Source organism: Tiliqua scincoides, chromosome 5, assembly GCF_035046505.1.
Source record: "Tiliqua scincoides isolate rTilSci1 chromosome 5, rTilSci1.hap2, whole genome shotgun sequence".
In the NCBI taxonomy this organism is placed as follows: domain Eukaryota; kingdom Metazoa; phylum Chordata; class Lepidosauria; order Squamata; family Scincidae; genus Tiliqua; species Tiliqua scincoides.
The window spans coordinates 109560740-109632546 of NC_089825.1; the positions used below are offsets into that span (position 1 = coordinate 109560740).

General features: G+C 46.1%; 3 protein-coding genes and 1 pseudogene across 3 annotated transcripts; all 4 read left to right on the forward strand.

Annotated features, from left to right (window-relative positions):
* Positions 1 to 19257: 19257 nt before the first annotated feature.
* Positions 19258 to 22036, forward strand: LOC136653099 (olfactory receptor 5F1-like; annotated as a pseudogene).
* A 12096-nt stretch (positions 22037 to 34132) lies between these two features.
* Positions 34133 to 37978, forward strand: LOC136653100 (olfactory receptor 5AR1-like; the record flags this gene model as incomplete). Its single annotated transcript, XM_066630023.1, has 2 exons — positions 34133 to 34158; positions 37039 to 37978. Coding segments are annotated over 2 exons (966 nt in total), but the record flags the coding sequence as incomplete, so codon positions are not given.
* Positions 37979 to 59749: 21771 nt separating this feature from the next.
* On the forward strand, positions 59750 to 65475 carry LOC136653102 (olfactory receptor 5A1-like). Its single transcript, XM_066630024.1, has 3 exons — positions 59750 to 59774; positions 60296 to 60349; positions 64511 to 65475. The coding sequence occupies exons 1-3, from the start codon at positions 59750 to 59752 to the stop codon at positions 65473 to 65475; spliced, it is 1044 nt and encodes a 347-aa protein (XP_066486121.1).
* Positions 65476 to 69888: 4413 nt separating this feature from the next.
* LOC136654308 (olfactory receptor 5AR1-like) lies at positions 69889 to 70830 on the forward strand. Its single transcript, XM_066631266.1, has one exon. The coding sequence runs from the start codon at positions 69889 to 69891 to the stop codon at positions 70828 to 70830; it is 942 nt and encodes a 313-aa protein (XP_066487363.1).
* The last annotated feature ends 977 nt before the right edge of the window (positions 70831 to 71807 follow it).

The window sequence follows — 71807 nt, forward strand, 5'->3', positions numbered from 1 at the left end:
ATTCTGTCGCACATGCTCTCCATGCCATGTTTTCATCAAGATCCAAGCCAAAAGCCATCAGCGATGGAGCTACATGGAGCATCTGGAATCTCCACCCATGGCAGGTCGGACTATCTCTCAATTTGAGCATAATAAACCACAAGTGCATTTTGACACAAACACTGGCTGGATTCTGCTTCCTAATTCTTGTGCAGAAGGCAGTGGAAAGTACTTGCAGTCATAAATGAATTTCTACATTAGTTGATGATAAGCCAATAGTGCAGTAGTGCAATCCAGAGCTTCGTATCATCATTATTAAGAATATTTATATCCTTTTTTAAAAAACAAAAAGTAATTCACAAAGCAGCTCACACAGCTAAATTGAAGAATGGTTCCCCATCCCCCAAAGGGCTCACAATCTGGAAAGAAAGAAAAAAAAAATGGAGAAAGCACCAGCAAGAGCCATTGAAAAGATGCCATGCTGGGGTGATGAGGGACAGTTACTTGCCATCTGCTAAACATGAGGACACATTTTAAAAGTTGCCTCTTATAGCAGTTGGTAGGGATGGAAGAAATTCCTCTCTATTCAATGGGCTTTATTCCCAAGTGTGTAATGATATCTGCACAAATCCTCTGGCCTGCTCCTTGCTTCTGAGCATTTCTCACGAATGGGTTGTATTGAACTTTGTAAGTTACAAGTTGTTCAGAACTCGCCTATATTTACACACTGCGGCATCACGTGATCTGAAGTTAACAACCCGATCCTGATGATGCCGAGTGCTTTCTGGCTTGTTCCAAAGGTGACTTGCCAGATCTCGTGGCGCGGTCACTGCCAGAAGTGGTGAACAGCCAGGTCCGCATGACACAGGCAATGGAAACCTGCTGGTTCTAGTAAGTACATGTGGGTGGTTGGAGGGAGATGAGGAGGGGAGGGCCAGGTGGGGTAGGCAGCACGGGGTGGCAATGGTGCAGGGAGTATGGCAGGTTGGAACTGGGAAGTGGGTGAGTCCAGCAGCAGCAGTAGCCATCAAATCCTGACCCATTCCTGGCTTTGATCCCCTGAACTGTGTCCTTACAGAAATTTGTCACATATAGAGCTGGCACAGGTCTGAGTAGCCCTTTTGACCAGGCACAGGTTTATCCTGGGAAAGTCAGAACTTCCCTCACAGGATTAAGCAGGAGCTGCATTGGGGCCTCTGCATTGGTCATGTGGGGAATTAGGTAGGATTGGACCTCACAAGCCACTGCTGCTGTTTGTGGCAATGTCTCTAAAATGGCCGTTGTCAGTGAGCTGTGGAAAGGCATTTCTGAAAGCAAGATGTCCTCTCTATGTCATAAATGAGCCATAGGATTGGGCTTCTAGAAAAACATCCACCTCATGGTACAAAATAATGGGAACATTGAGCATGAGAGGGCTGAGCATGAATGAACACAAGGTACAACCTAGTGTTTCTCAAACTGTGATTTGGGACCCACTAGGGGGTCGAGCATGCAGGAGTGGCACAATGGCCTGAGCCAGGCCAGCTCATATTCAACAAAGACCAGGCACAACCACAAAAACCTTGAACAAAGGCCTTCCTAGAAGGGTGAAAGGTCCCCATGCACCACACCTCCCAGGCTGTTTCATCGATGACGAGTCAATAAAAAAGTAGGAAGCTTAACTGATGGGAACAGACAGCTACAATTGCTCAATTCTGCAATTCCTTCTTGGAAGCAAAGTTCTGTTTTATGCTCTCCAAAAAACAGAAAACCCTCCCAACTTTGCTTCAATATAAAACACTGAACTTCATTCATGATGAAATGCTCACCACTAGATACCATCTCACGGAACTAGGAGAGCAAGAATTCCTGTTCTGAGCAGGTGTGTGAGATACATTTCCAAAAGCAGCAGCTGGAGCTACTCTCCCCGAAGTCCACTGACAAGCAGCTAACAAGGTTCATATGACTTGGATTCACCTGTTTTTGTCTGGTAGGCATGTGTGTCTACATGTGTACACACACACACAATCTGTTTTTCTATTTATCTGTCTTTCTACCTCTCACCTTCTGACCCAGATCAATTCTTTCCTGAGAAACGTCCATTTCAACAACAGTGCTGGGGAAGAAATTTCTTTTGACCAGCAGGGAGATCTGGCAAGTTCATTTGATATCATCAACACAGTCACATTCCCCAATCACTCCTTCAGGAGCATCAGTGTTGGCAGGATGGACCCCCAGGCTCCTGCAGGCAGAGGTTTCACCTTGAATGGAAGTGCCATCCTGTGGAATCCCAGGTTCAAGCAGGTGGGGAGAATGATGCTGTTTTCTGAATCAAGAATTGGGAGACTGCAGGGGAGGCTGAGGCTGTAATTCTTTGAAAAAATGGAGTGTGTTCCATTTAATTCCATGGAAATGACTTCTGAGTAGACATGAACAGGATGGTACTCTAATGGCCCAATCTTAACATACCAGTGTGCCTCCAGGACTAGGGTCCTGGTGGTGGAATACGGTTACAGCATTGTAAGAGCTGTTTGGGAAGTGCTCATAGCTGCTTGCTTCCAGGCTACCACTCTGGATGGTAAGGGTACCCTCCCACCATGACTGCAAAGAGAAGATCCTCTGAAGGTCCTTGGTAAATCAGCAGGGTGGGCAGAATGGGGTCAGGGGTGGGAGGTTTGGGGCAGATTTGGGAAGATCGGGTTTCAGAGGAAGGAGGGTGTGGAACGTGGCACAAGTGACTTGTGCCGGAAGCTATCCCTTCTGGAGCCAACCAACAGGCGTCCTTTGTCTCCTCTGACTTGTGCCAGCTGAAGAGCTGGTGCAGGTCCAAAGAGTCCCAGTGTTGGTCTGGTTATAGAGTTGATAAGAGAAAGGTATAAAATAGCTGGTTACTTTGAGGGCACATGGATGTAAACAGAGGACTAGGTATGTCATTAAATGGAGAAAAAGGAACATTAGAGCAATCTGTACCATCCAGTTGATACCTACACACACACCCATTTCCTTTGATCATTCTTAGATGGTGCCCCAGTCCAGATGTGTTGAGAAGTGCCGTCCTGGCCAGAATAGGCTTGTTCGTGAGGGGCAGCAGATTTGTTGCTATGATTGTGTCCAGTGCTCTGAAGATGGGATTTCAGTGCAGATGGGTGAGTGAAAGACTGCAAAGTTACTTTCTGATTATTCTTGCTATTATCATTTTTATCATTATTTCTGCATGAGGATGAAAAAATAATGTTTGTTCAGGACTGGGAGGAGTCAGGGATGGCGGAGGAGTCCTCCTCTGCATCCTCACCCCCTCCCAGGCCTGAAAATCCTACATGGGGCTACTTGGTTCTGCACCTATGAATAAGCTTGCACAGTTCCAAGTAGACCTATAGAGTTTGCAGGGGATTGATAAGGAGTATCCGCCTGAAGGGGGACATGATTGAGACATACAAAATTATGCATGGGAAGGATAAAGTGGATAGAGAGATGCTCTTTACACTCTCACATAACACCAGAACCAGGGGACATCCACTCAAATTAAGTGTTGGGCGGGTTAGGACAGACAAAAGAAAATATTTCTTTACTCAGCGTGTGGTTGGTCTGTGGAACTCCTTGCCACAGGATGTGGTGACGGCATCTGGACTGGATGCCTTTAAAAGTGGATTGGACACGTTTCTGGAGGACAAATCCTTTATGGCAGGGGTGCTCAACATGTAGATTCTGATCTACTGGTCGATCGCGAGGCAAAATGAGGTGATCGTTGAGCAATTAGTCTACTCTAGTCTATAGACTAAGTAAGGGCTCAGCGATAGACTCATTTTGCCTTTAGCTGCTAAAGGGTTGGGCTTGACTTTGCAGGACAGCCCTCACTAATTGATTGTGGAGCTCTAGCTAGACCTCTCCCAACCGGGTCACGTGGGAGCAGCGAGGTTGCTTTGGGGGCAGCAGGCAGGCTGTGGATTTCTGCGCCGAGGTACATGTGGGAAGGAGCCTGGCTTGGGCTGCAGTGCTAGCCACTTACATGGGAGTAAGCCTTGTTGGCTCTAATGGGGCTTTCTTCTGAGTAGACATGCATAGGATGGGGCTCTGGCTTCCTGGAACTAAAACTGAGCCACAGATTCAATTCAGTCCCAATGGAACTGCGAGGTTGTTTTGTACCATCACTTCACACTTCCCTGGAGGTGAATCCTTTGAACACAGATTTACTTCTGATTAAACATGCAGAAAACTGTACTGTTAATCGCTTTCCCCCCCTATAACTTTTTCTTTGTATCCCCCTGTGCATCTGTTTGCTAAATGCAGACACTTTATGCATCTGATAAAATGGGCTTTGAAGCCCAATCCCATGCATGTCTACTCAGAAGTACATCTCATTATAATCAATGGGACTTGCTCCCAGAAAAGTATGGATAGGATTGCAGCCCTACAACACAGTCCTATGCTTGTTCTGCCCTGAATTAAATTCCATTATAGGCAATGGTGCTTACTCCCAGGTAAATGTGCATAGGCTCAATCCTATGCCTGTCTACTCAGAAGTAAGTCCCATTATAGTCAATGGTTCTTACACCCAGATAACCTTAGTGGAGCTAAACAAGGGTTGGGCTTGACTTTGCAGGGAAGGCTCGGAGCAGAACTTTGGTTGTGCCCTGGAGAACCTGAGGAGCATCTCCAGAAGGGCTTGGGAGCAGCCTGGGACTGTCTGGAGGAGTTGCTTGGGGCCACTCAGAAGTGCCTCTGATGCAGGGTGGTGGCAGCCTCTGGCTGGGGAAGTTCAGCAGCAATTGAGAGATGCAGGTGCCCAAGGCTGCGGTCCTCTCCTCACTTACCCAGGAGTAAGCCCCATTGACTAGCATGGGACTTACTTCTGAGGAGACACCATAGGGTTGGGCTCTGAGGTTGCAATTCTGTGCACATTTATACAGGAGTAAGCCCCACTGACTATAATGGGATTTAAAAAATACTCTGGTAGATCTCCAGGCCTTGCTGGGTTTCAAAGTAGCTCTCGAGCCAAAAAAGTGTGAGCACCCCTGCTTTACGGGTTACAAGCCATGATGTGTATGTGCAACCTCCTGATTTTAGAAATGGGCTATGTCAGATGCAAGGGTCTGACCAGGATGCAGGTCTCTTGTTATCAGGTGTGCTCCCTGGGTCATTTGGTGGGCTGCAGTGAGATACAGGAAGTTGGACTAGATGGGCCTATGGCCTGATCCAGTGGAGCTGTTCTTATGTTCTTATGAGTAAGGGAACAAATTCTCCCTTACCTCAAGGAGATCTCCAGCTGCCTCCATTCCAGCCCTGGATACAGCGGAGGCTACACCGACCCCACTGAATCGCACAGCGGCACTTTGGGTGGGATAGGGCTGTAAACTGAGTTAAATGAGACTTACTCCCAAGTAAGTGCATATAGGATTGTTGCCTAATTCATTCATTCTGAGATATTCCCCATTGAAAAGTGTGGTTTTCATTTTAATAGGACAGCCAAAACTGCAAAGCTTGCTTAGCAGATACACTCAACAGCCTAACATTTGACTTCAAATTTTCCAAACATCACATTTCTTTCAATAGCACTGATCAATTTAGAAATATTTTAATCACCTTAATTCATGTGGAGAAGGGCTTTCTTGCATGACTTCACTCAAAAACAGGTCAATCCTCTGTTCGGACATTGCCAAATTTCCTTTTACACAAGGCAAGAGCCTCTGTCCAGCATACCAATATTTTTCTTAAAAAGCAGAACACTTTGTGAGTTCCCCTCACAAACAAAAGGGGAACTTTACTCCCTGGTTTACTCGCACCTCCTGGTTCTGGGTTAGCATCAGACGGGCACCTGCGCTCCGTCACTGGCGGTCACATGGACCACCAAGCAATGGTAAGTTAAGCGGAGGCATGGGGGAAGCGGGGAGGAGGCATTCTGGGGAGGTGGGAGGGGGCGGAGGATGGGGAGAAGGCGGAGAGCAGGCGTGACAGGGAGGCAGGATAAAAGTCCCCTTCTCACGAGGTGCCACCCCCGGCTGCCATGGGCACACAGGATCTTTGCTGCCACTGAAGTCGAGCGCCCTGGGAGCTGAGGATTGCGCTGTAATACTCTGCAAAGACTGGATCACATATCCCCAAGTGAAACATTCTGATGATGGTCTACTTATAGCCACTGAACATTCTTGATGGATTTTGAAAGAGTCAAATTGAATTAATTCAGTTCAATGACTTCCTGTTTCAAAAGCAAAACTTGCTATCACTTTCTTTTCAGTGAGCTTCTTGAATTCTCTATAATACCAGATTTCTTGCTAGTTATAAGATGCTGATCCCATCAAGTTGAATGGGCTAATATAGATATGCTGAAATTATGGAGATTTGCTTATTTCTTTCAGATGCAGAACAGTGTGACAAATGCCCAGAAAAGCAGTACCCAAACAGTCGCAAGGATCAGTGCATCCCCAAAGTCTTAATCTTTCTATCCTACAAAGAGAACTTGGGAATCCTTTTGACTTCCTTTGCTCTTTTCCTTGCCCTGCTGACAGTTCTGGTGATGTGGAGTTTCATTCAACACCGGAATACTCCCATTGTCAAGGCCAACAACTGGGGCATCACCTGCACTCTTCTCTCTTCTCTGCTGCTCTGCTTTCTGTGTTCCTTCCTATTCCTTGGTCAGCCTGGGAAGGTGACCTGCCTTCTCCGCCAAACTGTATTTGGCATCGTCTTCACTGTTGCTGTGTCTTGTGTGTTGGCCAAAACCATCACTGTCATTTTGGCCTTCATGGCCACCAAGCCAGGAAACAGCATAAGAAAATGGGTGGGGAAGAGGCTGGCAGTCTCAGTCATCATTCTGTGTTCTCTCATTCAAGCTGCCATCTGTGTGGTGTGGCTGGCAACATCTCCCCCCTTCCCAGACTTGGACATGCACTCCCACATTGACCAAATCATTATACAATGCAATGAAGGTTCAGTCTTCATGTTCTACATTGTCCTGGGCTACATGGGATGCTTGGCCTTGATCAGCTTCATCGTGGCTTTCTTGGCCAGGAAGCTGCCTGATACTTTTAATGAAGCCAAACTGATCACTTTCACCATGTTGGTGTTCTGCAGTGTTTGGGTATCTTTTGTCCCAAGTTACCTGAGCACCAGGGGGAAATACATGGTGGCTGTGGAGGTCTTCTGCATCTTGACCTCCAGTGGTGGATTGTTGAGTTGCATCTTTCTTCCAAAGTTCTACATTATTATTCTGAGGCCTGAGCTGAACACTAGAGCCCAGCTAGTACAGAAGAAGGCTACTAGTCCATGACACTTGGAATTGATCTCATATTTACCATCCCCAGCTTTTCTTTCTCATCTCCTTTATTAGTGAGCAAACAGCAACGAAGTAACCAGAAAAAAATAAAATATATAAAGTTTACAAAATATTTTAATAAGCAATCTATTGAGGTGTTTGTTTCTGATGAGTAACACCTCTGCATGAATATTAATAAGCAATTTGCAAACCATCTCAAGTCTTTCAAATGCTTCCCTAATATGTAGCTGTTATCTGTAAGCCACATGTTTAAATGTTGGTAATGTTTTCAAATGTTGTCACCTGTCTCCATTTTGGACTGTCCTTCAAGAAGGATAACATGGCCAATGGTACAAAAGAACACTGAAACCTCTAGGACTCTTAATTACATCACATTCAGGGACTTCCTCTTTTTCCAGGACATGTCCTTTGTTTTAACCTTGTGTCCTAGAAAAGAACTTAAATGTCCTCCTTTTCCCTGTGAGTGGCCCCTGTAGGCAGCACACAGCCTTCTTGTAATTAATAAATTATATGTAATATAACCCTGCGGTGAAATAGTATACCTGCCAACCAGAAGGAGGAGAGCAATTCTCTCAGATCAAGACATTCATTGCAGTGACAAACTCAAGCTGGAAATGAGATTGGAATGGGCCTTGATTACGAGCATCAATCCAAATACATCTAAAGTTGCACAGCACAGATGAAAGATGATTATTCTCCGATGAGGGCATGTAATCAACATTTCTCCTATGAGTCTTCCCAGTTGTTTTTGCATAAGTAAGATAATAAAAAGTGAGTCAGTTGTGATTCAATTGTATACATGACACTGAGTATACCCACTTGTGTTCCAGAATGAGACTTGCACCACCATTCATATTCTCTTCCCTTAAAGATGTACTCTGTTCTCCTAAGGTCAACATTCCTGCCCTTCTCTCCCCAAAGCCATCTTCAGGGATGCCATTTAGAGAAGAATGGTCATCCAGTTTCCTCTTTCCTCATCCTCCATTCTTTTTTTTAAAAAAATAGATATGAGGATTCTTCAAGAGCCCTTGTATTTCTTGCTATTGAAATATGAAGTCTCAACTCAAGTGACTGGCATCAAATGAGGAGATAGGCAAGGATGGGGTGAAACAATATATACCTTTAATTGTGGGGATAATAATATAATAACCAAGGAGGGAGAAAGTTAAAAAAAATCACTAGACCTTTGCTCATACAACTAGGCCTTAAAAGTCAGTCATTTCTAGGCAAGAAAAGGGAATCCTTACACATGGAGGGACACCTAAGGTCACAAATGGAGATGGGGGAGGTAGGAAGGGAATTGTTGGGAGAAAAACAAGGGAAATAGTATGGGCTCCTGAGGTTCCTGAATGAGAGGTGGGATATAAATATATGAAATAAACACTGAATAAACATAGTTTGCCTAATTGACTCTGCCTGACAAACCAAACTGCTGTTGAAGGTCAGAGAATATTGGCCTCAGCCCATGTCTGGTAAAAGGGCCACCCCACTTTTTTCAGTGTGAGGTGCTGTGTACGCAATCTTTGCAAAGAAAAAAAGACACATATACACACTTCAATTCACAATAAACAAGACTGACTTGTTTCCTTTTCAAAAAGTGCACAGGTAAGGGATCAAGAGCCTAATCCTATGCATGCATACTCAGAAGTAAGCTCCATTATAGTCAATGGGACTTACTCCATGTAAGTGTAATTGCAGGCTTAATTAGAGACAAGATTCCGCCAACTTGTTCACTTGGCCTGAACAAGTTGTCTTGGGTACCTCTGTCAAATGTACAACTGCCTGTCATCTTTTCACACTCACACCAGGGGAAGAGAAACAGCAACAAATGCAGCCATAACAACCACCATGGTACAAAGACTAGTCTCCCCAGGCCGCGGCTACCCACTTGCCTACCCACCTTGATTTACTGCTGATTTATTCTCTGTCCTTTTCTGTCATCATATTCCCTTTTGGAAGCTGCTCTGAAATCTCAGGCTGTCAAATATCCTATAAAAATGAATTCTTTGCTACACCTGGATGTACCTTCCTATGGAATCAAATAGAACAAGAATGTCAGGATTCAGAGGTGCCCCAAGAAAGCTTTTGCTTATTTAGTAGTCTAAAGATGAATTTATTGATTCTGACCCCTATAGAGAGCAACACCCAGCACTGAATGGAAGACTCTGATTTCAGCTTAGTAGCAGCTTCAGGATTAAGTGGCCTCTATTTTTATTCACCTGGATAGCTACCTACACTAATGAGCCGTAAGTATAGTGTTTTTGAGAACTTAGACGCCTCTCTGAGGGCTACAATTTCTGACTTGAAAAAAAAAACCTGGAAGATTTTATGAAATTTACTCTGTGCTCCTTAGAGAAATGGTAATAGGAAAAGTTAGTTTGTGTTGGACTGCTGTGAACATGTAGACTGGATGTTCACCCTGTTCACTTGGGAGAACAACTGTTTCAAGGTGGCCTCTTTTTGCCTGGGTACCCTAATTTTAAATGATGGTAGCCCAATAAACTGAGGAAAATGAAATGCAGGGATTCTATGCTAGATGGTAAGCACCAGGTGCCATGCCCTGGCCAGAAGTTTGTTTCACTTGGGCTTTGTTTCAAAATCATCACATACTATAAAAGATAGTGAAAGCCAGTTCTTGGATGTCCATGCATTATTAGGAGAAAAAAAAGCAAATGAGGAGGATCACTCAACCTAAGAATCCAGATAGATATGATATAATCTCTCAACATAAGAATCCAGTAGGATTCTATGGGGGAAAAATTAAAATAACCCTTGGTTTTGTTGCAAGGTGCAAAAATCAAGATGTTACAAGAGATCCCAGATGTTGCACGGTAATCCCAGGTTCCAAAGCAAACTCAGTAGACAAAGGTGATCAAATCCAGGCCTTTATTGTAATCCATCAGCAAAAGGTTGTAAATCCATCCACATCTCCAAAGGAGACTGTATGCATCAGAAGTGGGGAGGAGAGAAGCAGCAAAACACCCCCTTCAGCTGACTTTTATTACAATCTGGGGATCCCTCCTTGAAACACATACATGGAGACAATTCATTGGTCCGTTACACATCACCAGTTGTTCACTTCATACATCTCATTTATACATCATACAGATTAGAGCAGGCCGTAGGTGGTACTGCAACCCCTTAGTTCAAAAGCTAAGCTGAACTCATCTCATCATATGTTCTTCTGTTGGCCTTCGAAATGCAACTTACTTTGCCATTCACGTCACGGTGTGTGTGTTCATCTAAAAACTGCTGCAAAATGATTTTCTCTGGGAATCTGACCTTTGATGTTAACCTGGAAATGATTTTGGTGTGTTCTCTTTTAAACCCTAGAACGAAGTTAGACCTCTAAATCTTACTTAAAAGACTGTTGTGTGTTAGTTTCATGTGTTAATGCACCAAGACTGGTTTAAAAATGAAGAACAAGAAATATAAGGAGAGCTAAGCTTCCTAGTGGTTTCTATGAGAGCTGGTGTGAATATTTGTTTTCTAGCATTTGTGTGTGCAAGTGGTGCTCTGAAGAAGCCTTCAAACCGAAAAGTTCAAACTGCTGGAATATATTTTTTCCTGTGGTCTGAAAACAAAGGCTATTCATTCAAATGCATTCTAATCTGTTGTGCTAAGAACACTGCGGCACGTGGCCAAGTCCAGCAAACCGTTTGTGAAAAACTGAAACCATTTTTTTTACTCTAGTTGAACATTCAAAGATGGACCGTGCTGTTTACATTTCAGGTGAGCATTCCTGCTAAACTTCTACTGATAACACCTTGTATCCGTTTCACAGCCTTATGTTGTTTGGTCCACATTCATTCTTCCTGCCTGCCTGCCTAGTTGTTGAATCATTAAGGACACAATCCTAACCTCTTACCTCTTATGTCAGTGCTTTCCAGCACTGGCATAGCAGTGCCAATGGAACATGCGCTGCATCCTGCAGTTGGGTGTCACTCATGGAGGCCTCCTCAAAGTAAAGGAATGTTTGTTCCCTTACCTCGGAGCCACATTGCCCTTATGTCAGTGCTGGAAAGTACTGACATAAGGGGTTAGGATTGTGCCCTAACTCTCTAGCACCTCCACTCCAGCCTTCCTCCATGAACCACTGTGCCACCCAGCATCCAGGGTGGTAACACTCCACAATCCCCTGCCCCCTTCCTATCTGATTACCACCAATTTATGGAAGTCAAAGCCACACAGGCTGATCAGCCAACTTCCCTGGATTGCTTCTAAGTGCCCTCACTTCTTCTCTCCCATGTTGGGACAACAGGCAACTCAGATCCCTTCCCAGGCCACCTTCAAGGTTATCATATCGCTTGCATGCGTAGGGCTTGCACCATAACACTCTTCCTGTTTCTGTGACCCCTCCTGCTCAGCAGAATTTGCATGATTGACAATTTGCTGCTATGATCCCTGCAATGCTGAATCTCACCATCTCTATTCTGTATCTAGAGCCAGCCCAAGACCTCCTGATTCCTAAGGTGGCATGTCAAATGCTGCCCTTCTCAATTTACAATAGTCCCTTGAAGCAGTTGCTAACAAACTCAATCCCCCAAAGTCTCATTAACTTCCAAAGTCATGAGAGTGGTTCATTATTTCTGAGATAAGTTCCTCCTGTACTTAAAGGATCACTGTGTCAATTCAAGAGGGTTCCTTTCACTATGCCAATTATTTCTGTCATCCCTGGGGACTGATAGCTCTTGGGACTGGGTTTAGAAAACAACAGTTAAAACTTGATTGTGTCTTCATCAGAATTCAATAGCAGATGGAGATGGAGATGGAGAAAGAAGAAGGTTCTCTGCAGTGCTCAATAAAGGCCCACCTTAAAACCAGTATACCAAGCAGGTAACAAATTGGGTCTGATTGTATTTTTTTTTAATAAAAGAACTTTTGACATAGTGTCCTGAATGTGAAAACCCTTCTATGGATGGTTTGATGATTTTAAGAGCTTGAATATAGGATTTCCCATCTTTAGTACAGTTTCAGTTTTCTGTCATTCTCCAAAGAACAGACACTATAAGGTCACACTTCCAAGAATTTCAGCTTTCATTTTCATTAAACCAACAAATATTTAACCCTATAATGGTAGAGAAAAGCTTGAAAGAGTGTGAGAAGGGACAAGAGGCCAAGCAACTTGAAGAGGGCAGCGTGCACATGTAGAAGGATCACCTTGTAATAGGTATGATGCACCCATTTACTTTTGGCATAAAATGGTATGGCAGAGGTTCTGCCTCCTGAGTTAAACCTTTTTGGGGGAGGGGGTGAAGGCAGAGACATGATCCCCAGGATTGCATCATTAAAGGGGGGATGAAGGGGGCAGTTTTAATTCACAGGGGGCTGCTGCACCATCCAGGAGTTAGACACCCTTGCTTACCTCCAGATTAACACCTTATGAAGTTTCTTTGTCAACAGCCAGATGGTTGGTCAACATGAGTGGTCTACCAGAACTGAGGACATAGCAAAGGGCATGCAAGAATGAAACAGGCTAGGCAGGATTCACGAGGAGGAAGCACAAAGAGGGCAAAAGGAACACAGAGTAGGCACCTCTTAGTGGAACTATTGACCATCCTTGAAACAAATGCTTTCTGCTTCTTTTTTACAGAGGCTGTTGAAAGGCTACATTCAGGCAGACACATAGGGCTTCAAGTGTGTGTGTGTGTATTCCAAAGTATGCTTTTCTGTAAATGAGGAGGATACACACTGGGACTACAGTTTATCCTCTTTGGTCACTACAGTCAGTGCTGCTGCTGGATGCCCTGGAGCCAAACTTTACACAGAAATCGCCCCCATGGTAACCTTGTCCATCCCCCGATACTGTGTTGGGCACTTTTTGATTCATTGGGGAAAGCAGGTATTGCCTTAGTTTTGAAGACTAGTGGCATGATCCGTTCTTTTGAATGCAGTAGTACACTTTTGCGTTCATGAAAGAGGATTCACCCACAGGCATTCTGTGAAGACATACCCTCCTCTATTCCAATCCTTTTCTCCTGCTATGCAATTTATCTGACAATGTGTTGTTCACCTACTGCCCATATGTGGGGGTTGCTTCTATGTCTTATATATGCCTCATGATACATATGCCTCCTATACAATTGTCCAGTGGCCACTCCTCTCCCATATCCCTGTGTGTACCCCAGTCATACTTCTTGTGGGAGGTGCCTTTGCCCTGGGAGCCTGGAAGGGAAAGAGTTTTTGGGAACTTGCCTGAGAAGAATGGGGGGGGGGGAGAGTCCTCTTAGTATGCCTACGCTCTGTTTTCATTGGCAGGGAACAAATAATATCAAGATTCATGTGCCAGTCAGATAAGGTTCGCAGCTACGTTTGCCAGAGAAGACGAAATTCTATAATTGCTTTCTGACATTGAATTTGTTTTGATGCTTGTCTACTCCAAAGTAAGTCCTCTGGTCTACAATGGGGCTTACTCTCTGGAAAGTGTGCAATGGATTGCAGCTGTAGTTTAAAAAAAAACATTTTGTGTTGCATGTGCAGTTTATCTAAGGTAACTGTTGAAATTTGTACTGTGATGAGAGCTTTCCTGGTTTAAGCAGAACTGATATACTTTTATCTGATGGGCAAATTTTGAGTTCTTGTGTTCACCTTCATTTACTTCTGTATTTAGCAGTTCAAGGTCTTTTTCTGCAAAGACAGAATTCTCACCCTCAGTGAGGCTGTCTGGCTGAAAAAGAATTTCATCTGAATGACCATCTTGGAAAGATGGATCACAATATCTGCCCTGGACATTTGCTCCGGCAGATGAAGGGCGGTGTATAAATATTTTAAATAAATAAAAATATTGTATCATTTTCATCTTTCCTCTAGAATCCCTGTGGTTCAACTCTGTGACATTTCCAAAGTAGGAGTATATAAATATCTTATTTTTTAAACATCTTTACCCCCATACCCCCCAAATAAAGAGACCAGACTTCGGCTTGGATATAAAATGGGCCACTTTATTAAACTTTAACATTAACTGCAGCAGGGCAACCTTCAAACCAACGTGCAGAGCCATATGGGGGAAACGGTCCTAGCCGTCTACCTCCCCCTGCAACTCATAGGGCGTACCTCCTGGCTCGAGGCCCCAGGTGTCAATTAGCCAGCCTAGGTCTTTCAACGCCACCCCCAAAGGGGGGCAAGGCAGCTGGACTTCAGACCAGCCGCCAACGCGTCACTGGCCTGATCGTCCAGGTAAGGGGTTTGCCTGCCTGCCTCCTGGAGCCGGTCAGGCATCATGGGAGCGGTTCAGGCTCGCCCCTCACCTTGCTGCCTTGGATGGACACCAAGCCAGATACCTACCTACCCCGCCCCGCACGTATCCTGCCACAGGGGAGGACAGCCTAGCGCTTGTCCTCCCCGCTCCCCACAAGGAGAAAATCTTTCAAGCCCTGTTGCAGATCAGCCAAAAACAGATCATTATTGGTGGGGGATAAATGCACCCCCTCGCTGTGGTACAGGGCAGGCTGCCTGAACCCGATGGCCGGGTGCTGAATCATGGCCCTGCCCTGCTCAACTACTACCCTCCCCAGGTAAGCGTTTACCCTCTTTCTGGTTACATCAATTCTACGAACACTCCGAGCCCCACGCCAAACGCGGCGGGGAAGGAGGTTGGACCAGAGGATAACAATCCCCGGGAACCACGATCTGAGCAATGAGAACTCCCTACAGGCCTGGAGCCTCAAGGACATTGATATCCTCTGGCCCAGGTCGTTCTCCCCTAAATGTACCACGATTACCTGGGCCGGGGGGTGCAATTGCAAATAGTCAAACAACATAGGCAGGAACTGTCCCCAGCACATGCCCCGTCTAGCAGCCCAGGTGACATTGGCCAGGCTGCCCAGCCCCAGCTGGGAAACAAAGCTGCCTGCCAGCGCTCTCTTCCTTGCCCAAAAGATAATTGAATGACCGCAGATCAAGACCCTCACCGGACTCGACCAGGGCGGACCTGTAACAGAAAAGGGGAAAATAAGTGACAAGCCAACTGGAACAAGATGCCCAATGGCAACCAAACAGGGACTCCACCAGGACCATCCCTCCGAACAATCACCAAGGCTGGCAGCGCCAGTCAACACGCCCTCCTAACCACTAGGGGAGCCCGAAACTTGCACTCCTACCCCACAACCGGTGGACTTCAACGAACATAATATCTGAAGGTGGCTGAGCGCTAACGACCAATTCTTTGTATAGCTCCAGCCTGGAAACCCAGTCTGGCAGCCGCAGACGTGGCACCGATCCAAAAAGAATGGTGGCCAAACTGCTGCGGTGCCACTCCAAGCCTGCACAAGGCAGCGCTAAAGACAGCCCGAAACTGATACACCGTCAAAGGAGAAACGTCCTGGTGACGGAAGAATGGCCCCTCTCCTCGAGGAGCCACATGGCGGTATTCCACCACCGCCTGAACTGGGCAAATCTCCGCACAGGCTGCCTTTTTCAGGTGGACCCACTGGCCCTTTCCCCTCTGATCCGTTTTAGAGTACCTTAAAAACAGAGAGACACAGTTAACTCCCAACGGACAATCGCCCCAACGTAAAGCCCTGTCCCCCGGTGAGGTTTTAGAAGCAGACAGCACCTCACTGGGATGGAAGGCCCCAAAAAACAAAACCAGGCAACAAGCCTTAAATAACACGGTCTCATATAGCGAGGCACAGTGCAGACTAAAATTGGCACATAAGCCCCACAGAAGGTCCGGAGTGACTGGACGCCTGGCATCCCGGGCAACAGGGAGACTCCTCCTGATCCCTTCCAGCATCTGCTGAACCCGAAAATCTGATGTGCTATCACTCCAGTCGAGGGACTTGGCCAGAAAAGACAGTGCCGCCAGATAAACGGAAATGGAGCGTGCAGATAACTTCCTACCCCTGAGGGCGATTACAAAATGCATCAGATGAGGCAAAGGAACAGGCCAAGTGTCTGCCAGACCGCTCTGCCTGCGAAAAACTCAAAACTCATGGACTTTCCTTCTGTAACTAACCCTAGTAGAAGCTGCTAAAGAGGCCCAAATCAGATTTTGGGCGGTTCCAAGCCAAGGCTCCATAGCCATAGAGGCATGGATTCTGGGTCCAATCAAGCCTCCAGAGCCAGCTGCCGGAAACGCTCCTCCTGGAAATGAGAGAGAGCGTCGGCAACGCTATTCTGAACCCCCGGCACGTGCCTAGCTGAAAAAAGGACATTAAGCGACAAGCACCGGAGAACAAATGCTCTCAACAGGCACATAACCCTGGGGGACTTCGAGGTCTGTTTATTAATAATCCAGACCACAGCCTGGTTGTCGCACCAGAAGCAGACCGCAGAATTACTAAACTCAGGGCCCCAAATGTGCACGGCCACCAGAATGGGGAAAAACTCCAAGAACGTCAAATCCTTGGTCACTCCTTCTGTTACCCAAATGTCGGGCCAGCGTGCAGCGCACCAGCGACCCCTAAAATAAACTCCAAACCCATGGCCACCCGCCGCATCAGACCGTATCTCCAGCTCAGCTTCAATAAGTTGCCCTTCCCTCCAAAAGGAAACCCCATTAAACTGCTTGAGGAACCGCAACCACACAGCCACGTTGTCTCGAAGGGCAGACGTGACCCGCGTGTGGTAGGAGGGCCTGCACAGGCCCGACATCATGTCGCACATGCGCCTCAAAAAGGCCTGACCGGGCGCCACAACCCGGCAGGTAAAATTAAGGTGCCCCGCTAACACCTGCAATTCCCTCAAAGTCAACTTCCTAGCTGCTAGGGCCCGCCGAAGTAAGCCTTCCAGCATGCAAAGCTTGGCGTCCGGGAGCCTGCTACACTGATTAACGGTATCCAAATCGATACCGAGATAAGTAAGCCAAGTGGCAGGGCCCTCAGTCTTGTCGTGCGCCAAGGGGACTCCCAACTGTCCACACAAAGACACAAAACTCGCAAGCAACATCTCGCATGTTCCAGTACCCGCCAGTCCCATAAATAAAAAGTCATCGAGATAATGAGCAGTCGAGACCACTCCCGTCTGAAACTGGACTGTCCACTCCAGAAAGATACTGAAACACTCGAAGTGAGCATATGGAACATCCCATGCGCAGTGCCCTGTCCACATAATAGGCGCCCTCAAAATGAAAACCCAAATGACAAAAATCATCTGGGTGGACGGGGAGCAAGCGAAAGGCGGATTCTATGTCCGCCTTTGCCATCAGCGCCCCGGGCCCACACGAATGCAGCCGGCCAACTGCTTGATCCAGGGAGGTATACCGAACTGAACACAGGTCATCCGGTATGCCATCGTTCACGGAGCTACCCTCCGGGAATGACAGATGATGGATCATCCTGTACTCACCTGGGGACTTCTTTGGAACCACCCCAAGAGGCGACACCCTCAGGTTATGAATAGGGGACACAAAAAGGGGCCTACCACCCTACCCGCCTCCAATTCTTTTGCAATTTTCTTTCTAACTATATGCTCCAAACCTTTAACTGAACGCAAATTCTCGGCCAACACAGGCTCAACAGGCCGCTCGGCCGGAATTTGAAAACCTACAGAAAAACCGGCCGCCAAATGTGCGGCTGCTACTCTAACCGGATAAACACTCAATCACCAACACAAACGGGGCAGCTTAATCAGTGTTGGCCCCCTTTGAATTGGGAGGAGGGTTCGAGGGAGGACCCCCTCGGCGGCTGCACCCAGGCTGTTGCCCTGCGCCCTGGACACCTCCCCTGGCCCCCCCAGCTTCGGGCAAGAAGACACGGGGTGCTTGGCCTCACACAGGCCGCACGCATGCAGGAAAGTGCAGTTGTTCCTACCACACTTGCCCGAGGCGTTATACTCAAAGCATGTTCGCGGATTTAGAACCCACGCGGCACCGTTAGGTGCCTTGTTGGGTTCAGACTTGTTCCTGGCTATGAGGTGACCGCTATCCGAGCAATCACCCCAAGCCAGCCTGGACGGAAGAATCAGCTGCGTCCACAACTCCCATTGTGGGACGCGCCAATCTAGCGCAGGATCGTGCGAAGTGCATAAATGAAAATGCCGGTCATAAGCCAGCCAGGCTGGGCCAGTGTAGTCTCTGAAAGCCCTGTGCACAATGTCTAGATATTTAAAAAGGGCCGAGGCATGGTTGGGTACATCTGCAATATGACAGAAGCGTAGATTACAAGACCGTTAAGCCAATTGGCCCAGTTCCTATCAATCTTCCGCCTCCGTAACAACTCTTGGTCCCGCACTGGCTCGCCCACCTTCGGGACTGGCTCAGGTTCAATCTGGAGAAGGCTGAACATGCCCACATGTTCACCCTTCCAGATTTTCTCCTTGACCGAGAGTGCCAAGTGACCCCCCAACGTCAAGGCAATATCGCCATAGGATACACGGGGGCGTTTAACCTGATCCCCGAAAACACCCAGGGGCACGCCAGAGGCTGCCCCAGGCAGCATCATAGTCCCCAAAGGGGGGAAAGTGGTATTCCCAAACAACCCAGGAGCCCAACCTGGGGGCGGAGGAGCATGAGTGCCCGCTGCCGCCCCAGGAACCTGGGCGAATCCGCTGACAGCTCCAGGCTGATGTGAACCCCCGAAAAAATATGGATAGGGGGCCCTTCACTGAGCCCATGGCCATCCCTGCCCGCCCAGGGCAGCGGAGGGCACCGCCGTGCCCTCCCTCTCATCCCATACCGAACCCACACTACTTCCTGCATCCAATAGTGCCTCACCTGCAGCGCTCGGAGCTGGCTGCGTGCCCCTCTGTGCTGCCTGCGTGGCACCTGTGACCTCCACTTCCGGGACACAGTCTCTCTGTGCCGATGATTCAGGTGTACCAGCATTCCCCTGTTACTGCACACGCTTCCTGCAAGATAAAAGCTCGCTGAGGCGGGCTCCACGTCCCTTTCTAGTGGACCTACGGAGTGGGGTCGCTACTCCAGACACCCTACCCCCATCGCCTTTACTGTGCCCCCAGAGTGTTTTTTCCCTCTCCCTGGCCTCAAAATGCGCAAGCAGCGCTCGCCCTCCGATGAAGACCCAAGAGGGGAAGGAGGAGGAGCTGGCCATTTCGGGGCCTTACCCCCCCACTTCTGACTCTTCTTACCCATGCCGCACCTGAAACCAAATGTCACCTCTCCCAGTGCTAGATTCACAGAGGATACGAGTGCCAATGGAACAAAAACGCTAGAAGTGGGCAGAAGCCCCCGCTCCGAGGTGCTCCCTCGCCGCCTTCACCGCCCTGAAGCGGGCCCCGTCCTTCGCTCCTGGCACTCTGCAGATCCACAGAGCTCCCTCTGCGCTCTCAGCCACGCAGTCGCCGGCCGCACCCTTGCCACACACCGCTTTCCAGCGGCGGGAAGTACCTCTCCCCTCTCCCATTGCTGCGCCCTCCAACGAGGGGTTAGAGGCTCCTCCGCCTCTCCGCTGCCCACCCGGGCTCGCCCTCGCCACTCCCAAGAGTGCGCCCGCGCTGGCAGGGCCGCTGAGCTCGCTCCCTTTGGGACGCGCCTGTCCCTGTTGCTGGCTGGGAGCTAACTGAGCCCAGCCCGAGCGCATGCTCAGGCAGGTGCTCCTGGCCCAACCCACCCCTGGCCGCAACAACTAATTACGGCCAAGCCACAGCCTGGCTGCACGAGGCTGGGGGATGGGGGCAATCCGGTGCTGGCGCCGATCTGGTGCCAACAGCTGTTATGAAATTTCCAGCATTAACAGTATAAAGTGTGATGCTGTCTCCTGCCTAGGATGTTACAGTATCTTGGCTGAAGATGGACTCCATCAATCTTTAAGGAATACAAAACCAAACAAGTGTCACAGGATTTGTCCTCAAGGGATTCTCTATTGATCTAAAGAACAAGAGTCTTCTCTTTGCTATAGGCCTGTTCGTCTACCTGTTGACTTCGGCAGGGAATCTAGTCATCATTATATTGATCAGAGTTGACCAACGCCTCAAAGCTCCCATGTACTTCCTCTTGGGGAATCTCTCTTTTGTAGAGATCTGTTACACATCTACCGCAGTTCCAAAGATGCTGTGGGACCTCTTATCAGGGGACAAATCCATCTCCTTCATAGGATGTGCTCTCCAAATGTATTTCTTTGTCACTTTGGGAGGCACAGAATGTGTACTTCTCTCAGCCATGGCTTATGACTGCTATGCAGCCATCAGTCACCCTCTGCACTATACCCTGCTCATGAGACAGCCCATCCGTGGCATTTTGCTGGCGGTTTTGTGGATTATTGGCAATATCAATTCTGTTGTCAACACAGCATTAATCTTTTCCCTAGATTTCTGCCATTCCAATGAAATTGACCATTTTTTCTGTGACATTCCACCTATTCTGCACCTTTCTTGCTCTGATGTATTTCTTGTCAAGTTGATGAACTTCACTATCTCTGTGTGTGTCATTATTGTGCCTTTCTCCCTGACTCTTCTTTCCTAACATCCTCATTGTCTCTGCAGTGCTTAAAATCCACAAGACTCGTGGTAGGATCAAGGCATTCTCTACCTGTGCTTCCCACCTCACTGTGGTGAGCATCTTCTATGGCACCATCATTTACACCTATATACGTCCTTCCTCAAACCATTCCTTGGAAGAGGATCGCCTGGTTTTTGTGTTGTATGCCATCATTACTCCCCTGCTAAACCCCTTGATCTACAGCTTTAGGAACAAGGAAGTGCAGGGGGCCTTTTGGAGACGCTTGGGAAAAACAGGTTATAAGTATGGGATCAATGTCTTGAGAAGGTCTGATGTGACACACAGTCAATTGGTAGCCCAACCATATCCTGCACTGGAACAGGAAGGTTGACTAGCCTGTGCTGTATCCAGCGCAGGGTAGGAGGTGGCTGTTGTGCAACTTGGAATAAGGTCTTATTGGTCACCTGTTGGTTTCCTTCTTCTTCTGACCTAGGTACAAAATATGTGCTCAACTCTATGTGTACTAATTGTTGAAACACTAATGCATTTGTAAAGGCCTCTGCTAAAAAAACATAATAAAGATTGATGGAAAATCTCCCAGTGATTTAGTAAGAGTTTGCAAAAGTTAGGGAGGGCCTTCAATGTTCCTCTCATCTTCACAAGTTGTTTATCTAAAGGGGCATGTCAGGAACATAACAGGGGTTAGGTTATTGGGGGAGCTGCTCCTGTCATACCCCCATGTCATGTCCATAGCGGGAGGTGGCCCCTTCCCTGGGGTTGTAGGCGAGCACGAGGGGCTTACCCAGTCCTTGAGCGATGGTCGGCGACGGATAAACAGACGGGAGGCGGGTGCAGTTGTTTGATACAAGTGGTTTAATAACGTCAACCGTTTCACATTCATGAGGCCTGTTTCTTCACAGGCCTCCGTACATTAAGCCGACTTATGGCGGCGACGTTGGGTGGTCCCTGGACCTGACCCTCCCCGTTTCTGGGTGTTCTCAGCCCCAGGCTTCAGCTCCGCATCCCTCGCACCGCGGTCGGGCTCTTGTCGGATATACCTCTACTGATCGGGGTCAGGCTGCCTGGCCTCGGGAGGGCCCCTGCTGTCTCTGTGCAGGTTCTCCAGCCAGCTGGCCCCCTCAGGGTACAGTGGTCTCTGCGACCCAGTCTCTCTGGGAGTTGCCCTCTGGGTCCAGGAGGGTCCTGGGTCAGAGAAGTCTTCCCCCCAGCCTCCTCTCTCCAGGGCGGATCCCCATCCCCTGCCTCTGTAGGCCTTGCTCTTATCCCTTAGGCAGGGAAGCTGCTTTCCCTCTTGATTGCCTTGGGTCTTACTCCCCTCAGGAGAGGAGCGACCTCTCCCTTCCCTCTCCAGGCTCCTTATGAGGCCTCTTCCCTCTTAGGCCGGCCCCACCCCTCCTAACCACGTGCTTGCCTGGTGTTCCCAGCTGGTCCTCATTCCTCCTCCCGGGTAGGTGCTTGGTAAGGGACCCCAGTCCTGCGCGTACTCGGGTTTTACTTCTGAGTAGGCCTCTACCCCAGAGGAGACCCTTGCTCCTGGGGAGCTCCCCACTGCCTGGGCTGGATCCAGGTGACAAACCCCCCCCCCCGCCAAGACCGGGGCCACGGAGTCACTAGGCCACAGATTCCAGGTGTCCTGCCGGGAAAGAAAGTCGGCATTAGCGTGCCTCCCGCCCTTCCGATACTGCACCTTAAAGGCGTACGGCTGTAAGGACATGTAACACCGTGGCAAACGGGGGTTTGTGTCCTACATCCGGTGCAGCCAGATCAGAGGGGCATGGTCTGTGATCAGGGTAAAAGGGGCACCCAGCAAGTAGTACTTGAGGGTTTGTAGGGCCCACTTGATGGCTAGGGCCTCCCGCTCAATCACAGAATAGTGGCGCTCTGCTGGGGTGAGTTTCCTGCTCAAGTACATCACAGGACGGTCATATGGGGGATCCCCCTGGGCCAGCACAGCCCCTAGGCCAACACCTGAGGCATCGGTTTGCACTATGAAGGGGCGGTCAAAGTCTGTTGCTTGCAGCACCGGCTCCGAGCACAACGCTGCCTTGATGTCCTGGAAGGCCCTTTCGCAGGACTCAGTCCACTCTATCCGCCTTCCGGGCTTCCCTCTCAGCAGATCCATGAGAGGTGCAGCCATTGAGGCGTAATTGGGGATAAAGGACCGATAGTACCCCGAAAGCCCTAGGAAGCGCTGCACTTCCCGGTGGTTCCGGGGCCTTGCTTGCCCCCATAGTACATGCACTTTGTCCATAACAGGACAGACTTGCCCCCCCCCACTACATGCCTCAGGTACTGGGTCTGTCTTAGCCCAATGACACACTTGGCAGGGTTCGCTGTCAGCCCTGCCTGCCTCAGCGCCTCTAAGACAGCTTCTAAATCCTTCAGGTGCTGCCCCCAATCACGGTTGAAGATAATGTCATCGATATAGGCAGCCGCGTAGGCTTGGTGGTCCTGCAGCACCTGGTCCATCAGCCGCTGGAACGTGGCCGCTGCCCCGTGCAGCCCAAAGGGCACACGTGTGAACTGAAAGAGCCCTTGGGGGCGGCAAAGGCCGTTTTTTCCCGTGAGGAGGGGGTCAAGGGGATCTGCCAGTATGCCTTGGTTAAGTCTAATTTAGACAGATACCGGGCACCCCCTAAGTGTTCTAACATTCCCGGGACGGCGGGCATGGGGTAGGCGTCAAATCTTGATATCTTGTTCACCTGCCAGAAGTCAATGCAGACCCTGGTAGACCCGTCTGGCTTGGGCACCAGGACTGGGTGGCTGCGCCAGGCGCTCCGTGAGGGTTCTATTACTTCCAGGCATCACATCGCCTCTACCTCCTGGCGGAGGGTCTCTTCCATATGTTTTGGCCACCTCCGGGCGGGCGCTCTTACCACCCGCCCTTCCTTGGTTGCGATGCGATGGGACGCCCGGTGGGTACACCCAGGGATGGTCGAAAACATGTCCTGAAACTTGTTTTCGAGGTCCCTTACCTGTGTGACTTGGCTGGTGGTGAGATCTCCCCGCAGTCCCACAGGGTGGACGCTCCCCGCTTTGGTTCCCGAGGGCCCGAATTCTTCCTCCTCGCCAAGGAGGCATTCTTGTGCCCACCAGGCCTTCAATAAATTCACATGGTACGTTTGTACTTCGGGGTGATGGTCTTGCCTACGCAGCTCGTAATCTACTGGACCCACCTGCCGCACCACTTCATAGGGTCCCTGCCACTGGGCCAACAGTTTAGAGTCCGTGGTGGGTAGCAGCAATAGCACCCGATCCCCCAGATGGAAGGCTCGGGGCCTGACCCGGCGGTTGTACTGGCCTTTCTATACGAGTTGGGCTTCCCTCATGTGCAGCCCTGCCCAGTCCGCCAGTTGGGTCAACCTTTCCCTCAAGTCCGCTACATACTGGATGTAGGACTTGGGTTGTCCCTGGGGCCGCTCCCAGTCCTCCCTTACTAGGTCAAGCAGGCCTTTGGGCTTGCGCCCAAATAGCAGCTCAAACGGGGAGAACCCCGTTGATGCCTGCGGTACCTCCCGGACCGCGAACAACAAGGGATCTAACAACTGGGCCCAACTGCCTGGTTGCTCGTGGACAAACCGGCGCAACATCCCCTTTAGGGTCTGGTTGAATCGTTCCACGAGTCTGTTTTTCGGAGGGTGGTACACCGAGGTTCTCAAGGGCCACACCCGGAGGAGATCCCATAGCTCCCTGAACACCCGGCTCATAAAGTTGGTTCCTTGGTCAGTCACCACTTCCCCGGGGAACCCTACTCTTGAAAACACCCGCAGTAGTTCCCGGGCCACGGTCTGGGCCCCCGTCTTTCGCAGTGGGATGGCTTCCGGGTACCAGGTGGCATAGTCTACTATCACCAGGATGTGGGTAAAGCCACCCCTGGCAGCCGGGAGTGGTCCCACCAAGTCAATCCCCACCCGTTCGAAGGGGACCCCTACTACCGGCAAAGGGATCAACCCCCCTCCAGGTGGTCCCCATGGTTGTACCCTTTGACATTCCAGGCAGCTTGCACAATACCTGTGCACCTGGCTGTGAATGCCAGGCCAGTAGAACCGCTGCGTCAGCCTCTGAAGGGTATTTCCTGCAGCTAGGTGTCCTGATGTGGGGACGCTATGCGCTATTCTGAGCGCATAGGCTCGCAAGGGCTGTGGCACTACTAGTTGGTCCACCTCCTGGTTCGATTGGGGGTCCCAGCCCACCCTGTACAGGACATCCCTTTTGAAGACGAATTTGATTCCCCCGTCTCTTGGGGAAGGGTTGGCCGCTTGGGCTAACGCAGGGCCTAGCATGGGGTCCTCCCTCTGCAACTCTTGTAAGTCTCTGTCTGGGGGTAGAGGGGCCTCAGTGGCCCCCGCCTCGCCGTCCCTCACTACTTCACCCAGCGCCCCCTCATGGGCCTCTTCCTGGGCCAGTAACGTTTTGAAGTTAGGCCAGTCCCTTCCTATCACAGCTCCGTAGTTGAGCTGGGGCACCACACCAACCTGCAGGAACTAGCACATCCCCCCGACCTTCATCTTGGCCCACCGCAGGCTGTAGGGTCGGACATCCCCATGGATGCACCGAATCAATAGGGTGGCGTCCAGGGGTTCGCCCCGGGCTTGTTGAACCAAGGTTTGGGTGCACCCCGAGTTCAACAAAGCCCACACGGGGTGTCCGTCCACCCAGGCCTTTACCAGTGGGCGCGTCTCCTTCCAGGCCCCCTTTACCTGGGCTGCGGACCATGCATCTGCCTGAGAACAGTCCATCACAGGGCAGTCCCTCCTTATGTGGCCCAGCTGGCCACAGGAAAAACAAACAACGGGGTTGGCCCGGGCGTGTGCGAGGGTTGATGTGCCTTCGAGCCCTTGTTCCGGTCGATGACCGGCATATGGTGCTCGAGCCGGCAGGAGCGGTGGTGGCCCTCCGTGGTGTCGTGCCCGTCGCTCATCCCAGCTTCCGCCGCGGGCCGCAGGCGGTGTGATGGTGGATCACCAGCTGATAGGTCTCGTGTTGGATCTGGGTTGCATGCCCTGCACTCCACTGGCGAAACTAGTACTGGTCACGGCTTCAAACATTTCCATGAGCGTGATCGCTTTCTCCAACGTGGCAGGCTGGTTGCACAGCACCCAGTTCTGTGCTGCTTGTGGCAAGATCGAGACAAAGTGTTCGATCATTACTAGTTCTGCAACCTCCTGCGCAGAACGCACGGTCGGCTTGAGCCAGCGTAAGCCATTGCTGCGGATCCGATTCCCCGCCAATCGCACACTGCCACTTCGGGGCAGGTCTACTTCACGTAGTCTCCGTCGATACATCTCTTCGGAGACGTTCAGGGTCCCCAGTATAGTGGACTTTACCGTGGCGCAGGTGGCGGCCTCCTCAGGCGTGAGGGTGTCTACCGCCTCCTGGGTGACCCCCGTGAGGCATGGCGTTAAGATGGCAGCCCACTGTGCAGGGGGCCATGCTGCTGCCACCGCAATGCGCTCAAAGGTATTGAGATACGCCTCGGGGTCGACTTCAGGGCCCATCTTCATCAGGCAGATGGGAGGAGCGCGGTCCAAACCCCCCACGGGAACTGTCGGCATAGCTGAGGGAGGTCCGACCTGGGTTCTGGCCGTCGTCAGGTTGTGCAACAGGGTCTGTTGCTGGTCTGCCAGCGTGGCCAGCAGCCGCTGTTGTCCTTCCGCCAGAGTCTGTTGTTGGACCATCCACCACCGCATCCATTCGGGTGGTCCGGCCCCTTCGGGCTCCCCAGGGCTTGTTGGGGCACAGCCCGCATTCTCCACCATTGTCACATCCATAGCGGGAGGTGGCCCCTTCCCTGGGGTTGTAGGCGAGTGCGAGGGGCTTACCCAGTCCTTGAGCGATGGTCGGCGACGGATAAACAGACGGGAGGCGGGTGCAGTTGTTTGATACAAGCGGTTTAATAACGTCAACCGTTTCACATTCATGAGGCCTGTTTCTTCACAGGCCTCCGTACATTAAGCTGACTTGTGGCGGCGACGTTGGGTGGTCCCTGGACCTGACCCTCTCTATTTCTGGGCATTCTCAGCCCCAGGCTTCAGCTCCGCACCCCTCGCACCGAGGTCTGGCTCTTGTTGGATATACCTCTACTGATCGGGGTCAGGCTGCCTGGTCTCGGGAGGGCCCCTGCTGTCTCTGTGCAGGTTCTCCAGCCAGCTGGCCCCCTCAGGGTACAGTGGGCTTCAATGCCCCATCTCTGCGACCCAGTCTCTCTGGGAGTTGCCCTCTAGGTCCAGGAGGGTCCTGGGTCAGGGAAGTCTTCCCCCCAGCCTCCTCTCTCCGGGGCAGATCCCCATCCCCTGCCTCTGTAGGCCTTGCTCCTATCCCTTAGGCAGGGAAGCTGCTTTCCCTCTTGATTGCCTTGGGTCTTACTCCCCTCAGGAGAGGACCGACCTCTCCCTTCCCTCTCCAGGCTCCTTATGAGGCCTCTTCCCTCTTGGGCCGGCCCCACCCCTCCTAACAACGTGCTTGCCTGGTGTTCCCAGCTGGTCCTCATTCCTCCTCCCGGGTAGGTGCTTGGTAAGGGACCCCAGTCCCGCGCGTACTCGGGATTTACTTCTGAGTAGGCCTCTACCCCAGAGGAGACTCTTGTTCCTGGGGAGCTCCCCGCTGCCTGGGCTGGATCCAGGTGACACCCCGCATGCCCCAAAATGCTCCTAATTCGCACACCCTGTTTTCCTCCCCCTACTCCCATCAAATGCTTACCTATACCAGCAGGTACAACTGAGTCTGATGATTTCCGTCTAGTGTTTCCACCTCTTGCAACAGCACTTGCAAAAATTGCCATTGTTAGCGCGCACAGCTCACTGCCATCCGCCATTTTACAGTAGCAGAAAACCTTCAGACCGCCGTAAATGGCGTGCGCTGTCCTGACACTAGTTAGGATTGAACCATGTGGCAAGGTCTGTCTAGAACAGGAGCAAGTGCAGCCAGAAGACCAATTATGGCCCACACCTGCTTATCCAGGATTAAGGTGGGGTCCAGGAGCATTACCAATTTGTGTACCTGATCCTTCCTGCGGAATTCAACCTCATCAAGAACCAGTTAACATAATGTCATTGTCCACAGCATAAGGAGAATTTCTATCTTGCCCATATTTCATTTTAATGTATGGTGCAGATTTGTGATTAAATGACCATCTGAGCATAAATATCATCCTCTTGTGAAGAGGAAAAGCTTGCCATATGTCACGTAATTGCCACTCTATGTATATTCTGTTGCTTCAGCAACATCTCTCTGAACATTATGTGTTTCATATTTATATATGCCTGTGTTTGCCTACTAGTGTGAAAGACATTCAAATCAGGAAATGCATCCAGAATGCACTTTCATTGTGCAAAGTTACAGAGCTACAATTTCCTCACTTGCTCCTTTTTTAATAGCAAGAAGTTATAAGGGAAGTACAAGAGATGGACACTTCATAATTGCCTTTTTCTTTTTTAATTAGATGTTTTCAGCTATCAGATGGGGAATGTTAATTACCTGGACCTGATCCAATGTATGTTATGATGACTTCGGAGTGTGGCATTTTAAGGTTGTGTTTATCATCCTGTGACTTGCAATATGTCCAAGAAAATAATTATGAATGTTCCTCTATACCTCAAATGTTGTGTATCTTGTGCTAAACTACCTCTACCGAATACTCTTTCTTGAATTCCCAAAAGGAATAAATAATGTTATCTGTAAGAATCAAAATAGTATGTAGCAATCATTCCCCTGGGCACATCACACTGGCGTATTTGCCTAGCCTGGTCTGTGTACTGTATGATTTGGAACTGTGGCTTGAAGGAGCCAGAGGGAGAAGTATTGGTGAACTTGCTCCTGGCAATTTAAGAGGATTTCTCTTTTATTGAGATGCAGTCCAGGATGGAGCTTCAGAATGGCTTACTTACTGCATAAAACAAAAAGATCAATACTGAGCAGGTAAGGTTATAATTGAAATACCATGTGTGATGAACAACATCCTCATTATTTTATTACTTTATTACAACCTATGCTGGGCTTGCAATTCAGAATCTAGCTAGATCATTATAGGTTACAATTCAGGCTCCAGCCAAGATTCTATCATTATCATTATTAATTTCTGGCATTCCATCATCATTTATGACCAGATCTTTAAGCACATGAAATGATTAAATATTTGTTGACTTCACTGTCTTCAGGAAGACATTCTGAGATGTATTGCATTAGTAAAGATGAAACAAGTGATGTCAGCAGCTAATTTCAATGAAAACTCATAAAAATTTGCGTTTAGATCTGAAACCAGTTCTTTTCCTCAGTCCAACAACTAGTTCACACATGTATGTTGCCCGCTTGATGGCTGCAGCGAAGCTTGCATGTGTGAGCCATCACACCTCACAGTCACCAGTTCAAATCACACTCCACAGTTTAATCTTATATTAACAGAAATGAGTTTTAAAATATGATTGCAGCTGCATGCAAGCTCCTTTCCCATCACACTAAACTGGAGAACGTTGGGCAGTATAAGAATGTGGTGGAGCAGGTCACAAGGTCGTCGTCCCGTCCTGTCCAATCCGTCCATCCCCCCACTACATAAGTGGCAATCCAATGAGGAAACAAGAGCTTAGCACTTGGGCTGAAGAAAGGTGACTGGTAGGGGAAGTTTCAGAGGGAAACCAATGGGTAAGGAAGAGATAAGAACCCTTTTCTCACCCCAAAATTCTCCACTACAAATGGCATCATCCCAGTTGTGATTTCTTCAAAGGAGAAGCATGGGCCAGGTTTACATGTTGGAGGAAAAGGGAGAACTGGGAGTTCCCCTCTTGGACAATGCTGTGCTTGAGGAAAGTGATGCATTATTTTCCTCTGACAGATATGCCACATGCAGTTAATTATTTGTGGGGAAGAGGCTAGGAGGAGAAGAATTAGTAGCATGCTCTCAGGTTCTTATAATGAACTTACCAAATTCAGTGGAGACAGCCTCTAGCTAAAGTTCAGATACATTCATTAAAAATATATCCATCAGTAGCCATTACAAGTCCCCAAACCCTTATTTCAGGCTGCAGTTCAATCCACACATTCCTGGGAGTAAGCCCCATCAACTAGAATGAGACTTACTCCTGAGTAGACTTGGGCTAACAGAGGTAGAAAACAAATCTCTGTGGGCCCAATCCAATCTAACTTTCTAGCACCAGTGCTGCCACAATGCAGCTCCGAGGTAAAGGAACAAATGTTCCCAGACCTTGAGGAGGCCTCTGTGACTGCCTCCCCATCACAGGATGCAGTGCATGCCCCATTGGCACAGCTGCACCGGCACTGAAAAATTGAATGGGATGGGGCCCAAAGTCATCTGGAATGCGTAAGCATTGTGTACTTGTTACAGTATGTATCTCTGTCAAGTTCTGGGGAGTGTAATAATTCATTTCATTTAAACGGCACCATTTAGAGTCCAATTCTATTCTTATCCCCCCCCCACTGGTGCAGCCACGCCAAAAATGGGCACACTGTTTCCAGTAGGGGAGGACAAATCAGGAGGCTTCATAGGCAAAAGGAGTTTAAATCCCCTGACACTTTTGTAAGCCTCCTGCACCTCAGTGGGTTTCCTCAGACTAGCAATTTCACTAGTGGAAGTTTAGGGAGAAGGAGGTGGGGAGGCTGAAGAAAAGGGGGATAGGATCCAGTGCATGCCCCCCACAGCCTCCCTGCCTCCCTTTAATACAGTATGTGGTCCTAGAACTGGAATTTTCCTTACCTTGATATATTGATGATGCAATGGTAAGAGGGTTTTCTGGGACATGGCAGAGTAAGGGCTATTTGCCCCAAGGGGGGAGAGATAAAATAAGTATAAAGAATAAACACTGTTTCATATGAATCTGTTATTCAAACAAATCTAGAATCTGTTAACTTTAAAGTTAAAAACAAATATTAGGAGATCCAATCACAACTCTCTTCCAAAAAGTGTATCTTGGGGGAAAAAAATGTTCTGTGTTATATTTAGCTTGATCTGTGCATCCAAATTTTGTCTCTGGTTGTAACACTGGAGTTACCCCTGCCCTGATACAACACTGTTACAATCAGAAGGGAAGATGATGTGCTTAAAAATACTTAATGTGCGGTGGTTGGAGAAAAGCATTTTTAGTGTCAGCAGGGAATGGAGTTCAGGTGCGGAGGTAGGCTAACCCCCCACCAAATTCCATTATAATGGGGTTGGATCAGATATTCCCATAGTCCTGGGAACTGGAGTTTATGAAAGCGAATGTTTCTTCTTGAAAAGTTAAAGGTATATAAATTCTGTGAGTTTCTGAGAGTTCATTAGGAGGAAGAAGCTGGAAAGAGAGAGAGAAAGCAAAGAATGGAAGGCAGCGCAAATGCTTTCTAGGGATTGAAAAAAAAAAAGAACTGCTGTTGTGCTTTGACTGTTGTCATGCTTGTATTTGTGTGGCTAAACCCTCTATTCCATGTGCCACCTTTTGACAAATATTTCATTTAATATTCCCTCACAGATGGAGCCCCTACATCGGATGGTGCAGAATGGCACAGATGTTACTGAATGAATGAATGAATGAATAAACCTTTATTAGGCATAGATAGAGAAATCATAAAAGCAAACATAATTAGTCCTAGTCCCGTTTATCAAAAACGGAGTTAAGATACTAAATTACTAATAAAACATTTACAGTTCAACATAAAATATCAACATTTTGACAAATTACATTAAGAAGGCTTGGAAGTCACCAAAAGTAAAAATTTAGAAATTCCCTCTAGCACATCTGGTGAGCAGTCATTTAGGAGACACTTCAGTTTTGCCTCATCCGAAAGCCCATTCATTTTGCCGAGAAGTGGAGTCATGTAAGTGTGGCGGGATCTAGTGTGCCGAGGACAATAAAAAAGAATGTGTATGATTGATTCAACGTTTCCCAAATTACAAGGGCAGAGGCGTTCTTTATATGGTATTTGCCTATATCTACCTTCTGTGACCTTGGATGGAAACACATTGAATCTTGCCAAAGAGATTGCACGACGTTCAGAGGGGTTGATCAGAATACTCAGATAAGGAGCCATTTGCCCATACTTTAGCGGGATAGAGAAATTAAGAGGGGAGCAAATCCTAGAAGCAAGTTCAAAGAGGTTTTGTGCCTCAATGTCTAGCATTCTTTGCTTTACCCTTTGATAAACTTCAGGGAATGGATAGAAACTTAAAAAATCCAATGAAAAACCAATTGATTCGATTTTTGATTTAATTTGGCTATACCATTTAGAAGAACCAGACTCAGATAGCATTCTGGATAGGAGACTGCCTGGTTTCACGTTATAATGTAATAGGAGCCAATAGCGTATGGTTAAAAGCCATGCTCTTGATACTAAGAGCGATTGTCCGGTCTCCAAACATAATGCAGAGTATTGCACCCCTGCTAAGTAGGTAAGAGGCACTTTTTCAAGTGGGTGCTCCTTTTTTTAGCAGGGGGAGAGTAACTGGCCCACCTCATCCCAGCACTGTCTGTTCTAGTGGCAGTCTGCTGGTATTCATTTTTGCATCTTTTTAGATTGTGAGCCCTTTTGGGACAGGGAGCCATTTACGTTATTTGATTTTTCTCTGTAAACCGCTTTGTGAACTTTTAGTTGAAAAGCGGTATATAAATACTGTTGATTGATTGATTGGTACAGATTTAGGTAAACCCAGGATAGCCCTCAAAAATTTTGCTTGGATACTCTCAAGGGTGTGATTTATAGAGCTAATCCAGATAGGGCACCCGTACAGGAGCTGTGCCGATACCTTGGCGTTAAATACCTTGAGAGCAGCTGGTATATAACGATTGCCCTGACTAAAAAAGAATCGATTGGTGCTCTGCAAAGTGACACGGGCCAAGTTGGTAACCAATTTTTGATGAGTACCCCAGCAAAGATTGTAATGGAAGTGAATTCCAAGGTATTTAAAGCTTTTGACCTGTTCCAGTTTCTCCCCTCCGATAGACCAAGTACCTGGGCTCCATGATTTTGAAAAGACCATAACTTTGGTTTTCTGAGAGTTCAGTTCAAGTTTGTTACATTTCAGATAGTCAGAAGTTCTATTTAAAAGTCGCTTAAGTCCAATAGGTGTACAGGATACTAGCACTGCATCATCTGCATAAAGCAATGCTGGAATATGCATTGAACCTAGTTTGGAAAAATGTCCATCTATCTGAAGCAAAAAGGGGGTAAAATCGTGCAGAAAAAGATTAAAAAGAGTGGGTGCTAAAATGCACCCCTGTTTCACTCCCCTTTCGACCTGAATTTTGGGGGTCAATTTCCCCGAAGATGTAATTTTAATTTGGCAGGTGGTGCCTGTATAAAGCTTCTGAATAAGAGTTAGAAGTCTAGGGTCTATATTGAGTTTAACTAGTTTGTCCCATAGCAGCGATCTATTAACGGAGTCAAAGGCTCCTTTAAGATCCAGAAAAGCAACATATAATTTTTGATTTTTTAGCCTTGTGTACTTGTCAATCAGATGAGCTAAAACAGCACAGTGATCAATTGGTGAAGATCCTTTTCGAAATCCTATCTGATCCCACCCTGGAAGGCCCAGATCTTCCATCCAGGATAGCAGCTTGTTTAAAAGATGTTTTGCATAAAGTTTTCCCCCCACTGATAAAAGGCTTATAGGTCTAAAATTGGAGGGATCACGATGGTCGCCTTTTTTGTAAATAGGCACTATAGTAGCATTTGTCCATTCAGCTGGTATTATACCTGTTTGGTCCACCACTGTGAATAATGAGGATAGAATAGGGGCCCACCATTCGGGGTCCACTTTCAGGATCTCTGACAATACCAAATCTGGCCCAGGAGCTTTCCCTTGTTTACTTTGAGAGACTAGCTCTATAATTTCTTCAGTGGATACAGGAGGCCATGGGGTGGTTGCTGAAGGATTTAAAGTAAAAGATGCTAAGCCACTTTCACCCTCTTGGCAATATAAGGTGGAGAAAAAGCGGCACCACTCTTGTGGGGAGATGACCATCTGAGAGCGAGGTGCAGTTTTCTGAGCAGAATTGGTGATTATACCCCAAAATTGCTTAGAATTTTTATGTTCTATGGCGGCTAGTAGTTTATACCACAAGCGGGAAGCATAATTATGTCGCTTTTCTTGGATCAGTTGTTTCAGCTGCTTCTTTAGAATAAAATATGTATCGGGAATTTGAATAGCCCCTGAATAGCGGTATTGCTGGTAAACGGATCTAATCTGATTTTTGAGATCCATACAATCCCTATCAAACCAAGGGGATATTGTTTGGGATCCCTCCCCTATACCACCTTTAGCAGAGGGTATACTAGTGTAGGAGACTAAAGTGGATGAAACCCTAGAGATTAATAACTCATATATCTTAATTAGTTCTATCGGATCTGACTCATCTAAAAGTTGGATTCTATAGCTCTTGTACGGCTCCGTGTAGAGCAGTTTGCTCATTTTCTGATTAATTGTAGTATTCCACATGATTTTAGGCCTAATTTCATATTCATTTTCAAGCTCTACATCAGGGGTGGAGTACTGGAAAGAACCTAAATCTAGCTTGAGTATTAAAGGAAAATGGTCACTCATTCCTAGATCATCAACCAAAAAAATCAATAACATTGACCTTGAGGTGAAGTGGAACCAAGAAATAATCTATAACACTGGAACCAATGGCTGAAGCATAAGTGAATTCACCTGAATTGGGGAAATCTACAAGGCCATTTAACCATATTGTATTAAAATTGACACAGAATCTGGCCAAATAGAGGCCAGCTGCATTTGTTTTATTATCTTTGGAAAATCTTTCTAAAGAAAATAAATCAAGGGGAGATGAATCAGGATCTAAGTTTGCGGCAGTACTGAGCAACGGCTCTGAATTTCCAACCCTGGCGTTGAAATCGTCACCGATAAGACAATGGCATGAAGGAAATTCCATGTCTAACTCTGTGACAATTTTACAGAAGGTGCTCCAATTCTGGGATAATAATTGGTTGTTCAAGCCAGGAGGAAGATAAACATTTACAATTATTAACTGAAGATTGTTAAGAATAAGCTTGACTGCATGACATAATTTGCTAGTTGTCTTGGTGACCACCAGTTCTGAATTTAGCTGGGAAGAGACAAAAATTGTCATCCCCACTTGCAAACGCCCCTTGGAGCTTATTCTATAAGCTGGAATGTTGTAGGTATTAAAACCTTGAAGGTGTAAAGGAATTTGAGACCAGGTTTCCTGCAAAAGGATTACGTGAAAATCACATAAATATCTCTGGAAAGTCTCATCATTAACCTTGCTATGCCATCCCACAATATTCCAAGAAAGAAGTTTTAAATATGTCCTTGATGTGAGATCAGGTGTTGCAGATGTAAGTCAATCTGATGGGAGAGCTTGAATGTCTTCCTCTCCACGTCCCAAAGAAATAAGCTTCTGTGTTTTAGACGGTTGAACAGCAGATGGTCGGTGGGGAACGTTAGAGTTCGACTGAGCAGTCCTTGTTCCAATAGCAGTTGAGGTCATGGTCATCTGTCCATCCATAGAGTCTTTAAGTTGGACTCTAATCTTATCCAAATTATCAATAACTTTGGCTTGCTCTCCAGCAGACAAATTTTTAAAGGCCTCCAAAACCTCTGAGGAAAGAGATCCCTCCTCAGCCTCCAGTTGGAACAAAAGTTCTCTAAAATCTAGGTCTTCTTCACCAGTATTGTCTTGGGTGCGTATAGTTTCCAGTCTCATATTACTTCCATTGACCACGCTGGATTTCTGGAGAGCAGCGCTAACGCCAGATGATTGTAAATAAGCTGTTGGTTGTTCTATGTTGGGTGCCTTACCAGCAGTGTTTATTGGCTCCCCAAAGAGTTCAGCAGGAGGGGATGTTTGTTCAACTGTTTCTCCTCCACCTTCTTGTGTAGAGGCCAGTAGAAGTACCAAGTCCTGAGAGTCATCCAGCTCTGCCAATTCTCTCTCAGAGGGGGGAGCTGTATCCATGTCCTCCACATGGCAAACCTGACTTGAATGGACCATAGCCTCTACTGCCACTGTGGGAAGTACCCTAGGCGTTCTGGGCGTTAGCCTTGCCAAGGATTCCTCGAGGGAGGCTGTCATCTCTTCCAATTCATTTATGGCTGTATTCAGAGGGTTTTCCAAAATATCTTGTGGATTTTTAGCACTGCTCCTCTGTGAATCATTAGCAGCACAAGTCCAGGGCAGATTTTTCAAAGTATTTTGAGAGTTAACTACATAGCTCTCCAGCGGGTCATTAGCAGCAGCAGTCGTAGGCTCCACGCCAAGCCTCTCAAACCTTGACCTTGGAATGATAACAGCTGGAGGAGCTGCAGATAAGTGTTTAGAAGGCAGCATTGGTGGCCGGCTTATATCTGTAAAAACTCTCATTGCTCTTATTTCATAGGAGTTCAGAAAACCCTGCATTCTGAAAAGCATCAGGGGGATGGTCGGGCTTGCAAATTCCAGCCTCAATTTTGTTCTATCTGGAGGGGCAGCCAATCGCTGGTAATATTTTAAATCAATACATCTGGGTTCCGATCTAAGTAATCTAGCCAGCGAATCCACAATTTTAAATTTATTTAGCCATTTACCAACATTATACACATTCTTTTTGAGTTCAAGGGTCACCTGTTTCACTAGAAGATGCTGAGATACAGATGGATTCTCTATCTTCTCCATGTTCTCCTTTCTCTTCCCCCACTCTTAGGCTTGGGAGTTAAGCTTTTTTGCCTTTTATGCCTCTCGGGTTTAGGAGTGAAGCTTTTATGCCTCCCATGTGTCTGCTGTTGCGGTGGCTGGGGGTCAACAAAATGTTTACAAAACAATTCTCGGAGGGAGTTAACTGACTCCTGGAGGGTGCTAACACGGGAGGCTGTACATTTTATTTCTTGAAAGAAAATCAAGGCGGTCCTCCCTGATATCACACACTGCTCCGCCATAAGAGGCAACAAGGGACTGTTAGGTGGAAACATACCCTCCTTACCCTCCTTTGAGTTCTGAAGTTTGTCCGCGTCAGTGTTATCTTCCAGGAGGCAGTCGGTAAGAATAGTATTTTCCTTTGTTGGAGAGGAGGGTGTAGAAGCTGTGTTGTGTCTCCCAGCTTGCAGAGATCTTTCATAAACAGGTTCAGAGGCATTCTCGCAGCACTCCCCATTTTCCTTTCCAACAGCAGAAGGTGATGATTCCAATACAGAGAATTTGTTTGTAGAAGCAGGGATGCAAGTCTCAATTGCTGTCTCAGTCCAGCCTGATAAATCCTCTAAGCAGAGATGCTTGGCAGCTTTCGTTGGAGAGCCCCGACCCGGGGAAACTCTTTGGCGTTTCTTTTTCCTCCCCATGATTCTTTATCTGTTGAATTCCCCAGCAGTCAGAATCCAATCCAAAGCAATCCAAAGCTTGTCGATTATAAAATCAAGTAAAAAATAGCAGAGCCACAAGAGGGAACCTTGTCAATAAAAGAAAATTAGGTATGCTGAGAAAGTGGACCAAAAACTGGCACACAGATGTTGTTTTAGGAGCACTCCAACAAAAGAGCTGTTAGCCAGAAGCCCTGTTACTGAATTTATACTCCTGGGGCTCTCCAGTGACCCAGACGTCCAACTCATTCTCTTTGGTCTCTTTCTCCTTTGCTACTTGATGGCCCTAGGTGGAAACACTCTCATTCTTCTCATCACCGCTTTGGACAGCAGACTGCACAACCCCATGTATTTCTTTCTGGGTAATCTCTCTGTCGTGGACATTGGGTTCACATCTTCCACTGTTCCCAAGATGCTGATAAGTTATCTCTCTCAGGACAAGCGAATCTCCCTTGCTGGTTCCTTCTCCAAAATGTATTTCTTCATCTCCTTTGGTGGCGTTGAATGCCTCCTGCTGGGTGTGATGGCATATGACCGGTATGCTGCCATTTGCCACCCACTGCACTATGGTGTATTCATGAACCCCAAAACGTGTGTGTGGCTGGCAGCATCTGCCTGGATTCTGGGCTTGGTTAACTCTGGTGTGCACTCTGGCATGATGTCCCTTTTGTCATTCTGCTGGGACAATGTCATCCGACACTTCTTTTGTGACATCCCACCCCTGTTTCAGCTCTCCTGTTCTGACACTCAGGCCAATCAAATTGCGACCTTTGTGGTGGGTGGAGGTGTGATCATGTGTTCATTTCTGGTTACTCGGGTGTCGTACGTCTATATAGTTTCGGCCATTGTCAGGATCCGCACCAAGGAAGGGCGTCTCAAGGCCTTTTCTACCTGTGCTTCTCACCTGACTGTGGTCAACATCTACTTTGGCACCATCATCTTCACATACATCCGTCCCAACTCCACATACTCCCAGGAGCAGGATCGGATTTTGTCTGTGCTATACGGGATTCTCACACCAATGCTTAATCCAATCATCTATAGCTTGAGAAACAAGGATGTGCAAGGGGCACTCCGGAAAGCCATGGGTAGGGCATAAAACTACATTCACAGAATCCAAATGATTGTGGGTTTTCTGCTTCAATATTGTGAAGCCAAGACTCCGTTCTCTATATTAGCTATATTAAATATGCTTCTGCCTGCCTTGCGGAACTTTCAGGTTTCACTCTTGGAGCAGAGGATGTTTGTGATACAATCCACTTTTGAAAGTGTCCCACATTTCAGATATAAATCACAAAGTGGTTTGGAATGAAATTGCTGTTTGAGAAAAAGATGTCCAAATCAGGACGTTTCCTCGGTCCCCTTCCTCAACCAAGTCCCTTGTGCTTATTGAATTTGTGAGCTCCTCAGAGCAAGGACTTCTCTTCTAATGTAAAGTACCATGCACATTGATGGTGCTATATTTTTATTATTAATAATAATAATTACATCCCACTGGGTGCAAGAAGTTATCAATTTCTCTGGAGTACAGACACTGTCTTTAATTTTGAATCTACAGAGGGTGGAATGGTTAAGACCTGTCTGATTTACACTCAGCACAGGTTCTTCTCCTGGAATTTATAGCTGAATCCAGTGACCTTGATGTAGGTAAGAACGTAAAAACAGCCCCACTGGATCAGGCCATAGGCCCATCTAGTCCAGCTTCCTGTATCTCACAGCAGCCCACCACATGCCCCAGGGAGCACACCAGATAACAAGAGAACTGCATCCTGGTGCCCTCCCTTGCATCTGACATTCTGACATAGCCCATTTCTAAAATCAGGAGGTTGTACATGCACATCATGGCTTGTAACCTGTAATGGATTTTTCCTCCAGAAACTTGTCTTTTAAAGGCGTCCAGGCCAGTCGCCATCACCACATCCTGTGGCAAGGAGTTCCACAGACCAACCACATGCCGAGTAAAGAAATATTTTCTTTTGTCTGTTCTCACTCTCCCAACACTCAATTTTAGCGGATGTCCCCTGGTTCTGATGTTATATGAGAGTGTAAAGAGCATCTCTCTATCCACTCTGTCCATCCCCTGCATCATTTTGAATGTCTCAATCATGTCCCCCATCAGATGTCTCTTTTCTAGGCTGAAGAGGCCCAAACGCCGTAGCCTTTCCTCATAAGGAAGGTGCCCCAGCCCTGTAATCATCTTAGTTGCTCTCTTTTGCACCTTTTCCATTTCCACTATGTCTTTTTGAGATGCGGTGGCCAGAACTGAACACAATACTCCAGGTGTGGCTTTACCATAGATTTGTACAACGGCATTATAATATGAGCCGTTTTGTTCTCAATACCTTTTCTAATGATCCCAAGCATAGCATTGGCCTTCTTCACTGCCACCGCACATTGAGTTGACACTTTCATCAACCTGTCCACCACCACCCCAAGATGTCTCTCCTGATCTGTCACAGACAGCTCAGAACCCATCAGCCTATATGTGAAGTTTTGATTTTTTGCCCCAATGGGCATGACTTTACACTTACTGACAATAATACACTAACTGACAATAATACTTACTGGTAATGCTGAATCTTGCCATTTCTAAGCTGCAGCTCTTGAATAGGAAGAGGACATTGTGGTTTAGAATGCTGGTTTGCCAGACATGGGGCAGGAATTGTCTTAATGGGTTGGAGGGCAGTAGAATTAGAGCTGTGATAGAATTGCCAAATTTCAGACTGAAAGTAACAATGATAAAAATATGGCATTTCTTTTTTAATGCGCTCTGTGGAAATATTCAACATTTAAAAATTGTGTTCAGCCCCATTGTTTCCTCTGGCTTTCACTGCTCAGTCACTCTCTTCTTTGGCCTAACTACATGATTCACACAGGCGATCTTACCCAGTCAGGGATCACATTTGTATGGGACAATGCTGCAGTACTACATAGTAAATCACAGCTGTGAATGCGATTGGAGTGAAGCAAGCAGACTTGCTGCCTGAAACCTTGCAAATCTGTCTTGTCAGCATTGGCATTGACACCCGCCTCTAGTTTAAGTGCCAGCTGAAACTCCACCCAAATTTTGTCCCCCCTTTCTTGCTTGCAGGTGTGTTAGCAGGTGCATACCCTCCTGCCACCACTAACTCCTTCTTGTCCACCTGGCTGCTTTTGCTGAAAGCATGGGGAGGGGAGCGCAGTGCAGTGATTCAGGAACATCCTAACACTACTGTCATCTTGCCACCTCCCACTTGAACCTGTCCAGCCGCATTCAAACACACTGACAGCACAATCCTAAGGGCAGTTTACGCCACTGGAATTAGTGTTCCAACAGCATAGTTTTATGGCTGCTGCAACCATGCCAGTGCCAAAGCCTCAAGTCATGAGTGGCTGGGTTTGTGTAAAAACAAGGACTTGACACCCGCTGCCACTGGTAAGTTTGTGTAAGGGTTAGGAGGATTGAAGGGAGGGTGGAATGGGGTGGGGTGGGCAGAACAGGAAGGTGACAGGGTGAGGAAGAGGACAGATTGGGTCCAGAAAGGGGGTGGGTTTGGCACCCACAAAACCAAACCCACTTCCCCGACTATGGAGCTAATGCAGGTTCAAGTTGACCCATGGCAGCTGTTGGGGCATCCCCTGGGGCAAGGGAACAAGTATTCCCTTACACCAAGGAGGCCCCAACAAGCCAAAATGCCCCTGCAGCATACAGTAGAAGTCGTGTTGGCAAACTGTGTTGTCACTGGGGAGTTATGGAGTAGACCAAAGAGTCCTAGAGGCAACTGGAAGCCCTTCCCAGAGGTAAATAAAACTGTAGGGGCCTTCCCCTGGAGGTGCCTGGAACAGGCTTGTTCCTCCCCAGGGAGGCCTCAGATTGGCTGGAGGAAGAGGGGGCTCCAGCACCCTTGTCCTCTTCCCTAGCAGAGCTGCCAAATCTGGCCTAAGAGCAGGAGCTGTTGACCTCACAGCTCCCTGCTTCACTCTGACTGCCTCTCATCCCTGGCCTCCCTGTTTTATGGAGCAAGCCTGCCCCCTTTGGCCCTGCCCCTTCCTCCAGGTGGGGCAGAAAAGGCCTTTCCTGTTCCTGGCTTGTTTCCTTCTGTGTTCCTTGTTTGCCCTGCCAGCCCCCTCTGGCTGGCTGAGGTGAGCCACCCTGCTTTGCCCCCTTCGAGGGCAGTGAAGCCTCCCCACCCTGGGCATGGGGTGCTTGCTCCTGGGTAAGTCGGGGGTAAGGGCATCTGGAAGGGGCCCTGACAAAAACTTTTATTAATCACCTCTGGTTGGCCTTCAGGCTCCTGTTCTAGCCCTTCCCCACCATTAAATGCAGCACATGCTGCATTGAGTACAATGGTGGGTGATAGGATTGGGCGGTAAGGGTTGTAAATTTTCAGTTCTCCAGTTTTCAGGAAAATTTTAGGACAATTCAAGAAAAAAGAAGAAGCAAACACTCCAACATTTATCATCTTTCAATGCCTTTTGTAAACAGTTTTCTCTTAAATAGAATTCTCTTAGCAGCAACAATAGACCATAGGATCCAAACATCCCAGTTCAGGGCATATTCCTCTGTGCCAATGCAGTGGCACCATTGCAGATTGAAGGGTGTCTTGCAGGGGAATTTTGCATGTTGGAGGTCTATTCCAGGCAGGGAATAGCCCTGGAGCCATGGAAGAGGTTCCCCTTTCCAAGGAACAGTAACATTCCTGGAGCCCCTGAGCCAGCAAAGAGGCTGAAGAGGGAGGCGGAAAACCTTGTGTAACCAGAACACAGTAAGGTGCAGCAAGGTGGAGCTCTCTCTCTCTCTTTTACACACACACACACACACACACACACACACACAGGGGCAGGTGTGGTAGCAACAGAGGGGATTGCTTTAAAAAAACCCAGGGATTGTTTGCCAAATTCCCCCACCCCCAGTTATTGCACAAGCAAGCCTACCCACCAAGCAAAGCATGAGATATAGCTTACAATCCTCTCCACACTTTCCTGGGAGTAAGCCCCATTGACTACAATGGGGCTTACTTCTGAGTAGAAACTCATAGGGCTGGACTCTATAAAGCTCGGCATCCCACCTGTGAAAGAAGCGGGCAGCTGGCAATGTGGAGGGCTCAGGAGAGGGAGGCCGGGGGAAGAGAGAGGATTGCTTTAAAAAACCCAGGGAGTGCTTGCCAAATCCCCCCCCCAAATGATGCAGGCTCTCCTGCTCCAGCAAGCCTTCCCAAGCAAACCTTGGGAAGCCTTGGAAAGACAGGTGAGGGTGAGCAGTGAGCCGGACTATAAGTCCCAGAACGCTCGGGGGCAGAGAGCTTCTAAGATGGTGGCCAGGGAGGGCTGCAGTAGCGGCGGCAGCAAAGAGGAGGAGAACCTGCAGCACTGTTGGGAGGCAGCCTTGGACACAGAGGATGAGGCTTTCCAAGCAAGCTCACCATTCCAACTGTGAAAGAAGCAGGGCAGCTGGCAACAGGAGGGCTGAGTACAGAGTGGAAGGGACAGGAGGGGATTGAGAACAGCTGCCTTAGTTTCCTTCCATCCGGAAGTGTCAGGCTGCAGCGAATTTGCGTAGCTCTATGACATTAAGCACAATGCTGTTTTTTGTTCATCATGCGGAACTAACACGGATAAATAGGCTCCACCTGTAGATCCGTTACCATTTTTTATTTGGAATGTGCATGCACACACACATGAATATATTAGGTTTATATCTTTGTATAATAGGGATGATGATGAATATATTGGGAAACATTTTTCCATACAAAGTCAGATGAGCTATAACTTAATGAGCACAACAAATTTAGATTCTTCTAGCTTGATTCAAAGCACCTCATGTAATCATAATGTAAATTGTTTCCTCCTTTTGCTGCCAATTTTCAAACTTTTATTTCAAATCTTTTCTGCTGCTGGATCACCATTAGCTTAGTTTGCCAGAAATATGGGACATGTTTGTGAGAACACTGTGTGAACTATAACACTGTTATAGTTTCAATATCCATATTTAGAAAGAGGATACTGGGTGGGTAATGGAAATCTTCTCTTGGGGTCCCCACAAATGATATTTCTATTATACTGATATCTGACCCTAAGGATCCAAGAGTAGTACACAAGCTTCTCTTTTATTCCCACAAAGCCTGAGAAATAAATTTGTGTGATGAATTTTGACTGGCCTTTGGTTACTCAGAAGTCTTCATGGCTAAGTTGAGATTTGAATGTGCATTTTCTCAGTACAACTCCAGCATTTGACCTACTAAAACAACATTCCTTTCTGAGTTTGGCAATAAGATTCTAATCTGCAGTTGATTTGTTGCCAAGTGGGACTTCATCTCCTGTAACCACCTTTCACATGTGCCTTAAGCACAATTCTATCCTGCGCTGGAACAGGCAAGCAAAGAGGCTTGTGCTGTATCCAGCGCAGGATAGGCGCCAGAAGTAGCTCAGCCAGAGTCAAGGGGAAATTTTTCCCCTTACCCCTGGGTAAGGGTCGCTGGCCTCTATGGGTCTCCTTGGACATGCGCCACCTCATGTGCCGTGAGGTGAAAATAGTTGAAAATCACTGCTCCTGATAATGAAGACAAACGGAATAGAAAACACACATACAGACACGCACAGTGTCTTCAGAATATGCAAGGAAAAGAAAAAAGGTTATGGGTTTGGGAGGAAATCTGAGCTTCTGGTCACTGACAATTTCCTTTTACCCACAGCGCTTGTGCTAGTTGCTATTCTTTCAGTACGTTCTTCTTCATACCCAACATGCACTGGAGACTTTTACTTCCTCCCCAGTGCAGAGAAGTTTTTGACTGTGGATCCATCCAACATGTTTACTTTAGCCTGGCAGATCTTCAAGTGCTTTGGGAAGAACAATTCTCAACCTTGCAATTTTCATAATCGGTCAAGTAGTGAATACGCCAAGGATTAGCAGAAGGCACTTGCAGAGTTTGTAACAACAAACAAGGTGACACACTCTTCTCTTCTATAGTGGTTATAAAGACACAGTACAAAGCAATTTGAGAGTTTCACTGAAAACAGGCAGAGCTGTAACTAAAGGGAATTTCATGGTCTGTGTAGTGGGGAAGCTGTAACTATTTTCAGATTTGAGGTCCATTTTATAGCTCCTTTCAAGAATGCTGATGGCTGTAACAGCACTGATGATGGGCACATATGTCACAATGAAGGGGGCCCAGTATGTGTGGGGCCAAGGCTTTCTGATCTGCAGGCTGATTCCATTACTGCTGATAACTTTGCTACTGCAACTGCCTCATAGTGTCAGTATGAATTGTGACCCTCGAAGGGCTTCGCTGTCCTGGCTCGTAGGCCCTGATTCTTTAGATGGTATTGTAATTGGTGAATTTACATCTTTCGTACAATTAGAGATCAGGGAACTTCCCTTTAATGCCAGACCAAAAAGGTCAGTCAACTTTATGTAAGTAGTTATTTCAGCCATCCTCTCCTGGATAATATCTGAATAGAGAAACAATAGTTATTTTTTGAATATTAGTTATTTGATTTTTCTCTGTAAACCGCTTTGTGAAATTTTGTTGAAAAGCGGTATATAAATACGGTTAATAATAATAATAGAGTTACAGTATACAGTCATTATACAGTTACTCCTGACATTTTTGTTACATTTCTCTGTTTCTTTGTGTGTGACTAGATTCGTGTTCAAGTCAAGTCCTCTTGTTCCCCAACATTTCTGTCACTTTCAGATTGCAATAAATCTTTCTACATTTGGATTGAGAGTAGAAGAAATCCAGCCGTCCTGAAATTATTCTTATGGAAGGGAAGAGATACATGCATGTCAGTTAATTAATCCTTGTTCCATCTTGCTTCCAAGTTGTTCTGCACCGTCTTTTGTAGCCTAATAATTTGGCTGCAAAGAACCAGGGCAAGGTGCTCAAGCTCTGAAAGAGCAGCAACACTCATGAAGCTGAAAATCCCATATCTCAATCCACTGCCAGATCACTGTGGCATAAGTTAGGAGGATGGTGAGCCTTCTCGGTAGTGGTGCCACAATTAAGGAACCCCGTACTGGGAGAATTAAGATCTACCCCCCCAAGGCATTTCAGTGAGGGTTCAAAACCTTTTAGTTTCGTCTGACATTTGGGTGATGGCTTGACTCCCTTCTGTGCTTTCATAGAAGATTCTTGAGTGTTTTTGCCCTTTTCAAATTGGTTTTATTTATTTTTTGCTGGTTTTATTTATTGTTTTGATCCAGTGTATATTTTATCCTTAAATTGTAAGCTGCATAGGGCATGTGCTCCGGCAGAGGAAAGTTGGGATAAATATCTTTTAAGTAAATAATTAAAATAAGAAGAAGCTAGAAGAAACCAAAGGAATTCAATTCCTGCCTCAGCTCAAGTCCTTCCCCAGTTACCTTGGCCAAACACAAAATAAATCTCTATTCATCACTGAGGTGTTCATCCTGTGGTTGGGATGTACCACATCACAGCATGGATTAGGATTCAATTGAGCGACTATCTAAACATAATGCACAAATTCAGATGCAGTGTCTGTTTATCTAGGTAGCTATGTTTAAAGCCTGTGTTATATGATAAGCTGACATCAGCTTTCAGCAAATAAAATCAAATTTGGTGAGTTCATCACAGCCCTCAAAGGGAGGATTTTAGAGAATTAAAAAAACACATGTGGAAAACAAAATTATTCAAAATATTAACATGATCCTTTAAAGGTTTGAGGGTTTTGCTCTTACATGGCATGACTCCAACAGTTTCTGTAGGAGAAAGAGTTCATTGCATGTGCCTTAATCAAGTGAAACTCTCTTTGCAGTATATTCCCCAGGAAATTCCATGAAGCTCTTGCTCTTGAGTTTGCCATAAATGAGATCAACAGGAATGCCAACCTCTTATCCAACAAGACGCTGGGACACATCATCTTTCCAGATTTCTTGAATTCAATGGGGAACGCTTATGGCACTCTGAATCTCCTTTTCACAGGGTGTCGCTATAATTACCATTGTGGCCAGAAAAAGAAGCTCATGGCCATCATTGGAGGGCTCATCCCCCAAAATACAATCCACATGCCCAGCATCTTAAATACCTACAAACTTCCACAAGTATGTTCCTTCCTTGAAATGAACATTGCACTTGATTAATGGAAATGAAGGGAGCAGTCCAACTGGAGCATTTATTCGTAGGTCATTCCCCCAAAGCAGCCAAGCTAAAAAATTTGGCTCTGTCCATTTGGCTCAACCCAGGTCCTCTTCAGGTAGCTACCGGGTTTTTTAACCAGCATACATTAGAAAAAGAAACTCTTTTTTCTGTTGTTTTGTTCTGTTTAGAAGGGCTGTTATGAATACAGAAGTGTTGTGTGTATGTGTGTGTGCTTTTGTGTGTTTAGTTAAACATTTCTCTTCATGTAGAAAGAATAAAAATTTCTCCGTGCTGAGAGATATGTATGTATTTCTCTATACTTTGGACTTAGCCCTTCAATATGAATACAGAAGTGTGGTGTGTATGTTGGTGTGCTCATTTGTGTTTAGTTAAACATTTCTCTTCATGTAGAAAGAATTCAAATTTCTCCATACTGAGAGATATGTATGTATTTCTCTATACTTTGGACTTAGCCCTTCAATACTCCTGCCAACAGCAAAGCATTAGAGGACATTCAGATTTCACAATATTTGGTGCTGAATCGGAAACCTTGAAAGGCACATTCCCTCTTGCTAGAGATTGGGAGAAAGATTTTGAAATTCAGGAGGAGAGGTAGGTTTCTGTCACCTCTAAAAATACTGTTGTCTTTTCTCCTTAGTTCAATTACAACTCCTTTCACCATGTATTGAATGATAAAACTCAGTTTCCTTTACTCCATAACATGCTTCCAACTGGAAATTCTCAGCATGATGGGATTCTTCATCTCCTTAAGCACTTTGGATGGACATGGATTGGTGTCATTGTTTCAGATGATGAAATTGGGGCACTTTTCCTGCAGAGCTTGATATCTAGGCTCCTGGAGAACAACATTTGTGTCGAGTTTACAGAAATGATTCCAGCACTAAAGAGATACTGGGATCCATCTGATGATCTCTTACTTCCGACCACAGAAAGAATAAATTCTTCTCTGTTATTGAGCAGAAGCAATGTGATTCTTGTTAACGGGGATGCACGATTAATGGAGATATTCCGAAGAGTTCTAATGGTCAATGAAAATGAATTAAGAAAGCCAATAGAAAAGGTTTGGATCATTACAGCCCAGTGGGATTTCGCAGGTATAAATTATCTGGCTCAGTTTGCACCCAAAACGTTCAATGGTATGTTATCCTTTGCCCTCCACTCAGATGACATGCCTGGATATGAAGATTTCCTGGAGACAATCAACCCTTACCAATCAAAGTTTTATTTCATGGCACAGTTTTGGTCTTCGGCATTTAAATGTTTTCTCCCCTCATCCTATGTGAGAAGAGAAGTAAAGTGCAGTGGAAAGGAAAAGCTGAGGAGCCTCCCTTCACATATGTTTGAAATGAAAATGACTGGTCAGAGCTACAGTATCTACAACGCTGTGTATTCTGTCGCACATGCTCTCCATGCCATGTTTTCATCAAGATCCAAGCCAAAAGCTATCGGCGATGGAGCTACATTGAGTATCTGGAATCTCCACCCATGGCAGGTCAGACTATCTCTCAATTTGAGCATAATAAACCACAAGTGCATTTTGACACTAACACTGGCTGGATTCTGGTTCCTAATTCTTGTGCAGAAGGCAGTGGAAAGTACTTGTAGTCATAAATGAATTTCTACATTAGCTGATGATAAACCAACAGTGCAATAGTGCAATCCAGAGCTTCTTTATTCAGAAGTATCATCATTATTAAGAATATTTATATCCTTTTTTAAAAAAGCAAAATGTAATTCACAAAGCAGCTCACACAACTAAATTAAAGAATGGTTCCCCATCCCCCAAAGGGCTCACAATCTGAAAAGAAAGGAAAAAAAAACATGGAGAAAGCACCAGCAACAGCCACTGAAAAAATGCTATGCTGGGGTGATGAGGGACAGTTACTTTCCATCTGCTAAACATGAGGACACATTTTAAAAGGTGCCTCTTATACCAGTTAGTAGGGATGGAAGAAATTCCTCTCTATTCAATGGGTTTTATTCCCAAGTGTGTAATGATATCTGTACAAATCCTCTGGCCTGCTCCTTGCTTCTGAGCATTTCTCACTAATGGGTTGTGTTGAGCTTTGTAAGTTACAAGTTGTTCAGAACTCGCCTATATTTACACAGTGTGGCATCACATGATCTGAAGTTAACAGCCCGATCCTGATGATGCTGAGTGCTTTCTGGCTTTTTCCAAAGGTGACTTGCCAGATCTCGTGGCGCGGTCACTGCCAGAAGTGGTGAACAGCCAGGTCCGCATGACACAGGCAATGGAAACCTGCTGGTTCTAGTAAGTGCATGTAGGTGGTTGGAGGGAGATGAGGAGGAGAGGGCCAGGTGGGGTAGGCAGCATGGGGTGGCAATGGTGCAGGGAGTATGGCAGGTTGGGACTGGGAAGTGGGTAGGTTCAGCAGCAGCAGTAGCCATCAAATCCTGACCCATTCCTGGCTTTGATCCCCTGAACTGCGTCCTCACAGAAATGTGTCATATATACAGCTGGCACAGGTCTGAGTAGCCCTTGTGGCCAGGCACAGGTTTATCCTGGGAAACTCAGAACTTCCCTCAAAGGTTTAAGCAGGAGCTGCATTGGGGCCTCTGCACTGGACATGTGGGGAATTAGGTAGTATCGGACTTAACAAGTGTCTACCACCACTGCTGCCGTTTGCTGCAATGTCTCTAAAATGGCCGTTGTCAGTGAGCCGTGGAAAGGCATTTCTGAAAGCGAGATGTCCTCTCTATGTCATAAATGAGCCATAGGATTGGGCTTCTAGAGAAACATCCACCTCATGGTGAAAAATAATGGGAACACTGAGCATAAGAGGGCTAAGCATGAATGAACACAAGGTATAGGCTACTGTTTCTTAAACTGTGATTTGGGACCCACTAGGGGGTCGAGCATGAAGGAACCCAAGGTATAGGCTATAACTGCACAGTAAAATTGATTTATATCAGAGATTGCAGGGAATGAAAAGTTAAATGCATCAAAATAGGGAAAAGTTACCTTCTGTGCTTCACAGCAGAGGAGACCGAGGCACACCCACCACATGCCATTTCCCCCAAGCACTCAGGTATTGACACATCCTTCCAATACCTATCCTACGTTAAAGCTTTCTGGGGGGGTGTAGGTTAGAGAGGTCACACTGGAGGAGTGGCGCAATGGCCTGGGCCAGGCCAGCTCATATTCAACAAAGACCAGGCACAACAACAAAGACCTTGAACAAAGGCCTTCCTGGAAGGGTGAAAGGTCCCCATGCACCACACATCCCAGGCTGCTTCATCGATGACGAGTCAATAGAAAAGTAGAAAGCTGAAATGATGGGAACAGAGGACTACAATTGCTCAATTCTGCAATTACTTCTTGGAAGCAAAGTTCTGTTTTATACTCTCCCCAAAACTGAAAACCCTCCCAAATTGCTTCAATATAAAACACTGAACTTCATTCATGATGAAATGCTCACCACTAGATACCATCTCACGGAACTAGGAGAGCAAGAATTCCTGTTCTGAGCAGGTGCGTGAGATACATTTCCAAAAGTAGCAGCTGGAGTGACTCTCCCCAAAGTCAACTGACAAGCATCTAACAAGGTTCATATGACTTGGATTCACCTGTTTTGTCCACACACACACACACACACACACACACACACACAATCTGTTCTTCATTTATCTGTCTTTCTACCTCTCCCCTTCTGATCCAGATCAATTCTTTCCTGAGAAACGTCCATTTCAACAACAGTGCCGGGGAAGAAATTTCTCTTGACCAGCAGGGAGAACTGGCAAGTTCATTTGATATCATCAACACAGTCACATTCCCCAATCACTCCTTCAAGAGCGTCAGTGTTGGCAGGATGGACTCCCAGGTTCCTACAGGCAGAGAATTCACCTTGAATGGAAGTGCCATCGTGTGGAATCCCAGGTTCACGCAGGTGGGGAGGATGATGCTGTTTTCTGAATCAAGAATTGGGAGACTGCAGGGGAGGCTGAGGCTGTAATTCTATGAAAAAATGGAATGAGTTCCATTTAATTGCGTGGAAATGACTTCTGAGTAGACATGAACAGGATGGTACTCTAATGGCCCAATCTTAACATACCAGTGTGCTTCCAGGACTAGGGTCCAGGTGGTGGAATACGGTTACAGCATTGTAAGAGCTGTTTGGGAAGTGCTCATAGCTGCTTGCTTCCAGGCTACCACTCTGGATGGTAAGGGTACCCTCTCACCATGACTCCAAAGAGAAGATCCTCTGAAGGTCCTTGGTAAATCAGCAGGGTGGGCAGAATGGGGCCAGGGGTGTGAGGTTTGGGACAGATTTGGGAAGATCGGGTTTCAGAGGAAGGAGGGTGTGAAATGTGGCACAAGTGACTTGTGCCGGAAGCTATCCCTTCTGGAGCCAACCAACAGGCGTCCTTTGTCTCCTCTGACTTGTGCCAGCTGAAGAGCTGGTGCAGGTCCAAAGAGACCCAGTGGTAGTCTGGTTATAGAGTGGATAAGAGAAAGGTATAAAATAGCTGGTTACTTTGAGGGCACATGGATGTAAACAGAGGACTAGGTATGTCATTAAATGGAGAAAAATGAACATTAGAGCAATCTGTACCATCCAATTGATACCTACACACACACCCATTCCCTGTGATCATTCTTAGATGGTGCCCCAGTCCAGATGTGTTGAGAAGTGCCATCCTGGCCAGAATAGGCTTGTTCGCCAGGGGCAGCAGATTTGTTGCTATGATTGTGTCCAGTGCTCTGAAGATGGGATTTCAGTGCAGATGGGTGAGTGAAAGACTGCAAAGTTACTTTCTGATTATTGTTGCTATTATCATTTTTATCATTATTTCTACATGAGGATGAAAAAAATGTTTGTTCAGGTCTGGGAGGAGTCAGGGATGGCGGAGCAGTCCTCCTCTGCATCCTCACCCCCTCCCAGGCCTGAAAATCCTACATGGGGCTACTTGTTTCTGCACCTATGAATAAGCTTGCACAGTTCCAAGTAGACCTATAGAGTTTGCAGGGGATTGATAAGGAGTATCCGCCTAGGGGGGACATGATCGAGACATACAAAATTATGCATGGAAAGGATAAAGTGGATAGAGAGATGCTCTTTACACTCTCACATAACACCAGAACCAGGGGACATCCACTCAAATTGAGTGTTGGGAGGGTTAGGACAGACAAAAGAAAATATTTCTTTACTCAGCGTGTGGTTGGTCTGTAGAACTCCTTGTCACAGAATGTAGTGATGACATCGGGCCTGGATGCCTTTAAAAGGGGATTGGACAAGTTTCTGGAGGACATTTCCTTTACGGGTTACAAGCCATAATGTGTATGTGCAACCTCCTGATTTTAGAAATGGGCTACGTCAGAATGCCAGTGCAATTGAGGGCACCAGGATGCAGGTCTCTTGATGTCTTGTGTGCTCCCTGGGGCATTTGGTGGGCCGCTGTGAGATACAGGAAGATGGACTAGATGGGCCAATGACCTGATCCAGTGGGGCTGTTCTTATGTTCTTATGAGTAAGGGGACAAATTCTCCCTTATCTCAACGAGATCTCCAGCTGCCTCCATTCCAGCCCTTTATACAGCGGAGGCTGCACCGACCCCACTGGATCGCACTGCGGCACTTTGGTTAGGATTGGGCTGTAAACTGAGTTCAATGAGACTTGCTCTCTAGTAAGTGCATATAGGATTGCTTCCTAACTCATTCATTCTGAGATATTCCCCATTGAAAGTGTGGTTTTCATTGTAATAGGACAGCCAAAACTACAAAGCTTGCTTAGCAGATACATTCAACAGCCTAACATTTGACATCAAATTGTCCAAACACCACATTTCTTTCAATAGCACTGATCAATTTAGAAATATTTTAATCACCTTAATTCATGTGGAGAAGGGCTTTCTTGCATGACTTCACTCAAAAACAGGTCAATCCTCTGTTAGGACATTGCCAAATTTCCTTTTACACAAGGCAAGAGCCTCTGTCCAGCATACCAATATTTTTTCTTAAAAAGCAGAACACTTTGTGAGTTCCACTCACCAACAAAAGGGGAACTTTACTCCCTGGAAGAAAACTTGGTGGGTCAGAAAAATCCTGTGGCTTCTGTCACTAACTCTTTTTTCATGCTTCAAAAAAAAAAAAAAAATCTGAAGAGTAAGAGCACAATCCTGGGCTCAGCGCACTGGCTCACTACTGGCACACAATGTCACATAAGAACATAAGAACAGCCCCACTGGATCAGGCCATAGGCCCATCTAGTCCAGCTTCCTGTATCTCACAGCGGCCCACCAAATGCCCCAGGGAGCACACCAGATAACAAGAGACCTGCATCCTGGTGCCCTCCCTTGCATCGGGCATTCTGACATAACGCATTTCTAAAATCAGGGGGTTGCGCATACACATCATGGCTTTTACCACGTAATGGATTTTTCCTCCAGAAACTTGTCCAATCCCCCTTTAAAGGTGTCCAGGCCAGTCGCCATCACCACATCCTGTGGCAAGGAGTTCCACAGACCAACCACACACTGAGTAAAGAAATATTATCTTTTGTCTGTTCTAACTCTCCCAACACTCAATTTTAGTCAATGTCCCCTGGTTCTGGTGTTATGTGAGAGTGTAAAGAGCATATCCCTATTCACTCTGTCCATCCTCTGCATAATTTTGCATGTCTCAATCATGTCCCCCCTCAGGCGTCTCTTTTCTAGGCTGAGGAGGCCCAAACGCCGTAGCCTTTCCTCATAAGGAAGGTGCCCCAGCCCCGTAATCCTCTTCGTCGCTCTCTTTTGCACCTTTTCCATTTCCACTATGACTTTTTTGAGATGTGGCAACCAGAACTAGATACAATACTCCAGGTGTGGCCTTACCATAGATTTGTACAACGGCATTATAATATTAGCCGTTTTGTTCTCATTACCTTTTCTAATGATCTCAAGCATAGAATTGGCCTTCTTCACTGCCGCCGCACATTGGGTCGACACTTTCATTGACCTGTCCACCACCACCCCAAGATCTCTCTCCTGATCTGTCACAGACAGCTTAGAACCCATCAGCCTATATCTAAAGTTTTGATATTTTGCCCCAATGTGCATGACTTTACACTTACTGACATTGAAGCACATCTGCCATTTTGTTGCCCATTCTGCCAGTCTGGAGAGATCCTTCTGGAGCTCCTCACAATCACTTCTGGTCTTCACCACTTGGAAAAGTTTGGTGTCATCTGCAAACTTAGCCACCTCACTGCTCAACCCTGTCTCCAGGTCGTTTATGAAGAGGTTGAAAAGCAACGGTCCCAGGACAGATTCATGGGGCACACTGCTTTTCACTTCTCTCCATTGTGAAAATTGCCCATTGGAGAGAAGAGAAAAGCGAAAGCGGTGTGCCTCACAAGACACGCTTGTGAGGCTTACTGCTGGGCAAGCGCCGGTGGTAGCCCAGCACCTCCTGGCACTGGCTTAGCATCAGATGGGCACCTGCGCTCCGCCACTTGGCGGTCGCTTGGACCACCGAGCCATGGTAAGTTAAGCAGAGGCATGGGGGGGATGCGGGGATGAGGCGTTCTGGGGAGGGGGAGGGGTGGAGGATGGGGAGAAGGCAGGGAGCAGGCTTGACAGGGAGGCGGGAGGCACAGAGAGGGAGGCGGAGGCATGCTGGGGGGAGGGAACAGGGATGGAGGGAGGTGGGACTGGTGAAGCAGACTGCTGGATCCTGAGTGTTCGTGTGGGTCTCACTGCCCAACACAAACGCTTTTATCTCACTCGGCAGTAAATCGAGTAACCCCATTCCAGGGCTACTTCCCTTAACCAGGGGAAGGGGACAAAAGTACTCTTCTCCCGAGGTGCTGCCCCCAGCTGCCATGGGCACACAGGATGCAGCGGCAGCCATTTTTGCTGCCGCTGAAGTCGGGCGCCCTGGGAGCTGAGGACTGCACTGTAATACTCTGCAAAGCCTGGATCACATATCCCCAAGTGAAATATTCTGATGATGGTCTACTTATAGACACTGAACAATCTTGATGGATTCTGAAAGAGTCAAATTGAATTCATTCAATGATTTCCTGTTTGAAAAGCAAAACTTGCTATCACTTTCTTTTCAGTGAGCTTCTTGAATTCTCTGTAATACCAGATTTCATGCCAGTTACAAGATGCTGATCCCATCAATTTGAATCGGCTAATATAGATATGCTGAAATTATGGAGATTGGCTTATTTCTTTCAGATACAGAACAGTGTGACAAATGCCCAGAAAATCAGTACCCTAACAGTCGCAAGGATCAGTGCATCCCCAAAGTTTTAATCTTTCTATCCTACAAAGAGAACTTGGGAATCCTTTTGTCTTCCTTTGCTCTTTTCCTTGCCCTGCTGACAGTTGTGGTGATGTGGACCTTAATTCAACACAGGAGTACTCCCATTGTCAAGGCCAACAACTGGGGCATCACCTGCACTCTTCTCTCTTCTCTGCTGCTCTGTTTTCTGTGTTCCTTCCTATTCCTTGGTCAGCCCGTGAAGGTGACCTGCCTTCTTCGCCAAACAGTATTTGGCATCGTCTTCACTGTTGCTGTGTCTTGTGTGTTGGCCAAAACCATCACTGTCATTTTGGCCTTCATGGCCACCAAGCCAGGAAACAGCATGAGGAAATGGGTGGGGAAGAGGCTGGCAGTCTCAGTCATCATTCTGGGTTCTCTCATTCAAGCTGGCCTCTGTGTGGTTTGGCTGGCAACATCTCCCCCCTTCCCAGAGTTGGACATGCACTCCCACATTGACCAAATCATTATACAATGCAATGAAGGTTCAGTCTTCATGTTCTACATTGTCCTGGGCTACATGGGATGCTTGGCCTTGATCAGCTTCATCGTGGCTTTCTTGGCCAGGAAGCTGCCTGATACTTTTAATGAAGCCAAACAGATCACCTTCAGCATGTTGGTGCTCTGCAGTGTTTGGATATCTTTTGTCCCCAGCTACCTGAGCACCCAGGGGAAATACATGGTGGCTGTGGAGGTCTTCTGCATCTTGACCTCCAGTGGTGGGTTGTTGAGTTGCATCTTTCTTCCAAAGTTCTACATTATTATTCTGAGGCCTGAGCTGAACACTAGAGCCCAGCTAGTACGGAAGAAGGCTACTAGTCCATGACTTTTGGAATTGATCTCATATTTACCATCCCCAGCTTTTCTTTCTCATCTCCTTTATTAGTGAGCAAACAGCAACGAAGTAACCAGAAAAAAATAAAATACATAAAGGTTACAAAATATTTTAATAAGCAATCTATTGAGGTGTTTGTTTCTGATGAGTAACACCTCTGTATGAATATTAATAAGCAATTTGCAAACCATCTCTACTAAAGCATTCAAGTCTTTCAAATGCTTCCCTAATATGTAGCTGTTATCTATAAGCCACATGTTTAAATATTGGTAATGTTTTCAAATGTTGTCATCTGTTTCCATTTTGGACAGTCCTTCAAGAAGGATAACATGGCCAATAGTACAAAAGAACACTGAAAGCTCTAGGACTCTTAATTTCATCACATTCAGGGTGATCAGACATCCTCTTTTTCCAGGATATGTCCTTTGTTTTAACCTTATGTCCTAGAAAAGAACTTAAATGTCCTCCTTTTCCCTGTGAGTGGGCCCCTGTAGGCAGCACACAGCCTTCTTGTAATTAATAAATTATATGTAATATAGACCTGCAGTGAAATAGTATACCTGCCAACGAGAAGGAGGAGAGCGATTCTCTCAAATCAAGACATTCATCACAGTGACCAAAAAAACAAAACCATTGCAGTGACAAACTCAAACTGGAAATGAGATTGGAATGGGCCTTGATTACAAGCCTCAATCCAAATACATCTAAAGTTGCACAGCACGGATGAAAGATGATTATTCTCCAATGAGGGCATGCAATCTCCAATGCACTCTCCTACGAGTCTTCCCAGTTGTTTTTGCATAGGTAAGATAATAAAACGTGAGTCAGTTGTGATTCCATTGTACACATGACATTAAGCAATGAGTATACCCACTTGTGTTCCAGAATGAGAAATGCACCACCATTCATATTCTCTTCCCTTAAAGATGTACTCTCTTCTCCTAAGGTCAACATTCCTGCCCTTCTCTCCCCAAAACCATCTTCAGGGATGCCATTTAGAGAAGCATGGTCATCCAGTTTCCTCTTTCCTCACCCTCCATTCTTTAAAAATAAAAAAATAGATATGAGGATTCTTCAAGAGCCCTTGTATTTCTTGCTATTGAAATATGAAGTCTCAACTCAAGTGACTGGCATCAAATGAGGAGGTAGGCAAGGATTGGGTGAAACAATATATTCCTTTAATTGTGGGGATAATAATATAATAATCAAGGAGGGAGAAAGTTAAAAAAAATCATCAGACCTTTGCTTATACAACTAGGCCCTAAAAGTCAGTCATTTCTAGGCAAGAAAAGGGAATCCTTACACATGAGAGGACACATAAGGTCACAAATGGAGATGGGGGAGGTAGGAAGGGAATTGTTGGGAGAATAAAAAGGGAAATAGTGTGGGCTCCTGAGGTTCCTGAATGAGAGGTGGGATATAAATATATGAAATAAACGCTGAATAAACAAAGTTTGCCTAATTGACTCTGCCTGGCAAACCAAACTGCTGTTGAAGGTCAGAGAATATTGGCTTCAGCCCATGTCTGGCAAAAGGGCCACCCCACTTTTTTCAGTGTGGGGTGCTGTGTACGCAATCTTTGCAAAGAAAAAAAGACACATATACACACTTCAATTCACAATAAACAAGACTGACTTGTTTCCTTTTCAAATAGTGCACAGGTATGGGATCAAGAGCCTAATCCTATGCATGCATACTCAGAAGTAAGCTCCATTATAGTCAATGGGACTTAATCCATGTAAGTGTGGGTAGGATTGCAGCCCCAGAGTCTGATCCTGGTGTGAGGGGAGAGAGTTATAGACCTGCATTATTTGGCAAACCACAGCCACCCCTGTCCCATTCAGTGGTTATTTAATATGTAAAGCAAATAGTGGGCAAGTATGTGGCAATCTAGATTGAGACCTTCAAAATTCAGTTGCAGAAAGCCACAGGGAATAAGTTTAAAGCAGCATACAAATATTGTAATGAGTTAAATAGATTGATAAATAGCAATACATTTCGCGCGCACACACAGAAACACAGACATATTCACACACAATAAATGGTGTGAAAATCACTATTACTACTAATGCCACTAATCTTCAAAAATAAGTAAATAAATAAATAGACCTCATGTATACCGAAAAGTTGCCTGATAAATTGCAGGCTGAATTAGAGGCAAGATCCCGTGTAGCAGTGCAATGCTGCTTTGGGAGGCACACAAGGCTTCAGAACCTTGTTGCCTGAGGGAGTGCAAAGAGCACTGAAAGAGTTAAAAGTGGGAACTGGAGCAGCGAGGAACAGAGCAATGAAAGGGACGGCAGAATGGGATTCAGATAGAGACGCAGGGAGAGCTGAGCCAGAAGCGGGATGAAGTGAGATCGAGAGAGACGTCTGCCTCCCGGCCAGCCTGACCCAAGCTTTTATTCATTCTTAAACATGTGAAGCAATACTGTGCAATACAAAGAGAGTTAGTGAAGGTTGCTAAGATTACACTGCTAGGTGACCGGCTAGCTCTAGCTAACCACAACATTCTTAGATAAGATGCGCTTCTCCATAACATCCTGTTGTTTACCGGCACTGGGCTTAAAGATAGTGTCAGCATATCTCGAGGCTTGCAGAGTGTGCTCTGCGCAGGCGTGCCTGCTGCCATTTGCCACATATTAAGGCTAAGCCCAGTGCCTGTGCATATAATTACCACAATCCCGACAACTTGTTCACTTGGCCTGAACAAGTTGTCTTGGGTACCTCTGTCAAATGTACAACTGCCGGTCATCTTTTCACACTCACACCAGGGGAAGAGAAACAGCAACAAATGCAGCCATAACAACCACCATGGTGCAAAGACTAGTCTCCCCAGGCCGCGGCTACCCACTTGCCTACCCACCTTGATTTACTGCTGATTTATTCTCTGTCCTTTTCTGTCATCATCTTCCCTTTTGGAAGCTGCTCTGAAATCTCAGGCTGCCAAACATCCTATAAAAATAAATTCTTTGCTAGACCTGGATGTACCTTCCTATGGAATCAAATAGAACAAGAATGTCAGGATTCAGAGGTACCCCAAGAAAGCTTTTGCTTATTTAGTAGTCTAAAGATGAATTTATTGATTCTGACCCCTATATAGAGCAACACCCAGCACTGAATGGAAGACTCTGATTTCAGGATGGAAGTACCTCCAGGATTAAGTGGCCTCTATTTTTATTCACCTGGATAGCTACCTACACTAATGAGTGCTAAGTATAGTGTTTTTGAGAACTTAGACGCCTCTCTGAGGGCTACAATTTCTGACTTAAAAAAAAACCTGGAAGATTTTATGAAATTTACTCTGTGCTCCTTAGAGAGATGGTAATAGGAAAAGTTAGTTTGTGTTGGACTGCTGTGAACATGTAGACTGGATGTTCACCCTGTTCACTTGGGAGAACAACTGTTTCAAGGTGGCCTCTTTTTGCCTGGGTACCCTAATTTTAAATGATGGTAGCCCAATAAACTGAGGAAAATGAAATGCAGGGATTCTATGCTAGATGGTAAGCACCAGGTGCCATGCCCTGGCCAGAAGTTTGTTTCACTTGGGCTTTGTTTCAAAATCATCACATACTAAAAAAGATAGTGAAAGCCAGTTCTTGGATGTCCACGCATTATTAGGAGAAAAAAAAAAGCAAATGAGGAGGATCACTCAACCTAAGAATCCAGATAGATATTATAGAATCTCTCAACATAAGAATCCAGTAGGATTCTATGGGGAAAAAATTAAAATAACCCTTGGTTTTGTTGCATGGTGCAAAAATCAAGATGTTACAAGAGATCCCAGATGTTGCACGGTAATCCCAGGTTCCAAAGCAAACTCAGTAGACACAGGTGATCAATTCCAGGCCTTTATTGTAATCCATCAGCAAAAGGTTGTAAATCCATCCACATCTCCAAAGGAGACTGCGTGCATTAGAAGTGGGGAGGAGAGAAGCAGCAAAACGTCCCCTTCAGCTGACTTTTATTACAATCTAGGGTTCCCTCCTTGAAACACATACATGGAGACAATTCATTGGTCCGTTACACATCACCAGTTGTTCACTTTGTACATCTCATTTATACATCATACAGATTTGAGCAGGCCGTAGGTGGTACTGCAACCCCTTAATTCAAAAGCTGACCTCATCTCATCATACGTTCTTCTGTTGGCCTTCGAAATGCAACTTACTTTGTCATTCATGTCACGGTGTGTGTGTTCATCTAAAAACTGCTGCAAAATGATTCTCTCTGGGAATCTGACCTATGATGTTAACCTGGAAATGACTTTGGTGTGTTCTCTTTTAAACCCTAGAACGTAGTTAGACCTCTAAATCTTACTTAAAAGACTGTTACGTGTTAGTTTCATGTGTTAATGCACCAAGACTGGTTTTAAAATGAAGAACAAGAAATATAAGGAGAGCTAAGCTTCCTAGTGGTTTCTATGAGAGCCGGTGTGAATATTTGTTTTCTAGCATTTGTGTGTGCAAGTGGTGCTCTGAAGAAGCCTTCAAACTGAAAAGTTCAAACTGCTGGAATATTTTTTTTCCTGTGGTCTGAAAACAAAGGCTATTCATTCAAATGCATTCTTATCTGTTGTGCTGAGAACACTGCGGCACGTGGCCAAGTTCAGCAAACCGTTTGTGAAAAACTGAAACCGTTTCTTTTACTCTAGTTGAACATTCAAAGATGGACCATGCTGTTTACGTTTCAGGTAAGCATTCCTGCTAAACTTCTACTGATAACACCTTGTATCCGTTTCACAGCCTTATGTTGTTTGGTCCACATTCATTCTTCTTCCTGCCTGCCTAGTTGTTGAATCATTAAGGGCACAATCCTAACCCCTTATGTCAGTGCTTTCCAGCACTGGCATAGCAGTGCCAACGGAACATGTGCTGCATCCTGCAATTGGGTGTCACTCATGGAGGCCTCCTCAAAGTAAAGGAATGTTTGTTCCCTTACCTCGAAGCCACATTGCCCTTATGTCAGTGCTGGAAAGTACGGACATAAGGGGTTAGGATTGTGCCCTAACTCTCTAGCACCTCCACTCCAGCCTTCCTCCATGAACCACTGTGCCACCCAGCATCCAGGGTGGTAACACTCCACAATCCCCTGCCCCCTTCCTATCTGATTACCACCAACTTATGGAAGTCAAAGCCACACAGGCTGATCAGCCAACTTCCCTGGATTGCTTCTAAGTGCCCTCACTTCTTCTCTCCCATGTTGCGACAACAGGCAACTCAGATCCCTTCCCAGGCCACCTTCAAGGTTATCATATCCCTCGCATGCGTAGGTCGCCTTGGTGGATGACCTACGCCGGGGACTGGACAGGGGGAGTGTGTCCCTGTTGGTCCTGCTGGACCTCTCGCCGGCTTTCGATACCATCAACCATGGTATCCTTCTGGGCCGACTGGCCGAGTTGCTAGTTGGAGGCACTGTTTTGCAGTGGTTCCGCTCCTACTTGGAGGGTCGATCCCAGATGGTGGTGCTGGGGGTTGCCTGTTCAACACCCTGGCCTTTGAGGTGCGGGGTGCCACAGGGTTCAATTCTGTCCCCCATGCTATTTAACATCTACATGAAACCGCTGGGAAAGGTCATCCGGGGGTTTGGAGTGGGGTGCCATCAATATGCTGATGACACCCAGCTTTATCTCTGCTTTCCTCCAGACTCCAGGGTGGCGGTTGAGGGCCTGGAGTGCTGCCTGGAAGCAATGCGGATCTGGATGGGGGCTAATAAGCTGAAATTAAATCCGGATAAGACAGAGGCTCTCCTGGTTCGGAAATCCTCGATGCTGGTGCTGGACTATCGGCTTGCTCTGAATGGGTTTGCACTCCCTCTGAAGGAGCAGGTCCGCAGCTTGGGGGTCAACCTGGACTCGCAGCTGCTCCTGGATTCCCAGGTGGCGGCTGTGGCTAGGGGGGCCTTCGCTCAGCTTCGGCTGGTGCGCCAGCTGTGGCCGTACTTGGATCGTGCAGACCTGGCCACTGTGATCCATGCTACGGTGACATTGAGGTTAGATTATTGTAACACGCTTTATGTGGGGCTGCCCCTGAAGACGGTTCGGAAACTGCAATTAGTGCAGAATGCGGCCTGTGTGGTCACTGGAGCTAGGCGATTTGACTCTGTCAGTCCGCTTCTCCGGGGGCTACATTGGCTGCCATTTCCGGTCCCAATTCAAGGTGCTGGTTTTGACCTTCAAAGCCCTATACTGCTCTGGGCCAGGCTATCTTAGAGATTGCCTACTTCCGTACAATCCGGCTCGTCCTCTCAGGTCATCAAAGAAGGCCTTTTTACAAGTGCCAAGTGCCTTGGGTGGTGGCCCAAGGAGGTTCGTGGGGCGGTGGCAAGAAATAGGACCTTCTCAGTAGTGGCACCAACATTGTGGAACTCCCTTCCCCATGACTTAAGAATGGCTTCCTCTCTTGAGTTTTTTCGGCGAGGCCTGAAGACCCTGGTCTTTAAAGAAGCCTTCTGATTTCATGGCCTTTTTAACACTTTATACATCTTTTAGTTTCTTTTTGACAGGCTGGATTCCTCTTTGATTTGCTGTTTTATGCTCTTTTTATTCTGATTTTATTCTGACTACTATTTTTATGGCCTCTGTTAATGTGTTTTTAATATGTTTTTATCTGTCTTAAATCATGTTTTTTAAAATTGTTTTTACATGTTGTAAGCTGCCCTGGGTCCCTTTCAGGGAGAAGGGCGGGATATAAATAAAGTTTATTATTATTATTATTATTATTATTATTATTATTATTATTATTATTATTATTATTATTATTATTATTATGCGTAGGGCTTGCTCCATAACACTCTTCCTGTTTCTGTGACCCCTCCTGCCCAGGAGAATTTGCATGATTGACAGTTTGCTGCTGTGGTCCCTGCAATGCTGAATCTCACCATCTCTGTATCTAGGGCCAGCCCAAGACCTCCTGATTCCTAAGGTGGCATGTCAAATGCTGCCCTTCTCAATTTACAATAGTCCCTTGAAGTACTTGCTAACAAACTCAATCCCCCAAAGTCTCATTAACTTCCAAAGTCATGAGAATGGTTCATTATTTCTGAGATAAGTTCCTCCTGTACTCAAAGGATCACTGTGTCAATGCAAGAGGGTTCCTTTTACTATGCCAATTATTTCTGTCAACCCTGGGGACTAATAGCTCTTGGGACTGGGTTTAGAAAACAACAATTAAAACTTGATTGTGTCTTCATCAGAGTTCAATAGCAGATGGAGATGGAGAAAGAAGAAGGTTCTCTGCAGCGCTTAATAAAGGCCCACCTTAAAACCAGTATACCAAGCAGGTAACAAATTGGGTCTGATTGTATTTTTTTTTTAAATAAAAGAACTCTTGACATAGTGTCCTGAATGTGAAAACCCTTCTATGGATGGTTTGATGATTTTAAGAGCTTGAATATAGGATTTCCCATCTTTAGTACAGTTTCGGTTTTCTGTCATTCTCCCAAGAATAGACACTATAAGGTCACTCTTCCAAGAATTTCAGCTTTCATTTTCATTAAACCAACAAATATTTAATGCTATAATGGTAGAGAAAAGCTTGAAAGAGTGTGAGAAGGGACAAGAGGCCAATCAACTGAAAGAGGGCAGTGTGCACATGTAGAAGGATCACCTTGTAATAGGTATGAGCACCCACTTACTTTGGCATAAAATGGAATGGCTCCTGAGTTAAGCCTTTTTGGGGGAGGGGGGTGAAGGCAGAGACACGATCCCCAGGATGGCATCATTAAAGGAGGGGTGAAGGGGGCTGTTTTAATTCACAGGGGGCTGCTGCACCATCCAGGAGTTAGAAACCCTTGCTTACCTCCAGATTAACACCTTATGAGGTTTCTTTGTCAACAGCCAGATGGTTGGTCAACATGAGTGGTCTACCAGAACTGAGGACATAGCAAAGGGCATGCAAGAACGAAACAGACAAGGCAGGATTCAAGAGGAGGAAGCGCAACGAGGGCAAAAGGAACACAGAGTAGGCACCTCTTAGTGGAACTATTGACCATCCTTGAAACAAACGCTTTCTGCTTCTTTTTTACAGAGACAGTTGAAAGGCTACATTCAGGCAGACACATATGGCTTCAAGTGTGTGTGTGTGTGTGTGTGTGTGTGTGTGTGTGTGTGTTCCAAAGTATGCTATTGCTGTAAATGAGGGGGATACACACTGGGGCTACAGTTTCTCCTCTTTGGTCACTACAGTCAGTGCTGCTGCCAGGCTGCTGGATGCCCTGGAGCCAAACTTTACACAGAAATCGCCCCCATGGCAACCTTGTCCATCCCCCGATACCGTGTTGGGCACTTTTTGATTCATTGGGGAAAGCATGTATTGCCTTAGTTTTGAAGACTAGTGGCATGGTCCGTTCTTTTGAATGCAGTAGTACACTTGTGTTCATGAAAGAGGATTCACCCACAGGCATTCTGTGAAGACATACCCTCCTCTATTCCAATCCTTTTCTCCTGCTATGCAATTTATCTGGCAATGTGCTGCTCACCTACTGCCAATATGGGGGGGGAGGGGTTGCTTCTACACCTTATATATGCCTCATGATACATATGCCTCCTATACAATTATCCAGTGGCCTCTTCTCTCCCATATCCCTGTGTGTACCCCAGTCACATTTCTTGTGGGAGGTGCCTTTGTCCTGGGAGCCTGGAAGGGAAAGAGTTTTTGAGAACTTGACTGAGAAGAATGGGGGGGGGAGAGTCCTCTTAGCATGCCTACGCTCTGTTTTCATTGTCAGGGAACAAACAATATCAGGATTCACGTGCCAGTCAGATAAGGTTTGCAGCTACGTTTGCCAGAGAAGACGAAATTCTATAATTGCTTTCTGACATTGAATTTGTTTTGATGCTTCCTGTATCTCTAGCAAGCATACTTACAGCACAATCCTATGCTTTACTCCAAAGTAAGTCCTCTGGTCTAGAATGGGGCTTACTCTCTGGAAAGTGTGCAATGTAGTTTTAAAAAACATTTTGTGTTGCATGTGCAGTTTATCTAAGGTAACTGTTGAAATTTGTACTGTGATGAGAGCTTTTCTGGTTTAAGCAGAACTGATATACTTTTATCTGATGGGAAAATTTTGAGTTTTTGTGTTCACCTTAATTTACTTCAATATTTAGCAGTTCAAGGTCTTTTCCTGTAAAGACAGAATTCTCACCCTCAGTGAGGCTGTCTAGCTGAAAAAGAATTTCATCTGAATGACCATCTTGGAAAGATGGATCACAATATCTGCCCTGGACATTTGCTCCGACAGATGAAGGGCGGGGTATAAATATTTTAAATTAATAAAAATATTGTATCATTTTCATCTCTCCTCTAGAATCCCTGTGGTTCAACTCTGTTACATTTCCAAAGCAGGAGCAAATAAATATCTCATTTTTTAAACATCTTTTTGAAATTTCCAGCATTAACAGTATAAAGTGTGATGCTGTCTCCTGCCTAGGCTGTTACAGTATCTTGGCTGAAGATGGACTCCATCAATCTGAAAGGAATACAGATGTCACAGGATTTGTCCACAAGGGATTCTCTATTGATCCAAAGAACAAGAGTCTTCTCTTTGCTATAGGCCTGTTAGTCTACCTGTTGACTTTGGCAGGGAATCTAGTCATCATTATATTGATCAGAGTTGACCAACGCCTCAAAACTCCCATGTACTTCCTCTTGGGGAATCTCTCTTTTGTAGAGATCTGTTACAAATCTACCGCAGTTCCAAAGATGCTGTGGGACCTCTTATCAGGGGACAAATCCATCTCCTTCATAGGATGTGCTCTCCAAATGTATTTCTTTGTCACTTTGGGAGGCACAGAATGTGTACTTCTCTCAGCCATGGCTTATGACCGCTATGCAACCATCTGTCACCCTCTGCACTATACCCGGCTCATGAGACAGCCCATTCGTGGCATTTTGCTGGCGGTTTCGTGGATTATTGGCAACATCAATTCTGTTGTCAACACAGCATTAATCTTTTCCCTAGATTTCTGCCACTCCAATGAAATTGACCATTTCTTCTGTGACATTCCTCCTATTCTGCAACTTTCTTGCTCTGATGTATTTCTTGTCAAGTTGATGAACTTCACTATCTCTGTGGGGGTCATTATTGTGCCTTTCTCCCTGACTCTACTTTCCTACACCCTCATTGTCTCTGCAGTGCTCAAAATCCACACGGCCCATGGTAGGATCAAGGCATTCTCTACCTGTGCTTCCCACCTCACTGTGGTGAGCATCTACTGTGGCACCATCATTTACACCTATATACGTCCCTCCTCAAACCATTCCTTGGAAGAGGATCGCCTGGTTTCTGTGTTGTATGCCATCATTACTCCCCTGCTAAACCCCTTGATCTACAGCTTTGGGAACAAGGAAGTGCAGGGGGCCTTTTGGAGAGCGCTTGGGAAAAACAGGTTATAAGTATGGGATCAATGTCTTGAGAAGGTCTGATGTGACACACAGTCAATGGGTAGCCCAACCATATCCTGCACTGGAACAGGAAGGCTGACTAGCCTGTGCTGTATCCAGCGCAGGGTAGGAGGTGGCTGTTGTGCAACTTGGAATAAGGTCTTATTGGTCACCTGTTGGTTTCCTTCTGCTTCTGACCTAGGTACAAAATATGTGCTCAACTCTATGTGTACTAATTGTTGAAACACTAATGCATTTGTAAAGGCCTCTGCTAAAAAAAAAAATAATAAAGATTGATGGAAAATCTCCCGGTGATTTTTGTTTGACCTAGGTATGAGTTTGCAAAAGTTAGGGAGGGCCTTCAATGTTCCTCTCATCTTCACAAGTTGTTTATCTAAGGGGCATGTCAGGAACATAACAGGGGTTAGGTTACTGGGGGAGCTGCTCCTGTCATACCCCCACCAGACCCAAAATGCTCCTAATTCACCCACCCTATTTCCTCTGTTTTCCTCCCTGTTTCCCATCCCCCACTCCCACCAGATGCTTACCTGTACCAGCAGGTACAACTGAGTCTGGTGATTTCCTTCTAGCGCTGCCACCTCTTGCAACAGAACTTGGAAAAATTGCCATTGGTAGCGCACACAGATCACTGCCATCCGCCATTTTACAGTAGCAGAAAACCTTTCCACCACCGTAAATGGCGTGCGCTGGCCTGATTCTAGTTAGGATTGAACCATGTGGCAAGGTCTGTCTGGGACAGGAACAAGTGCAGCTAGAAGACCAACCATGGCCCACACCTGCTTATCCAGGATTAAGGTGGGCTCCAGGAGCATTACCAATTTGTGTACCTGGTCCTTCCTGCGGAATTCAACCTCATCAAGAACCAGTTAACATAATGTCATTGTCCACAGCATAAGGAGAATTTCTATCTTGCCCATATTTCATTTTATTGTATGGTGCAGATTTGTGATTAAGTGACCATCTGAGCATAAATATCATCCTCTTGTGAAGAGGAAAAGCTTGCCATATGTCAGGTAATTGCCACTCTATGTATATTCTGTTGCTTCAGCACCATCTCTCTGAACATTATGTGTTTCATATTTATATATGCCTGTGTGTGCCTACTAGTGTGAAAGACATTCAAATCAGGAAATGCATCCAGAATGCACTTTCATTGTGCAAAGTTACAGAGCTACAATTTCCTCACTTGCTCCTTTTTTAATAGCAAGGAGTTATAAGGGAAGCACAAGAGATGGACAATTCATAATTGCCTTTTTTTTTAATTAGATGTTTTCAGCTATCAGAGAGGGAATGTTAATTACCTGGTCCAGATCCAATGTATGTTATGATGGCTTCGGGTGTGGCATTTTAAGGTTGTGTTTATCATCCTGTGACTTGCAATATGTCCAAGAAAATAATTATGAATGTTCCTCTATACCTCAAATGTTGTGTATCTAGTGCTAAACTACCTCTACCGAATACTCTTACTTGAATTCTCAAAAGGAATAAATAATGCTATCTGTAAGAATCAAAATAGTATGTAGCAATCATTCCCCTGGGCACATCACACTGGCGTATTTGCCTAGCCTGGTCTGTGTACTGTACGATTTGGAACTCTGGCTTGAAGGAGCCAGAGGGAGAAGTATTGGTGAGCTTGCTCCTGGCAATTTAAGAGGATTTTTCTTTTATTGAGATATATTCCAGGATAGAGCTTCAGAATGGGTTACTTACTGCATAAAACAAAAAGATAAATACTGAGCAGGTAAGGTTATAATTGAAATACTATGTGTGATGAACAACATCCTCAATATATTATTACTTTATTACAACCTATGCTGGGCTTACAATTCAGGATCTAGCTAGATCATTATAGCTTACAATTCAGGCTCTAGCCAAGATTCTATCATTATCATTATTAATTTCTGGCCTTCCGTCATCATTTATGACCAGATCGTTAAGCACATGAAATGATTAAATATTTGTTGACTTCACTGTCTTCAGGAAGACATTCTGAGATGTATTGCATTAGTAAAAATGAAACAGGTGATGTTAGCAGCTAATTTCAATGAAAACTCATAAACATTTGCGTTTAGATCTGAAACCAGTTCTTTTCCTCAGTCCAACAACTAGTTCACACATGTATGTTCCCCACTTGATGGCTGCAGCTAAGCTTGCATGTGTGAGCCATCACACCTCACAGTCACCAGTTCAAATCACACTCCACAGTTTAATCTTATATTAACAGAGATGAGTTTTAAAATATAATTGCAGCTGCATGCAAGCTCCTTTCCCATCACACTAAACTGGAGAACTTTGGGCAATATAAGAATGTGGTGGAGCAGGTCACAAGGTCGTCCCCCCGACCTGTCCCGTCCATCCATCCCCCCACTACATGTGGCAATCCAATGTGGAAACAAGAGCTTAGCACTTGGGTTGAAGAAAGGTGACTGGTAGGGGAAGTTTCACGGGAAAACCAATGGGTAAGGAAGAGATAAGAATCCTTTTCTCACCCCAAAATTCTCCACTACAAATGGCATCATCCCAGTGGTGATTTCTTCAAAGGAGAAGCGTGGGCCAGGATTACATGTTGGAGGAAAAGGGAGAACTTGGAGTTCCCCTCTTGGACAATGCTGTGCTTGAGGCAAGTGATGCATCATTTTCCTCTGACAGATATGCCACATGCAGTTAATTATTTGTGGGGAAGAGGCAAAGAGGAGGAGAAATAGTAGCAAGGTGTCAGGTTCTTATAATGAACGTACCAAATTCAGTGGAGACAGCCACTAGCTAAAGTTCAGGTACATTCATGAAAAATATATCTATCAATAGCCATTACAAGTCCCCAAACACTTATTTCAGGCTGCAGTTCAATTCACACATTCCTGGGAGTAAGCTCCATCAACTGAAATGAGACTTACTCCTGAGTAGACTTGGGCTAACAAAGGCAGAAAACAAATCTCTGTGGGCCCAATCCAATCTAACTTTCCAGCACCGGTGCTGCCACAATGCAGCTCCGCGATAAAGGAACAAACGTTCCCATACATTGAGGAGGCCTCTGCGACTGCCTGCCCATCACAGGATGCAGTGCATGCCCCATTGGTACAGCTGCATCGGCACTGAAAAATTGAATAGGATGGGGCCCAAAGTCATCTTGAATGCATTGCATACTTGTTATAATATGTATCTCTATCAAGTTCTGGGGAATGTAATAATTCATTTCATTTAAACGGCACTATTTAGAGTCCAATTCTATTCTTATCCCCCCGCCCACTGGTGCAGCCACGCCAAAAATGGGCACACTGTTTCCAGTAGGGGAGGACAAATCAGGAGGCTTCAGAGGCAAAAGGAACTAAATAAAAGAGGAACACCCTCTCCTGCTGCTAAATAAAATTGGAGCAGCCACTTGAAAAAGCTCCTCTTAACCAGTTAGCTTAACCAGGGGTTAAGAGGTAGCAGGGGTTAAGAGCAGGGACAAATCAGGAGGCTTCAGAAGCAAATGGAGCTTAATTCCCCTTACACTTTTGTAAGCCTCCTGCTCCTCAGTGGGTTTCCTCAGACTAGCAATTTCACTAGTGGAAGTTTAGGGAGAAAAGGGGGTGGGGAGGCTGCAGAAAAGGGGATAGGATCCAGTGCATGCCCCCCACAGCCTCCCTGCCTCCCTTTAATACAGTATGTGGTCCTAGAACTGGAATTTTCCTTACCTTGATATATTGATGATGCAATGGTAAGAGGGTTTTCTGGGACATGGCAGAGTAAGGGCTATTTGCCCCAAGGGGGGAGAGATAGAATAAGCACTATTTCATCTGAATCTGTTATTTCAGACAAATCTAGAATCTGTTAACTTTAAAGTTAAAAACAAATATTAGGAGATCCAATCGCAACTCTCTTCTAACAAATAGTATCTTGGGGAGAAAAGTGTTCTGTGTTATATTTAGCTTGATCTGTGCATCCAAATTCTGTTTCTGGTTGTAACACTGGAGTTACCCCTGCCCTGATACAACACTGTTACAATCAGAAGGGAAGATGATGTGCTTAAAAATACTTCATGTGTGGTGGTTGGAGAAAAGCATTTTTATTGTCAGCAGGGAATGGAGTTCAGGTGCGGAGGTATGCTGACCCCCCACTGAATTCCATTATAATGGGGTTGGATCAGATATTCCCATAGTCCTGGGAACTGGAGTTTATGAAAACTGATGTTTCTTCTTGAACAGTTAAAGGTATATAAATTCTGTGAGTTTCTGAGAGTTCATTAGGAGGAGGAAGCTAGAAAGAGAAAGCAAAGAATGGAAGGCAGCACAAATACTTTCTAGAGATTAAAAATAAACTGCTGTTGTGCTTTGACTGTTCTCATGCTTGTATTTGTGTGGCTAAACCCTCTATTCCATGTGCCACCTTTTGACAAATATTCCATTTAATATTCCCTCACAGATGGAGCCCCTACATCGGATGGTGCAGAATGGCACAGCTGTTACTGAATTTATACTCTTGGGGCTCTCCAGTGACCCAGAGGTCCAACTCATTCTCTTTGGTCTCTTTCTCCTTTGCTACTTGGTGGCCCTAGGTGGAAACACTCTCATTCTTCTCATCACCGCTTTGGACAGCAGACTGCACAACCCCATGTATTTCTTTCTGGGTAATCTCTCTGTTGTGGACATCGGGTACACATCTTCCACTGTTCCCAAGATGCTGATAAGTTATCTCTCTCAGGACAAGCGAATCTCCCTTGCTGGTTGCTTCTCCCAAATGTATTTCTTCATCTCCTTTGGTGGCGTTGAATGCCTCCTGCTGGGTGTGATGGCATATGACCGGTATGCTGCCATTTGCCACCCACTGCACTATGGTGTATTCATGAACCCCAAAACGTGTGTGCGGCTGGCAGTATCTGCCTGGATTTTGGGCTTGACTAACTCTGGTGTGCACTCTGGCATGATGTCCCTTTTGTCATTCTGCCGGGACAATGTCATCCGACACTTCTTTTGCGACGTCCCACCCCTGTTTCAGCTCTTCTGTTCTGACATTCAGGCCAATCAAATTGCAACCTTTGTGGTGGGTGGAGGTGTGATCATGTGTTCATTTCTGGTTACTCTGGTGTCGTACGTCTATATAGTTTTGGCCATTGTCAGGATCCGCACCAAGGAAGGTCATCTCAAGGCCTTTTCTACCTGTGCTTCTCACCTGACTGTGGTCAACATCTACTTTGGCACCATCATCTTCACATACATCCGTCCCAACTCCACATACTCCCAGGAGCAGGATCGGATTTTGTCTGTGCTATACGAGATTCTCACACCAATGCTTAATCCGATCATCTATAGCTTGAGAAACAAGGATGTGCAAGGGGCACTCCGGAAAGCCATGGGTAGGGCATAAAACTACATTCACAGAATCCAAATGATTGTGGGTTTTCTGCTTCAATATTGTGAAGCCAAGACTCAGTTCTCTATATTAGCTATATTAAATATGCTTCTGCCTGCCTTGTGGAAGTTTCAAGTTTCACTCTTGGAGCAGAGGATGTTTGTGATACAATCCACTTTTGAAAGTGTCCCACATTTCAGAAATAATTCACAAAGTGGTTTGGAATGAAATTGCTGTTTGAGAAAAAGATGTCCAAAACAGGATGTTTCCTCGGTCCCCTTCCTCAATCACATCCCTTGTGCTTATTGAGTCTGTGAACTCCTCAGAGCAAGGACTTCTCTTCTAATGTAAAGTACCATGCACATTGATGGTGCTATATTTTTATTATTAATAATAATAATTACATCTCCCTGGGTCCAAAAAGTTATCAATTTCTCTGGAGTACTGACACTGTCTTTAATTTTGAATCTACAGAGGTTGGAATGGTTAAGACCTGTCTGATTTATGCTCAGCACAGATGCTTCTCCTGGAATTTGTAGCTGAATCCAGTGACCTTGACATAGGTAATGCTGAATCTCGCCATTTTTAAGCTGTAGCTCTTGAATGGGAAGAGGACATTGTGGGTTCGAATGCTGGTTTGCCAGACATGGAGCAGGAATTTTCTTAATGGGATGGAGGGCAGTAGAATTAAATCTATAATAGAATTGCCAAATTTCAGATTGAAAGTAACAATGATAAAAAATATGGCTTTTTTTTTTTTTTTTACTACTCTCTGTGGAAATATTCACCATTTAAAAATTGTGTTCAGCCCCATTGTTTCCTCTGGCTATCGCTGCTCAGCCACTTTCTTCTTTGGCCTAACTACATGATTCACACAGGCGATCTTACCCAGTCAGGGATCACATTTGTATGGGACAATGCTGCAGTACTACATAGTAAATCACAGCTGTGAATGCAATTGGAGTGAAGCAAGCAGACTTGCTGCCTGAAAC

Coding starts and splice junctions, on each gene's coding strand:
- LOC136653102 (XM_066630024.1), top strand. CDS start 59,750: ATGGACCATGCTGTTTACGTTTCAG. Junction 59,775..60,295: donor CCATGCTGTTTACGTTTCAG/GTAAGCATTCCT, acceptor TTGCGACAACAG/GCAACTCAGATCCCTTCCCA. Junction 60,350..64,510: donor TTATCATATCCCTCGCATGC/GTAGGTCGCCTT, acceptor TCTCCTGCCTAG/GCTGTTACAGTATCTTGGCT.
- LOC136654308 (XM_066631266.1), top strand. CDS start 69,889: ATGGAGCCCCTACATCGGATGGTGCAGAATGGCACAGCTGTTACTGAA.